The 72,072-nt window shown below is 45.4% G+C and overlaps 1 protein-coding gene across 1 annotated transcript; it reads left to right on the plus strand.

The window, feature by feature from the left end:
• The first annotated feature begins 27,546 nt into the window (after nt 1–27,546).
• LOC130157025 (heat shock factor protein 5-like) lies at nt 27,547–55,637 on the plus strand. Its single transcript, XM_056356175.1, is given in 10 exon segments — nt 27,547–27,754; nt 28,295–28,864; nt 28,867–28,971; nt 31,705–32,079; nt 35,314–35,411; nt 40,405–40,922; nt 45,609–45,768; nt 50,031–50,825; nt 51,675–51,852; nt 52,631–55,637. Coding segments are annotated over 6 exon segments (1,632 nt in total). The 3' UTR covers nt 40,681–40,922; nt 45,609–45,768; nt 50,031–50,825; nt 51,675–51,852; nt 52,631–55,637.
• Nucleotides 55,638–72,072: the final 16,435 nt, after the last annotated feature.

Consider the following 72,072-nt stretch of genomic DNA (forward strand, 5'->3'; position numbering starts at 1 on the left):
AGCGTCAGCCCGAGTTGAGAATGAAGTACTTACTGATTATGGAAGAAGCATGCAGAAACAGCTTCGAGACGTAGTTTTAGGAACTGGAGCTCCAGGTCTTGATGGACCTGTGCATAACATGGAGCCAGGAGATTATGTATGTGTCAGACCTCTTTCAGGTTCACCTCTGGAACAGAAGTGGGAAGGTCCTTTCCAAATACTGCTTACATCCCATACCGCAGTCAGAGTTAAGGAACAAGCATCCTGGATCCGCCACACCAGAGCGAAGGCAGCCCCTAAGTCACAATGGAAATCAACACCTACCAGACCTCTGCGGCTTCGGATCCAACAAAAAGACCATTGATTGTTTGTATATTAACAATGTTCTGTACAATAGGAACTCATTCTTGGGACCAGAATCTGTTTGTACAATTAACCCATAATGTAACGAATGCTTTGAATCTGGCAGATTGCTGGGTATGTTCAGCATTTTCCAGAGGTAGTAGAGAATTTCCATTATATGGTGTAATGGTATCACAGGCAAATTGGAGCTGGCCATTTAATCATGCAGGATTTGGTTGTTACAAATCTCCAGATAGTACGGCAGGACCCTGATATGAAGTACAGAAATCAGGAAATTCTACAATAATTAGAGGGAATGATGGGAATGAATGCTCCACTGACAGGATGGCTCAGTTTAAACTATACTGCTCTGAATTGGAGTGTATGTGGCCCGCCAATTCTAACACCAACTAATACAAAAGGAAAATATAGTATTACCCTGAAATGTGGAAAAGTGCATCTAGATATGCTCGCTAATCAGACCTATAGCTGCTTACATCAAGGATTATGGTGGTTATGTGGAGATGGCAGGGCCAGGAAAAGACTACCTAACTGACGGCAAGGTGAATCTGGGGTAGGATACCAGTTCCCCAAGGCAGGATATTTAATCATTCGCATCCTCCACCAGGTGTTTTGAGATCCCCATGGAAATTGGTTAAATGAGGAACTAATAACCCCCTGATGACCCAAAAGCCCCTCAGCATTCCATAGTTTTGCGAGACGGCATCTTCCTTCATTAGGGGTGAGTTAGAAAAAGCAATAATAAATATTTCTGCCACAATAGAACAAATGGAAAAACTCACCATGGACGCTGTACAGGGAGTCCAACAAAGTTTCTTCATTAAGAAATGTAGTACTTCAAAACTGAATGGGTCTGAACAGACTTTTAGCAAAAGAAAGAGGATTGTGTATGGTTATTAATCAAACTTGCTGTGTCTATGTTAACCAAGAAAAACGTATTGAAACGGATTTGCAACAAATTTGGATAACCCCCAAAATACTACATCAAGTATCCCTAGATGACACTTCCTTTGGATTTTCTGACCTCTGGGAAAAGTTTACTTCTTGCCTACCTCATTTTATGTGGCTGAAGCAGCCCTTTGTTGTAGTTATCATAATTATTGTATTAGAATTATTGATTTGTATTACGTTACGATGCTTTCTGTGCATGTGAAAAAAAAATAACAATAGCAGTTATGAAGAATGGAAGAAACAAGGGCTAAGACAAAGGCTAGAAGATGGGAAATATTTTACCAGAATCCATACTGGGGGAAGGGGTGCATCTCAGAGGCAGAGGGGCTCTAATCACCCCGTTTGCAGTGAGGAAGTAGCTTGTGCAAGTGAGTCCACATCACAGAGCAAAATCCTGCCACAGGACCTGGGCTACCCAGGAGCACACAGCTAAAATGTACGGAGAGTGGGATACTGCACTGCCTGGTCCTACTCCCACCTCACACAGTGCCCGCCTCAGGAGCCCTCAGTGGGGAATTCCCCTGTTTTCTCGCAATACCCAGTATCCCCATCATCACCTCCACTCCAGCCAGTTCACACCCCCATGCCCCTTCGATGGGTGTGCAATTGCATCCACAGCCCAGCAGCAGCACAGTGAAGCGGTGCAGTACCCAGGTGGGTGGATGCCCCCTCCGTGGGGCAGATCCGTCACACAGCTACAGCACGAGGTAGAGCACAGCACTCCCCACTGTGCCCGGTGAACAGGCATGTCAGTACTCATTTCTGAATTTGCTGATCTTTTTAATGCATTCTGTAGCCCAAGGCCTTATTTATCACCCATGCTATCCTCTGCACTGACAGCAGTGCTGATCTTCCTCGCAGGCTGTTGTTTTCTCATCCCACCCGTGACATCAGAGTGCATCAGAAGTAACAATTTTTTTCCTCTGTGGCCTCTTAATGTGAGGGCAGTTCCCTGGCATCCCTGTCTAACAGCTAGGCACTGAGGCACAGGGCAATTACAAACATCCCTTAGATCCTGGGCCAGGTGAGCCGTGGGTTTTGCTGGCAGACCCGAAGTGCACGGTGCAGTGAGTATCTGGCTCTGCAGCCACAGCAGCGGAGCGCTGAGCACCAAGAGGTGCTGTGCCAGTGGAAAATGAGGGACGCACCCTGGCACGGTGGTGGAGAGACTGGATGAAATGATCTTCCTGTAGGCCCTGTGTAGCCTCCGCCAATAACATTACCCAGAGTGATTTAAAGAGTCAGTCACCAATATTCGAGTGAGCGGAGGAGGTTATCTTTATTCACCAGCGCTGGGTGCATGGGGGATCCCTCCACCAAAGTCACCCACACCGAGGGGATTTTTCAGTCCCCTCTTTATACAAGCAACTCAGACCTATTCATTAACTTTCCAGGAAATCGTTTACATATTCATTACAATGCCAGGAACTCATTTACACATCTCACTAAACTAGTGACCATGATTTAAGTCCTTGTCTTTGCCACCTTTCATAAACAGCAGGAACTTAGGACCAGAGAGCCTTTTTAAAGATGACAGATCCAAGGACTTTGCAATTAGTACATCCCTCATGTTAGCAATAAGGGTCCTTGCATGTTTCCCAGCTTTTAGATAAACATAGGTACATCATCCTATAGATAAGTGGTGCATCATTCATCATTCAGCACTTCGTTGTCAATGCAGTTTCATCTGTGCATCCCGTAACAAGTCTGTGTCGTGGTAAAACACACAGATTTACATTAGTAGTAGAACTACTACACAGTGCGTTTTATTTCAGTTTTTATGCCAATATCCCCCACAGCCCTGCTGACCAAGGGATATTGTTTTACCTGAACTAGGCAGGCCTCCTGCTTATCATTTTTACTGTAACAGGTAAAGCATTTTTTGCCTTACCTGGAATTTACTCCCGGATATACCTGGTTAAAGATTTCTTTTACTTCAGGGATAAAGATAAGCTCAAGATTTCAATTAATTGATTATTTTTAAATTTTGGGTTCATTTCTCCTTCTTTAAACATCTAGATGTTCTAATAAATCTCATCCCAACAAAGATTTTGGTGAATTTGGCATTCTTACTTGTTTTCTTAGTTTGTATTTTAAAGGTTTCAGGATATTTTCCTGGTGGCCAGCAGCTCCCACAACTGTAACAAATTCTGTTCACTGAAGTTTAACACCAAGTAAGTTGGTTTTGTATTCACTAAAAATTCCACCTCATTTTTCCTAGTCCCTATTTCACCAGAACCCCTTGCTGGTTCTTTAGCTTAGGGCAATCTCGCTTCCAGTGTCCACTTTCCCTACAATATGCACAGTGATCCGATCCCATAGGAGAGGGATTCACTTTTCACTTCTGCCTGACATTCCTCCTGTCTCTGCCTCATCTCCTCTACCAGTTCAGCACGACCCAGCTCTTCTCTTACCTTCTGTACAGGTTCCCTGTTCCTTCTATCAACTTTTCTACATCACAGTTACCTAATAACAATCAACTCGAACCTTTATCTAGTCCTATTAGATCATCCTGATAAGTCTTTCCCAACCAACTTTCAAACATCTAAATTTCCCCATCAAAGACTCACCTTTATTCTCCTCAGACCCACCGCCTGCCCTAGAGGGGCCGTTACCGGTCCCATTGTACTGCAAATGCTGCAGCAATTGGGGTGACATTGTCAGGTCCTTCTGCTCAATTGTCAGCAACAGCAACCCCCTCCTCCTCACCATCAGAAGGATTCGGGGCAGGAGATGCTCTTCCTGCTCTGCAGGTTACACAAGCCTGCCTCTGCTACAGCACTTCTGTTTTAACTCTTTCTTACCCTGAATGCAAATCTGCTACTTGTTGCTCTGTGTTCTTACATATCACGCCTTCGCAGGCAAACAGCAAACACCCTGTCATGCGTCCAGCATGCACCTTCGAGGGGGTATGGGGGTTTGTACAAACTCACCCCAATACTTTAACACTTTCACAGGGTCTTTGACTCTCCACACCCCGCTTTAGGTCTTACATACGTTAGTGCAAGTTTTTATCTTACAACGTGCTTCATTCTGGTTGCTCCACAGAAGGAACCACAACCTCAGCTCTTCTCTCTCTTCCCACCCCCCCCACCCCCCAAAAAAAAAAAATTCAACAAGAATATCTTTCTAGTTTAGGTCTCAGTTTTTCCCTTATCCTTTTCTAGAGCCATAATCAAAGATCAGGTGGTGTTAATTCCACTTTTGTTCTCTATGAAGAAACAGCATAAGGTGTAAAATTGTGTTGTAATATAAGACTTCCTTCGAGTGGCCATCTTTCACCATCACCTAATGTATACAAAGGCCACCAATTCTGACAATATTTTAAATATGTCTTTTTGTTCAAATTTCCACTGGGAATTCTGCCAAATTCTTTCCAATGCTTCAAAATACATCCCAGGGGTGTTTTGGTATTTATTTCTTGGCTCGGTCTGCCCCCCATCGTCCTAATAAGTCTGGCATTTTTCTACAATGTGTTAGTTATTACTGGAGGTACCATACTTATCTCAGAACACACACCACAGTTCCAGACCTCTATTTAGCCTTATTTCTTGGTCTCATTATTTTTCTTCTTATTATTATTATTGGGGTTTTTTTGCAAGGAGATAATATATCTTAGACACTTGCAACCTCTTGCTCGAGTATACAGACAGCACCTACGACACTAAGGGCAGAGGCTAGTTCGTGCTTTTTCCAATGATGTTAGTTCTAATGTTTTGTCCACAGTCTCCCGCTATAATGTCTAATTATGCATTCCAACACTTCATAAACTGATTTTGCAATCGCTCCGTCCATCTCTGGCTGGCCCCTCGCGGGGAACACAGACACACAGATCGGGACTCCCCAGTCGCTTTGCAGTGACACCACGTCTCTCACACACGCCACACTCTCTGGGCAGCCCTCAGTCACACAGGCAGTATGCTACACGGTACCGTGCACTTACAACTCTAGGAATGCTGACAGTTTACGTTATCACACAAAGTACGCATTTCAATGAACAATTGCCAAAAAACAGATTCTCATTTTTTTCTGGCCTTAAGCAGAGTGTTAAGTTTTCAGCTATTTGCCTAGAATTACCAGAATATTTTTTTTTTCAACATACATTTCATAACTCCAATTTTGAACATGTAACAAGACAATACGTAGAACAAACAAGACACAGAGCGCTATTTCAGTTGTTATATTCTAGGAATTCCTCAAATCTTAAGACAACCTAAAGGAAGTTTTTAGCTTCCCAAATCTTAAGATAATCAAATAGGGCTATTACCCTTTTCAGAAGGCGTCCCTTCTTCTCAACCCTGCAAGACGGCGCCCTGTCTTTTGTCTTATGGGGTAAAAACAAATCTTAAGACAATCAAATATTCAAAACAAAGAATAAATATAAATACCTTTTATGTTGTGCAGAAGTCCTTGTCCACCTGTGTGAGAAGCCGAGAGGCAGGGGAGTCTTGCCGACAGAAGATGCAGTCGGGGGCCCTGAGGGTCCCCAGGCCCCTGGATTCCAGCACTGGTGGAGAGCTCTCCTGGCTGGCTCGCAAAATCGATGCCAAAACAGCACAGAGTAACTGCTCAGAGACAAATTTTGTCTTTAAGCAGCAACTCCCACCATATACTCACTAATTCTTTACACTATATGCGCTTTAAAACATATAGAGGTTTACACTCACCCCTCGGATGTTCAAGACAATAACCACATGTCAACATTCATGATATACCTAATACAGAAATGTTCTCACATTTCCAGCATAAAATGAGTATAACAAATATTATTAGTAACCCTATAATTATTAATCCTATATACACAGATTGACTTCAAATCATCAAACGTGTCAGTCTTCCAACCAAAACAGAATTAGAGTTCCGATATTACCTCAATATCAGAACAAATACCAGAACAGAATCAGAGTTCTGATATTACCTTAATACCGGAACAAATACCAGAACAGAATCAGATGTATACCTGCGGTGCTAGCTACCCGGCATACGCCATCCTGCATAAGCATGCAATGATCTTATGTCTTACGGACAGCTTTACAGATGGACCAGTCCCAGAACAGAAATATCCAAAACAGTACTGTTCAAAATATAATATTAATATAATATTTACAATTAATATAATATTTGAATAAAGATAGTACCTTTGCTCCGCAAGATGGAGTCCTTGTCTGCTCCTGCGGTGATCCAGATGAGACGAGGAGCCCCTCCGGGAAAATCCCCGGGGGTACCCTAGGGAGTCCCCGCTCGCTCTCAATGGGTCCCGCAGCCGAGCAGAGGAGGTCCCACCTGGGTCGCCAAATTGATTTAAAGAATCAGCCACCAATATTCGAGTGAGCGGAGGAGGTTATCTTTATTTGCCAGCGCTGGGTGCATGGGGGATCCCTCCACCAAAGTCACCCACACCGAGGGGATTTTTCAGTCCCCTCTTTATACAAGCAACTCAGACCTATTCATTAACTTTCCAGGAAATCGTTTACATATTCATTACAATGCCAGGAACTCATTTACACATCTCACTAAACTAGTGACCATGATTTAAGTCCTTGTCTTTGCCACCTTTCATAAACAACAGGAACTTAGGACCAGAGAGCCTTTTTAAAGATGACAGATCCAAGGACTTTGCAATTAGTACATCCCTCATGTTAGCAATAAGGGTCCTTGCATGTTTCCCAGCTTTTAGATAAACATAGGTACATCATCCTATAGATAAGCAGTACATCATTCATCATTCAAGAGCATGAGGAGGGGAAAGATATTCAGCTGCTTTAAGGTTTCTATTCTACAGCACCTTATCTTCTCACTGCCTGTCATCTAGCACCCACAGCAAATAAGCAGGGCACCCGCAGAAGGCACCTTCCTTCAGTTTACAAACCCTGACCCACTCCTTGGGCAGATCGAGCATGAATGAGTGTCCCTGAGTCCCAGAGCAGCTGCATTATAGAGCCTTCACTGCAATGCTTGCAAGGAAAGGAGCACCTCTCAATTCTTACTGCACTGTTTTACCATAACTAGTTGTCCCCAGCACCAAATCTTGTGCGTTTCTACTTGAAATGCAGTTTAGAAAGCCCTAAATGATGACAAAGTTTCTTTCTAATTTTTTGCTCCCAAGTAAACCAAGTGTTTTGTTTGTCTTGCAATAAAATGTTTTTGATTCATATCCCAAAACTGTCAGGGCTTGGTGAATCCAACATGGATTTCTTCCAGGATACAGAATGAAAAGGTTGAGTTGTTCTCACTGCTCTGGTCTCCAGGAGGAGCAAAGAAAAGACCGAACTTGCTCCATACAGGAAATCGGGCCCACTGATGGTAATAATGATGAGGGAGAAGTGGAGCGGCACTTTCCTAACAGCTATTCTTGGTCTAAATTCTAATATATTTTGCAAATGCTGGGAAAGTAGTACCCCTGAAAGCCAGAAGGTCAGTCTTTCTGATGAGTGCTGGCTTCTTACCACTGTGCCACCACCAGGCACAAACAATACATATATTTCTCCTAAACTAACTTTCAGAGGCAGCTGTGGAAATAAACCATTGTCAGCCCAGCCTGAGAAGAGCACTTGAAATGTTATCCCAAATTACTGTTTTGGAGGCAATGGTGGGAAGCCCAAGTGACTTGGAACTAGTGCAACCAGTTCTGCCTCTTACACAAGAGGTCATTAGCATTTGAACAAGGTAGTGACATGACACTTCACAGGCAGAAACCTTGCTTTGAAGAATACACAAAAGCACACACATATCTCAGTTATTTGAATGGGGGAAAAGGTTTCTCTTGTCCATCCCAGATTTTCCAGGACACCGCTATGTTGTTTACTTGTCTGGAAGATGTGCCTTGTATACCCACCCAAAAGTAACTCACACTCCGGTGTGGAGACAAACACACACACGGGTTACTGGTGACAGGTCTTTCCCAGTGTTGGTAGACACAAACTGTTGGGATGCTGTCAGGTACTGCAGTGCTGTCCCTGCTTGCCACAGCTGAGAGACGGGATGCAGCTTGATGCAAGCAGACGTCACTTTAACTAGCCGAATATCATGATTATATACACACAAGCAATTGTTACATCTAATTCTGATCGGTTCAAAAACTTGCTTATTCAATAACTATGTGGCAACTCCTGCGAGGATCTCACACTAGCTATTTAGCAATTCAGCAATAAAGACAACAATGTCTGCAGCTCTTGCACCACGTCTTTGAGCAAGCTGACAAACTGACTGCCTTATTCCTTGTATAGTCTCAACTTGATGATTAGTCCCTGTTTCTATACCCTTCAGAAATTTCTCATGTCCCTTTCACCAGGGCTTGTGACCCACAAGCTCGAGCACATTCCTTTCAACTAACTGATTGTTATTTGTGGTCCTGCTTCCCAGGCCCCCTCCTGCACCTGCTCTTGTCCAGCACATCTGTGTGGTTCCCCCATTCCCAGCTGATCTGCTCGCGCCCACATGCCAGGACCTGTCCAGAGCAGTTTTTCCCCTGTGATGGAAAGTGCAGCACAAGGCTGTGCCGCAAGTCTGGAAACCCCTCCGTGCCCCAGCAGAGTACGGGACAGACTACCACAGCACAGCGCCTTCCCTTACCTCCTCCCACCCTTGGGGTCTGCAGCTCAGAAACGATCCCTTCCCCTCACGTGCCCTGCAGCTCTGGAGTCCTCATTTGAAATTTCAGGGGCAGAACTTATGAGCGGGGCTCCAACAGTCCAGCTGTCTGGGCATGCTGGACTGGCAGAAAGGCATCAGTCCAGTTTCCAGGGCCTTGGTGCAGTTTGGTGCCTCACAGCACAAGGGTTGTATCGACATGATGAACATCCGACGTTAGGGGCAACCTCCATCTGCTCCCCTTCAGGAGAAGTTTAAAGTGGTTCCCAAAGTCAATAGGAGTCATGTGTGCATATCTGAGGGTCTTCACTAATCCATCTGCTAATTAAATAATAATTAAAAGCCATGCTGTCCACATGCACTGCAATCATTACTTTTCATAATTAGCTAAACGTGTAAGTCAGAACCACTGCTTCAATTTTTTTTTTGTCCGCTGCCTCAGCCATCGCTTGCTTTGACTGCCTAGGCTCTTCACCAAGGCAGAAAATTGGTTTAGCTGCATTTAATGGGTCTGTGCTAAGTACCACTACATGCTGTGAACTCCTTGATGCCTATTTAATGACTCTTGCCTATTACAACGGAGAAAAAGAGATGATTTCATGATGACGTTCAGCAGTGGTCTGGAGCAGCAATTGAACAAATCCAACGAAACCCAAAGAAAATGGTCATGCCGCCTTAAGGTTGCTACAGCAGGTGCTTACAATTAGAAAGCACTCAAAGAAACCCTGAGTGTGGGCCAACACTGTTTACTACGTATTGACACGCTCTTTCTTCAGCTAAACACGTCTGTTGGACCACTTGCATTGGTGCTTTCCCCAGCTTTGGAGAGAGAACAGAAACAGTGTGAGCAAGACAAGAGAGCCACGGGCACAGGGAGGCTCCCACCTGTGTGCAAAACACTGGCCCTTGGGTTGCTTTTAAGACTCAGCCCAGTCCTCACTGCCTGGAGCACATTTTCTAACAGAATTCAACTCCAGTTCAGATAAAAGCCTATGTTTTGGGCATTATTTTGATGTGGTGTAAGGAGAGAGAGACACACAGAGTAAAATTAGGCTATGGCTGGTTATCAGCCCAAGGAGGCTCCCTAGCACCAAAGTAGGGTTGGGTCCTCTGCTAAGCAGAGCAGAACTGCCAGTTGGACAACTCAAGCTCAAACTTCTCTGGAATAAGGCCCCACCTTTTTCCTGAATGAGTATTATTCCCTTGCCAAACTGCAGTTCTACTCAGACCTCAACATTCTGCCTGCAGGCTTCTCGGGAACAAACATAAGTATTACTTTTATAATGGGGAAAGTTTCTTTTTTCATGCTGCCCTAACTCAAAGCCAGCCAATGCAATTTTGCTCAAGCTTTCAAACAATAATGCCATCCCAGAAAATGTCTACAGATTGTATTTTTGAATGACTCCAAAACTTGGAAGCCTGTGTCTACGTTGCAGGAGAACAGACTGCCCAGTTACACGATTGCTTGAATACTCCCAGATCATCCCATCACATGTAGGCTCTCAACTTCAGCATTGAATTTAAAAGTGCAGCAGCTTTAGGCATCCCTGGAGGCCACAGTACAGGCAAGTACCTCAAGCAGAAATTCAGATCTTTGGTGCTGAAAACGGTCTCCTGGAAGTGCTCACCTGCCTCCATTCCCTAAAGATGGAGCCTAAAGCAACCATACTCCTAATGTAGGTACCACACCTAAGTGACTAATGGGTAACTGCTGGGCTCACGCTGACTGTGCAGCTCACCACCCGGGGAAGCCGGGGGTCTCTTTGCCTGGGAGGGGTCCGTGTTACATGGTTCCAAGCAGCGAGCGGCAAGATACAGGTGTCTGGCACTGCACTGAATGATGATGTGCACATATATATATATCTCCAGGGCGACCAGGCAAGCCCAGAAGAAACTGACGCTCAGGCTGAACACAGGTAAACGAGCCCAGCAGTGGATCTGGAAAAAATCTACACCTAATCCTGCCCAAGCCTGAAGGTGCTTAAATTCCAGAAGTATATTCTTTTTCACCTGCAAGAGCCCCGGGCATTCAGAGGAGTATCACTGCAAACCCCCAGCCGGCCTGATGGTGCAGGGGAGCTGGAAACACGAGGCACAGCTACGCCCGGCAGGACTTGGAGAGGACTCTGTTAAATAAAGTCCCCTGAGGTGTTCAGTTCAGTAGGCATTCTCAGGACAGATCTAACATGCGCCAACTGGATGAGAGTCATCTGAAAGCTCAGCTGCAGCAGCCGTTCTCACTGAAAACGTATCCAGAGGAGACACAGGAGGTATGCCCAAGCTTCCAGAATTCCTTCAGCAAGTTGTGAATGAGGCATGAGATGAAAAATCTCTCCCCAGTGGACAACACACAGACAAAGCTCAGCATACACTGCCCTTCCCTTTTTTGTTTCCCTCTGCTTTAATCAAGGACACTCCGCAGTCAGCTCGAATGAAAAAAAAAAAAAAACAAAAGGAAAAAAAAAAAAGCCCTTTACAAATGCCCATCAAGCCCAAAAGTGTCAAGACTATAGAAAAATGGATGGGGAAAACCCCTTGAGAAGGTATTTAAAATACTCAGTACGTATTAAAAATTTCCCTTTTTTTAAGTTCACTGAAGCTCCCCCTAGCAAGATCAGCTCCTGCTTAGGGAAAAGTGTGAACTGTGGTTATTTGTTCAAAGGTAACTTTTCCCACTAATATAAAAAAGAATAACTGAACCAAGTATTTCAGAAGTTGTAAAGACTGTTTGAATCTGTGCTTTGGGTTTTGTTGGTTTCTTTCATCCTAGTTAACACTGAAAGTTTACTCTTACCTCTTCCAGAAGTAGCCAAACAGGCAATCAGGGATATTCTCCAGACCTTGGGTCCTACTGCTGGTGACTGTCTGCCTGTTTTACAAAGTACTTGGAACACCAGGTTAACCCAGGACGGTACAAAATACATGGGCATCAGGTGAACCAGGTCTGGACCTCAGAGCCCAGCCAGATTTCCCAGATCAGTAAATGGCTTTTGAAACAAGCACTACCTACAAGTCCTTCAGGGTTGTCTTAAAATTTGCTCATTTTGTCTCAGGTTTAGTGAATAAATAAGCTTCTCTAATTAGTGGCAACATTTCCTTTAATGTTCTCTATACCTGCTGAATGTAATCTAAATGCTGAGATAATGTTATTCTAACGTCTTCAGGAACTGGCACCTCTGTAACAGGGACACTGACTGATCTGTGGTGAACAGCGGGAGTAGGTAAGCACTGTGAGAAAGCAAATCTCTTCCTTCATCCAACACCTTTGGTTGACTAAATGCATGGATTGTTTTTGCATTTGGTCACAAGTATCAAGATCTCAGCTATACTTTCCATTCCAGCTGTAGCAGTCAGGGACTTGTACTTCTAAGTTTGTGCATCTGCTTTACTCCTAAAAACATCCTGAAACCCCTCCATGAGAAATACTTCAGTCACAATTCTTCCTCTTCCAAGTTCCTGAACCTTGATTTTCAAATACATGGCATCAAATTACGATTCCCTCATCATAATAACTGTTGCAAAGAAATTACATGCTTTTCTCCCAAGAGCAAAGTTTCAACAACTGTGGAATAAATCTGGGCAAGTGGCTGGTGTAAAGGCAAAGTATCTTTCCAATGGTAGAAAATACTCATCGCACCTACCTGCCTGAAAAAGTGCTGTGTTGTTATAGCAAAGGCATCAAAGCCACAGCTGGCCCTTTTAAGGTCACCTTGAATATTGCTTAATTGCTGGGACTGCTCATCACACTCTTCCTTCAGTCTCTGAATGAACTGCTTTTCAGCATCTCGACTCTCTCCCGGTTTGGGGGAGAATCCCCTCTTTGGGGTGGTTGGCCTTTGCTTGGGATGTCCTACAAAGGAGAGAAGAAAAGACCATCAGGGTCCCTTTATATGTATGGATATGACCTTCCTGTGTTTTTAAGGCCCTTGGGACTCAGCCCTATAAAAGAAAAAAAGGTCTGTAGCATTCACACAGATCTGTAATGACTTTCAAAAAAAGCAAGAGCACAGCGCAATATGTTTCTGTAGGGGCCAAAGCTCAAACCTTCGTAACAGTCATCTCACCGCAGGCTCTGAGCCTGAAGGTCTGCTATGAGCCGAGGAGAGCTCTCCTAAGAACGTCTTACTGAGAACTGAGGTTGTTAGAGGAAGGTTCCCTCTCACCTATGTTAGACATCGACAACAACAGAGGTCTGCATCTTGATGCATGATGCTGGACTCCCTTGGATAACAGTGAGAGAAACGGGCACGTCCAGACTGAGATTCAGCTTATCCTGTTGTGGATGTGGGAAACAGTAGGATGATGTCTACACTCTACACATGATTTCTTTGGCCACCTCAACCCCAAGTCTGGTGACTTGACAGAGGTCCCAGATGGCCTTTGTAGATTTCCTTTTGCCTCCAAATAGGACAATGTGGGACTGGAGTTGTCCTTCCCTGAATGCAAACACAGCATGGGTTGCTTGCTATTGGGATTCGCGACTTCTTTTTCTCAGCAATACTGCAGTCTACCTTGCCAGTCCCCCTTGCTCTGCCCTTTGTAACACTTCTAAAGTTGCAGCACAAAACAGATCTGTACAGAAATGCCACCAGGTGCCACACGGTGCTGACCGTTACACCACTGACCCTGCATGGCTGCTCTCTCTGCACCGTCGGTCACAGCAGCAGCGCTGTACGGTTTGCCCGCAGAAATGGGCCCCGACCGACTCTGGCTCCTCTGACGTGCTCCAGGTTGGCTTGAAGCAAGTCTGATCCTGTATAAAGATGTGGAACCACGGGAGTAGCTTGTGTTCAGGATATCGGCTCAAACACGGTGTCATATTCACGTGAATGGCTCAGGAACTAAAGCTCGCTCATGATAAGCCACTTTGGGGAAGTGAGGCCTTTATCCTAATTTAAGGTCATATCCTGCCTGGGTCAGCTACTCCTTTCTCTGGAGATACTCGGGAGGATGAAGCAAGAAAGGGCAGTGTTCTGGTAGTGCCAGGTTGCTCAAGCCACTGCTTGGACCATCTGTTTTGTCTTTATCTTCTCAGCTTCCTGAGAACTCTCTGCAAACATCAGGCTGGGGCAACACCTTTGATTTAATGATTCTTGTTGCTACCCTTGTGTCTCCTCAGTTGTTGCTTTCTAGCTCATTCCTGAATACTGGCCAGGAATTCCTGGTTCACTTCTTGAGCTCCTCCCACTAGTATCAAGCTTTTAGCCGAGGAGCTGGAGTCAGTAAGAAAGAGGCAGAAAACAGCCAGACACCTTGTTCCCATGCGTTACTAGAAATGGAGGACATTGGTCTGGATAGATGAAAAACGAACACTGCTGTGCTGGCAGCAAGGGTTGGGTACGGAAGAATCTGGGAAAAAAGAAAAGGAAGAAAAAAAAAAAGAGTATCTTGTGGTCTTACAGTCTTGTAGCACGCAGTTCCTGCAAAACAACACAGGAACAATGTCTCCAACTAGTTGTCAGCAATGAAGGTAACAGGGGACAGTCTTCCACTGTGGATACTACCTACCCCTTTCCCAAAACCCAGAAGAATCTTTCCACAGAGATGCATCTAATGGTATGAGTTAGAACCAATTTACGAAGCCGAGCATTGCTCCAGAGGTAATTTTGTTAGATGTGCTTGAGATATTTTAGATTTTTAAGACTGTGGCCTGGGTGTGCAAACAGACCCTTAGGGCAATTTTACTACATCAGGCAGGGAAGCAGCATAGCTTTTCCAGAACAATACACCAGGAGCATATTCCTACTTTTTTAGATCCCTGACTTGCGTGGAGCCACTGGGAGCATGTCTTCCAATTTGCTGGACTGTGTCCTGGCTCCAGGCTAAGCTTACAGGGAACTAGCTCCAGAGATGATCCCTCATGACCCCAAGTATCTCGTGCTGCAACCGCAGAGAGCCACGAGTGCAAAACAGCCTTTGACACAATTTGTGCCCATGACTGGCATTTGTAAGGAGGAATACCAGGTTTCCCAACATGTCAAAACTAACTTTACGATGTTGCAAGTCCTAAATACTACAATACGGGATGAGAGAGAGAGGACTTTCTGTCATTAAGAGAGTTCAACCAGCACAGCCATTGCCCTCTATCCATTTTCATGTCAGTTAAAGCCTGTATGCCTTTTTGTTCAGGAATGCTATTTACTTACAGATTCTTCCATTCATGTAAAGGGGCTCTTAGCTGGGCAGTAGGCAGTAGGTATTATCACAAAATAAGAGATTCATAGGAGCAACGGCCACAAATATCTGTCTTTCTAGTGTAAAAATCTTGGGTTGTTGAGGCAGCATGGTGATGTTACAACAAAAGGCATAGGCAGAAGTGTAAAGGGAAGCTCTTGAAATCAGTCCAGTTTTAATGAAAACAGAAACCCATCAGGTTGCTTTGTCTTATATCTTTCTAGCTTTCCTGTTCACTGGAACACTTGAAGCACACATCTCTGTGTTGTCCTCGTCAGTGTTATAAGCTGTCCTTGCAAATGAAATTGTGCTATTCTCCTCAGGGATGAATCTGAACTTCTCAGTTCATTTGGGTCTGAAAAGCAGCTTACTAAGCTTACTCTGCCTTTCGTGTCTCCCTTCTGTTGCTCTGCACAAAACAGGGTATGTATTAATGATGCTGGCCCTGATCCTGAATGTCCTTTTTGCTGATGGTGGGACCAGGGGGGAGACCTCGTGTATGCTGAAATAATCACCGAACCCCTTTGATCCACTTCAAAACTCCCAGGTCTTTTTTATCTACTTTTGTTTGAACTAGGGGACATGACAAGTATATACTCACAATTAACACAGTCCATGAGTAAGGGCTGCCCCTTAGCCCCAGCTACACTCACGCCTTGTCCTGTTTAATGGCTGCTTTGATTGTTTTTTGGAATTGTTAAATAGGTGAAAACATTGTCTGCTTGTTATTTCTGTTATTGCTGTTGTCATTTCATAGAATGCTAAAGGCTACTCTCAAAAATAAAGATGAGGTTTACCTTCCTATTTGATCCTTACAGTGATAAACAATTTTAGGTTGCCATAATCTCAGACAACCAAGCTTAAGAAATCCTAAATCAGTCTGTGCAGTGGGAGAGAGGGCACTTACTCAACCTGTCATGACAATGAAGCAACATTTGAGGACTTACGAATTGGATATGCCAAAAATTTCAGCCTTGAAAACCATTAAGTGACCTGTGGAAATGCAGGCCTCCTTAGGACAACAGAAATACGCAGTACAAACATGCCTATGTTTCATTTTGCTTTCCAGTTCTAGTGGAAGCAAATCAGCTGTTCTGTAACATGCTGCTACCACCACAATCAGTTCTGGTGCTTAAACTGGAGTCCCACCGTTATAAATGCTGGTGAGCTGCTGGTCAGGCACTCTGCACAACAAATTTTTCTTTGGATCTCTCTTGGTGATCTCACCAGTTGCAAAACAGCCTAAAAATTGTATGATTCAGAAGACAGCAGTAAGTTCATGTTTTTACCCTAGTAGCTTCGTGAGGAGAATTCTGAATCCTATCGGTGCCTGGGAAGATTAAATTTAACCTCCCATTTTCTGCATTTTCTTGGGTGTGAAGGAGGAAGAAGAGTTTGAGTTTAGTAAACATGAAGAGACTCTTGATGAATGTTCTAGAAGCCAAAGAGCTGTTCTACATTTTTTTTACTTTACCATCAAATGAAGAAACATGGGGTTCTGCCCCCCATAATAATAACAACTCAAGCGTCATATAGCTGTAGAGATGACATTTGAAGTATTTAAGTAGAGTCTAAAAAATGAGGCAACAGAGCAGGAGATAAACTGCAAGCACAAAGAAATCATTGGGACCATGCCCACGCATTTCAGAAGCGTTATCAGCCAAAGGCCAGCCTTAGAAAAGCCTTTAGGTACCTTACACATCTGTTGATGTACACTTAGGAAACAAAAATAGAAAGAAAATCCCTTCATTTTAGTAAATAAGCAAAGGTATTCTTCAGAAATGCTAAAACCATGTGTTTGTACGCAATGTTGAGGGCTAAGCTGACAATGCCCCAATAGCACTCCGAAGGTTATTTTTATAGATAACCCCTTTTCCAGTCATGCACAGAAACAGCCCAGGAAATTCAGCGCCTCTGCAAACAGTAAGAGTAGATCCCAGGCAATATACAGTATACTCTCATTCCAGGTATCTGAGGTGTCTTTTATTTCACTATACCTATCTGTTCTCTTGTTAGATAAGAAAATTGTAATGATAAACATAAATGTTCCCATGACCTTAAAGATGTAATAGCAACAACTCTTTGTTTTGACGGAGAGATGACTTCGCGGTTGTAACAAAGAAAACAAAAGTCTGTTCAGCTCATGCGTTGGTATGATAAAGCCTGCTGTACTCAGAGCCAGCTTAATGAACCTTGGACACAATCAGTCCTCACTTAATAGCAGGTCTCCGTTTAGTGTGTTGACAAGAGATGCAAAGTCAACAAGTTTAAATCTTCCCTGAGCAGTGGGTTTTGGTTCATAATTACCTGGTGAACGGAGCCTGGTGGTTGTTACCGCTGATCTCTTAGGGGATGAGACAACAGGCCTGTTAGCATCCTGACCTTTTTGTACTTCTTTCTTCACACCTTTAGGGGAAAAAAAAAAAAAAAAAAAGGAAAAGGTAGAAAGAAACCCGTTTTATAATTCTGTTTGCAACTGTGCAGAACTATGTCACTAAGATACATACCAGAATGGCAAAATACCAGTATTTCATCCATGCACACCCTGGGCTTTGCACAGAATGATACTACACAGTACTTCTGTGTTGGATATCAACCTGCCCCTTCTGCAAGCATGACTGTGTGCATGTGGCTGAGCTGACACGCACAGCACTAAAGAAGGTCAGAAGGTGCCTTACACACCATCTGGGTTCTCCAGCCACCTGCACGGTGGCAAATGCCATTAAGGCACAAACAGCTACATAGGTAGCCCATCCTATCTGTTCTGAGCTCTGTGTTCTCTCTCTTTACCTTGCTGTGCATCCTCATCCTGGGCTGGAGGAGAAGCTGAGTAGGACTATGCAAAGCTGACTGAAGTTACCTGCAGGGCCCTGCTCTATCAGCTTCTTCTCCAGGTTAGGAAACGGCCTTTTCTGGTGGCCAGCTTTCCCAAGAGGGTCTCACACAGGCAAGAGACGAGCTTCTGCAGAACCAGAAGCAGGCAGGCTGTGTCCGGGCTGTGCTGGATGTGGCGTGCCAGACAGGAGAGGGGGTCTCTGCCTGTGCACTAACTCAGCCAGGGCCAGAGAGGTGCAGCACAGGCAACGCACAAAACCGACAACACGCTGTGCAGGATACAACAGGGCCACATCATTTTCTTGATGTCCACAAGGCCGAACCAAAACCTGGTTCATGCTCATCTGCGACCCAGGCACGTTCCAGGCTGTCTGCCCTCCCTCCTCTCCCCTCCGTGTGTGTAGCTCTCCACATTACTCTTGACCTCTGCATTGATCCTTTTTTTCTGCAGCCACTAATTCTTCCCACTGACCGCAGAATGCCCCAGAGCTCTTGGATTATGACCTCCAGAAACTTTGCGCTAGCCTTTCCTCTTCCTTTAGTTTTCCAGAGGGAGGCAACTGGGTGTCTGTTATTATCCCTCCCATGGCTGGAGCTCTCTGGTTAGGGGCTTAGGGTGGTCTGTCAGTTGTCCAGGCTCTGCAGCCGCCGACTGCCTCTTGTACCAGGGAGATCCAGCTTCATCTGGAAGCCAGAGCGGCCACCCAAGCTCAGCCCACCCCTCTCGCCCACCCACAACTCTCATCAAAATAGCTTTGGGGACCATGCTGAGTGCAGGAACGTGAAAGACCGGCCCTGCTTGTTTGCCCGTGATGTGACAGTCAAGCCACGGGATTTCATGTGGAAAACACCAAGGAAGTAAGAAGAAAGAGCAAGGAAAAGCAAATCTCTGAGACGGTAAGGTATTTTTCTGTTTGCTTTCCTTTTTTATCGTTAGTGTTTGTTGGGGGTTGCATTTTAGTCTGCAGGACTGTGTCACAGCCCCCGGACACACAGGAGAAACAGACACTTAAGGCAAACAATGTTTGCCTCATTAGCTTGCCCTTCTCTTGAGTAAGTTCACAGACGGCTTGTAAGAAAATGTCAACGTCCCACAGAATCTGTAGTATCTGAAGCAGGAAAACAAACTCCTCTTTTCTTGCTGGTGCTTAAAGACAGTGACAGTCCAAAAACTAATGCTCTCTTCCATTTGGCTTAATGCATATGTGGTACGTCTATTTCAATAGTGGAGAAAAGTGATAATTTTATAGGGAGATCAAAGCTTCAGGCACACTTACTGCATGACTAGTTTTCTGCTCTTTCCAAAGCCACAGCTAGTCACAGTTGCAGTATCAGGTGCATCATTCACCCTTCCACTTCCGTCTGCATCGGGACTTGCAAGCAGTGAGCTGCAGACACAGCATTTGCCGTGCACCGAGCTTCATGTCTTCTAGCACCACATCTCAGCATTCCCTTGCAGAGTTCTGCGAAGAACACGTGCACACCCACCAGCCCCGAGCCCAGCCATCTGCAGGAGGATAGCACAAGAGAAAGTCTAAGACCCTCTCTGACTCCCTTCCACCACTCAGAGGCAAATCACACCATCAGTCATCAGGGGCTGGTAAAGACTGAACTTTTCTTCATACCTTTACTTTGGTCCGTCTCCATTTTCTCTGCTGTTTATAAATTTGACATGTTGAGGCTACCGCTCATTTGTGATCAATACCTTTCACAGTGAAGTGACTAAGAATATAAATTTCTTGTGTCTGCCACCTACTACACTGTGCTTTACTACAGAGCAGGACATAAAACAAGTTTATGGTGCCATTTTATCACTAAGGACCAAGTGAAAGCAACCTGAGATGGGAGCTGTGAGAGAAAAGCAGAGCTTGTTTTATAAAGTATAGTTTATATTCTTACAGATTTGAGCATTACTTTTTCATGGCAATGAGGCTTTGGGTTTCTTGTGTTTCCAAATTAAAAATATGATGCACAAATGGGCCATACACCAAACTCCTCTGTAAATTTTGCTATGGCAAATGTCAAACAGGGACAATGGTAGGGAAAGTGTGTTTTCCTTTCGCTTTCAGGAGTAACAAGGGGCATATAAATACTTAACTACTTTTGGGTTTGGGACATTTTCAATAAGGAACACCTGGGGAACTAGTTCAGCTTCTTAACCTTAAGCACAAAGCAAGGAACAATTCCACGGTTAGAGCTCAGGCAGAAGAAAACAGAGCAAAGAGGCAAAGAAGCCCAGCAAGCCCCACTGTTCCGCAGGGGGCAAGGTGAGGTCTGCGGAGAGCAGCAGGAGCCACAGGCAGGTGCAGGCAGTGGTGCCTGGCAGGGGCGGCTGCATGGGCGACATCGGCCCTGGAAGGTGGGAGATCAGCAGGGCGAAGGTGGAAATAGTATCTCGACAAGGACAGAGGAGTAGGATTAATAGTAAGAGTGGGAAATGAGGATAGCCACCCTCCTTCAGTTTACAACATCAGGAGAGCTCCCAAGATCTGGTAGGGGCAGCAATGCAGCAACTGGGGAAGCGAGGAGGGGCTGCGTAGCAAGGGAAGAGCCAGCGCACCTGCTGGGAAGGGTACGGAGAGAGGGGCACATGCAGCTAGCAATTACTCAACTTCTCCTTCACAACTAGAAGGGTCCTGGTGGCCTCTCTGTGGCCCTCATTAGCAGGGAGGGATTTGGGAAGCATGCAGCTAGCAAAAGAAAGGACAGTCCGCAGGAGCAAACCATTCCCGTTCTGCTGAGCTCAGCAGCCACAGGGAAATCTTAGCTGCTTCCAAAGCTTTCAGTGAGCAGGAGCGTGCTGCGGCTGGACTAAGGCTTCCAAACAGAAATGACCTTACGTGTTTAAAACCTGTGTCTCAGCCTGAACTTTCTTGGCCTCAATATACAGCTGACGGGTCTTTTTGTAACTTTGCTGACTGGGATATCATCAGTTAGGCACAACATCTGCTGTCGCTTAAGAAGAGAAGCTGTTCCAAGTGTCCTGAGGGGAGCAGACCATAAGAAATGGCTGCACGGTGTCTAACCCTGTGTCCTGTTGCCAGTCGTGGCCACCAGCAGGTGCCTGGGGATGCAAAGCCTCCAGTGACACCTCCTGGTATGCACTCTTGCCAAGAATGTGCAGCTTATGGACCTCTCCAGAGGGATTCAGGAAAATCTTTGCATTTATTAGCTCAACAGAATTTCCTGTCCAGGCTTTTACACAGTGTCCTCTTGAGATCGTGTAAATGGCCATCATTCATAGCATCCTACAGCAAGGCTTTCCACCAGTTTAACTACATATTGTATAAAGATTCACCCGGTTTTGTTCAGTGTGAACTTGCCTCCTGCGAGCTTCATTGGCTGAACCCTAATTGTCCCACAGGGAAAGAAAATAAACAATAAACTTCTCTGGCTATTTATGCTTTTATATGCCTCTGTCACATATTGGAGCTTTTCTGGGCTGAAGAGTCCTGGTCTGCACAGTCTTCCTTCACATGGAAGATACTCCATACCCCTGATCTTTGCTGTTCTCCTATGAGCTTTTTCCCACTCTGTCTTTATGAGATGAGGCAAATAAAGCAACACATTTAATAACTGGGTGTTGCGACGGAGGGAAGACACAGTCGCTCAATATGAGTGATCAGCAGACTTCGTTTATTGTCCCTTACAGTCACCTTTTATGCCTTGTTATAATTAGCTCATACATATTACAAAAGTTAAGCTCATTATTGGTTAGTTGCCTAAATACCAAGCCCGCCCCTTGTTTCTCTTCTGTAGTTTTCTGTTCCCATCTGCAACATTCTTTTCCCACCAAAATCTTCCTGTTACTGTGTAACAAGGACAGCCAAAGACAGTGTATTTTGCTTTACTTCAGATAAGCTGAGAGCGATGCGCATTTTTGTCCAGCCAGCTGGACTATGTCTATGTGACCCTTTTCAGCTAGCCAGTTATCCACAACTGGGTGCAAAATACATCTAAACAGTTTCTCAGTTTTGTTAGCAGCTTCTGCAGTCCTTGACAGTTGCTCCATCCTGAATAACTTCATATTATTTGTAAAGATCGATACCTCATCTGTCATTGATACCTACTCCTAAGTTGCTCATGAAGGTGAAAAACAGCCTTCTGACCATTTACTGAACGTTTATCCTTATCTTCTGTTCCCTGTCTTTTACCCAGTTATTTAACCATGCAACTGCCTTCCTCCTTATAATGTCTGAATTTCCTTAAGAGCCTTTGGTGAAGGACCTTGCCAAAAGCCTTCTGGAAAACCAGCAGTCAAGCCCCTATTAATATGCTTGTCAACTCCTAGAACCTGCAGGTTGGCGAAACAAGACTGCTCATCACAAAAGCCACACGAGTCTGGCTCAGTATCTATATAATGGTCCAAATCTGCATTAGATACAAATTAAATTTCTAATACAAAACGAAAAAGTCCCAGACATTTGATGTGCGGAAGGAAGAAGACAGAAACAGGGCAGTCAGTAATACTGTTGGAGAAGAGTGCTTCAGCAGAGATGGTGAAAAATTACGGAGGATTAAGAAATATTTCAGACGGAAATAGAAGTAGCAGTGATGAAATTTAACTTGGAGTAAGTAAACACACATTAGCCTAAAATAATCCCATACTTCAATTACTGAGCACAATTACTGTGCTCTAAGTAGGCAGAACCTCTCCATAGGAGCAAACATAAATAGCAATATCGATTTCTGCCCAGCCTCCACCAGAAGTTAACAATACAGATAACGTATTTTTTAAATGAGCAGAGGAAAATCAAACATATGACATCTTTATATTCTTCAATGCTACTGTTGTATTTGAAATTATTTGCTAAAGCAAAGATTTTAAGACAAAGGGACTAGCTGAAATGGTAGCAGGAAAAATAAGCTTTAGAGGTCCTTTTACTGTAATATTTAGCAGTGTCAATGGAGAGAAAGAAAAGGAAAGATGCAGCGTGTTTTACAGTTATTGGGAAATATATTTAACATGTGTAAGTAAACTGTGGGATTCACCGCTGCAGGAGGCAAAATATCTGTGATGACCTTGAATGATTAAATGACACATCCCAAAATATTGTGAAGGAAATCACATGGGCAAGGCCACAAACAGGAGTCAGAAAAAGATATTCCACATTAATCTGTAATATTAGAGAACTGACTAACAACAATAGGAATTATTGGTCCTTGAGGAACTTTTCACTGGATGGATCAGAACATGGTGTGTGTGGGGTGATTTTCCTTTTGAAAATTGCAAAGTAATAAATATGAAATGTAAAAAAATTTCTATTTTTCAAATGCTAACTTAATCCCCCCTAAATTATAGAAGCAGCTAAGCCAAGCAATGTGTGATCAGCCAGCTAGCTGTCTGCAATATTTATGGGTGTCATGGGAATAACAGTAAATGTCAGAACTGAATGTATGCTGTCACGGCCACTAATGCAAAGTCACAGCAACTTAATTCTTCCGGTCTTGTTAGTGATACAAGGCTTAAAATGGTTTTAAATGCATTTGGAGAGTTCTTCGTTAAAAACCTTATGAATGTCCAAATGCTGGCATGTTTAAAAGATTTTTGGAATAACGTATCATGCTAAACTGTCTGAGAATGGCTATGCATCATTGTAAGTATCAGCCTGGCTTATTCATCTCCCAGACACTGTGAATTTGGACAATGAAGCCAAATCCAGAATTCTCATTTTGTTGTACCTGCCCTGACTTCAGTGGAGGACCTTCCTGAGCATGATCACAGCATTAACTGAATACAGGAAATTAAGAACACATTCTGCGTGATGGTGAACGCCTTAACTTGGATTGATTTCAGAGGAAATTAACTTTAGGAAGAGCTAAGAATCCTCTAGGGATGACCTCTTTAAAAAAACCAACCACCAAACCAACCACGACCCCCCAGCCCCCGAAATACAAAATCAGACAAAATTCCTGACAATATGTATGTAGAAGTCCTGATTTGGTCATTCTACAACCTTGGCGAAGAGTGAGCTACCAACTCTTCCTTGAAGATGATCATACTCTGATCTCATAGCCATTGATACATGAGAGTTTCAAAGATGTGTAAAGAGAGCAATGAATTTCACTGCAACAATGATGTAGCCAGGAGATAGCTTTTAAGGACCAGATTATATGAGCATGTAACAAAGCCACTGACTTCCCTATTGTCATATTTTGTTTGCCATTTTACATATAGTCATATTACAATAATGGTAATTTTTCATTTCTGTGATTGATTTGTGAGGAACAAAACTTTGGGTTTATCTTGCCTGAGGTAGTTCAGATACTTACCCACCTGGATCTGAAATATCTATGCTCTTACGATCCAGCCACTTGTCCTACATCTTGGGAACACTTCAAAATTTTTCCAAATTATTTCAAAAAAGATGATCTGTGTGAATGGATAATTACAAGAGACAGCCATGTAAGGCTTGTCCTACCCTTAAAACTTTTTGTATCAGAAGATGCTTATCTAGCCAAACTGCTTTGCAACTCAGGCTGACCAGAGCACACCCGTTGCTACCGTAGCTCAGCTGACAGATAGTCTCTTTATGAAGCTGCATTAGCTTGGTGGATTAGGACCACCAACTAAATTCCTGCGCTCTGCACCCCAAAATCATGGTAGTAGTGCATGAATTTTTGGGAGCATGAATTTATAGAGCACTCGTCTTGATAAACATCAAAGTCATCAACCCTCTTTCCTCCACAGACAATGGAGTAGAGCCCTATGCTGGGAGCCCTCACCAGCATCTTCTGGTTCTCAAATGCTGAATTAGGGGGGCTGCCTGTCCTTGGAGCGAGTGTGCCCTGGGCTTGGGGGGTGTCACCTCAGTACCCTTCCTGTCCCCACCCCCACCCCCGCAGACTGCTCACCCATCAGACCCCAATTCACAGCACAGAAGGGTGCTGTCTGCATCCTGCTGACCCCACACCAGGGAACAGCAGGGAGTGAAATGAAACCGGTTTTATAGAGGGTGCAATTAAAGGAAGCAAGAAGTTCATCATCCCCCTTTAACAGGTGGTGAGTTTAGGTAAGCTGCTCTGATGACAGAACTGCTGTGCAGTTGGATAGCCACAGACTTCTGAACTTTGTGGAAGATAGGTCTTTGGTTTACATTTTGGTCACAAAGGATTTTTCTTCCCACTGACATACAGTCCTTGCCCTGACATACAGCAGACAAGCTAACAATAACATTTTTGTTCAGCTCTGCCGAATCAGTTTGCAAAATGTATAATTTACATCGTTAAGTTGGTAGGGTTTTTTTGTACTATACATATGTATAAGCAAGAGAAATGTAGAAAACTAGGAGGTTATTACAAAAGGTTGGAATGGAGGTTAAGTACTGGCAGAAGAGGATTATGAATTTCTGGCAAAGGCCCACCTTCTCGTCTGTACAATGGACAGATCTCTGGTGTCCCGCAGCAGGGAAGGAGAAAGAAAGCTAGCTGCAGAGAAAGGCACAGCTGTGAGAGAGGCAGACACCAGAGAGTAACTGCCATGGTACATGGCAAATAGGGGCGTGCGGGCTAACAGCAATTTGAGTTCACATGGGTGAAAAAGAAGGAAAGCACTGAGTTCATATGTCAATGATACAAATTAGTAATAAGCTATTTGTTCTTGCAGCTCCCATCACCTTTGGCTAATAACAATCTTTGACGATTTAAGTAACAATTTAAAGTCCTCAGGACCAAATTTAACCCACTGACCAAGAAGTGGCAAATGAATCCACTCTTGTGGCTGAAGTCAAGAATGGCCAGTGGTACGAAAGGGACCGCTGTTTCTGTGTGTTAGTTTTAGGGAATCATGCTCTGCATTTCAGTTATGGACTACGTATTGCTGGCTCTGCCCTGAGTTACGGATGATACACTAAAAACCTCACCTGTCCCACCATCAGGTAGTCATGGTCTTCTGGCACTCTTGCTGCACAAGGAGAGAGAAACCCAGATTCATTTCACTGAAGTAATGCAAAAGACAACCTCAGGAATGCCAAGAAGAATTTATTGTGAAATGGACATTTTTCTGGATTTTTCAGATTTGCTTTACTTAAGTTTTAGCTGTTTACACTGAGCAACATAATTCTTAATAAGTTATTACCGAGGGGAAAAAAATTGCAAAGCGTCTTGGGAAGATGACAGCATGAGCTTACTAGAATCGTAGGCCATTAATTCCTTGGGTAAAGCAACATCCTTCTGTGGTGCTGGATTTTAGGTTTGATATGACAACACTGACAAAATTTCTGCTTCTGGTTTAATTTGAAGTGTGAAACTCTGTTAAGCAACCCAACCCAAACATCATTTTCCTCACTTCAGCTATGCAGAAGAGCAGAGGGATTTTGCTTTCAGTTTAAAAATAGGAACAGTTTCCCATCAGCTTATTCAATTTTGTTCCCTTTCTGGAACTTACTGCGCTTTTACTTGCCTTGGTGGTTAGGGGCTGTGCTGTAAACCAAAGCAATAAGGACGACTTTAGTTAAAGAAGAGGTTTGGTTTTGTACCTTCTTGCTAAGAAAACTTACGACAACTCCAAGATAATGTATTTTGAGGTCACAAAACACACAGGTGCTCAGTCTTCTCACTACTGTCTTGCTTTGAGGGCAGCCAAGACAGAGGAATGTCATTTTCTTCTGCCACTGCTGGTGACCTGTGGGCAAATGCAAGCAGAGAGAGAGATCACCGCACTCTTCCTTCCCCAGCTCCCTGCTCTTCTTTGCCTGTTGGTTCGTAGCAGATTCCTGTTCTGCAGCGGTAAGGATGGTTCTGCTGGTTCCTGCAGTCTGCCTGCAGTCACAGCTGGCAGCACAAGGCTGAGGAGAGGGCAGATCTGCACCAGTGCAGCTCAGGCACCGCCTCAGAGCTGTGCCAGCGCACAGTGCAAGCACTCGCAGTGACAAAGGTGCCGCTTAAGAGTTCTGGCCTTTGTGAATGTAGCTAATCTTGTTCTTTTTTCCTCTCTCTTTTCTTCACACACACGCACCCCCCCACACCCTCCCTTAGCCAAGTAACATTGTGGTACCCAAAACATCCTGTGGCAATTAGTTCCCCGGTTTCCCTGTGATTAAGTACCTGATTTGATTTCTCCTGTTTGAAATCCTCCATGAGTCGTGCTTGCCTCCTTTACACTAACTACAACTTTACTACCTATATTTTTATATAACTGCCCCTCTGAAGATTCCTTCTTCAGTATTTCCTTCCGCTGAAGCTAGTTCTTACCCTCGCTGCTGATTTTCTCTGCCCCATTTTAACTCCACTTGATCTGTTCTGGCGTGGGGATCAGAACTGCACAGGTCTGGGGGGTTTTAGGGCAAATGTGACACAATTCCCGATTTGTTCCGTGTTCCTCTGCACTCCTTATAAATTCGCTTGTCCTTTTGTGAACTGCCAGTGGTTTTTAAGCCGACACTTTTGCTCTGCCGGCTGCATTCCTCCCGGAGGGGTACGCACCAGCCCGGTGCACCCCCGGCACATGGAGCAGCTCCCGAGCCCCCGCCGCCCGCGCCCCTCTCCGTCCCCGCCGCCCGCACCCCGCGGCAGCCGCGGCGCCCGGGCAGGTCCGGCTGCTCAGCAGAACCCGCCCCCGCCCCGCCCCTCCCCTCCCTGGGATTCGATGTTGTGTCACGTGGTCCTGCGGCCCCGCCCCCTTTCCCGCGCGCGGTCCCGGGGCGCCGGGCAGCCATGGCGGGGCGCGGGGCTGCGGAGCGCGTGTTCCCCGCTCTGCCCCGCCTGCAGCCGCTTTCCACGGCCCGGCGCCCGCCCGCGCCGTGGTTCAAGGACGTCCAGGCTGCCCCCGGGACGGCTGTGGGCTGGCAGCGGGGCCGCCCCGAGCGGCAGCTTCCGGCCCCGGGCCTCAGCCGCCCGGTCGCTCACGGAAGCTACGGCAGATGCTGGTGGCAGCGGAGCTGAGGGGCCGGCGGGGTGAGGGGACCGGCGGGGCGGAGGGGGTGGCCGAGGGGACCGGCGGGGCGGAGGGGGATGGCGGGGCTGAGGGACATGGCCCGGCTGAGGGGACATGGGGAGCTGAATGGACGGGGGGAGCTGAGGGGGATGGCGGGGCTGAGGGGGAGCTTGAGGGGGATGGCGGGGCTGAGGGGGAGCTTGAGGGGGATGGCGGGGCTGAGGGGGAGCTTGAGGGGGATGGCGGGGCTGAGGGGGAGCTGGGGGGGGGGCGGGGCTGAGGGGGAGCTGAGGGGGATGGCGGGGCTGAGGGGGAGCTGAGGGGGATGGCGAGGCTGAGGGGGAGCTGAGGGGGATGGCGGGGCTGAGGGGGAGCTGAGGGGGATGGCGGGGCTGAGGGGGAGCTGAGGGGATGGCGGGGCTGAGGTGGGGCTGAGGGGGGGGGCCGGGCTGAGGGGGGGCCGGGCTGCGGCCGTGCCGTGCCGAGGGACCGGGGCGCTGCGCGGACCAGCGCCGCGGCGGGGCTGAGGGCCGGGGGCCGCGCGCGGCGGGCAGCGCCTCGCAGGCGGGGCACGGAAGCGGAGGCCGCGCGGGCGGCGGTTGAGCGCGCGGCGGTTGGTGCCACCTACCGACACGGACGCGTCGCAGCAGCCCGTCCCCGTCAGTGCCGACACCTTCCCCGCCAGGCTGTGGCGGCTGGTCAACAGCCCGCGCTGCCGCTCCGTTCGCTGGGGCGCCTCCGGCCGGGGGCTGGTCATCAACCAGCCGCTCTGTGAGTGCGAGCTGCTGGGCGCCGGGCCGGCCGTCGCCGCGCAGCCGGGTGGCCGTGGGGCAGCGGCAGCCGCCGGTTTCTTCAAGACCAAGAACTTCAGCAGCTTCATCCGGCAGCTCAGTCTCTATGGCTTCCGCAAGGTGGGGATGTTGCCGGGGAGCAGTGTGGTGGGGCCCGGGCCTGGGCCGGGCCCAGAGGGTGGACAAGGCAACGGTGGCAACTGCACCGGGCCCCTGCATCGCTTCCGCAGCCCCCACTTTCGCCGCGACCGCCCCGACCTCCTCGTCCACCTGAAGCGCCTGACGAAGGGCAACAAGGCGAAGATGGCAGCGGGCTGGATGTGACCAGCCGCCCACCCAACCGCTTCCAGCGCTTGCCTGGCACGCCACTGAACGGGCAGCCGCTGCCTCCGCCCTCGACGCTCAGCAGGCCTGGTGAGTCAGAGTGGGCCATGTGGGGCCTTGGTGGGTTTTTGAGAAGCGCTGGGTGGCATGGGATTTGAAAATCAACGCTCTCCTGAGGGAGAAGGGTTACCTGTCCTTGCCGGTGGCATCTCAGTTCAGCTGGTGTAGGGAAGCTGTTGTTGTTTATGCAGGTAGATCTGCTGCCAGTAAGCATGAGTAGCATGGTTCACATGTATTTCAGGTTGCCTGTAGACTACAGTACAGTCTCCATTGCGTGCTACACTAAGAACACCCTTGCTCGATCTCTGTGGAGCTGGCACAGCTCTACCAGATGAACGTTACTGCTTCTTGCCCGTCAGTAAGGATGCCCATCAGTAGGGATGCTTAATATGCTGTCAGTACATGTGTGTGAAGCAGTGAGTCATGTGAAGTGATAACTAGAGCATCCTGTTAGTTTTGTGCAAAGGAGACGAGACCTGGTAGTAAGATTTTTGTCAGTTGTCTCCTGAAAAAGAATTCACAAGCTACGTAGTTTTTAAAACTGATTGAATGAGTAGGTGAGAGCTAATTAGAAAATAATACTGCTGAAAAGCCCTAGAACGTGTTTTCTTTCTTTCTAACCCTCTTTGAGAGGATCTGAGTTTTCCCAAGACAAGTGTGAGCCCTCAGGATTATTCCACAAATTTTGTATCGGCCCTAAAGCTTTGTAGTTGGTGCTGTGTAAGGAAGATGTGAATATCTTGCTTTGCAGTGCTCTTGGGCTGCTGCCAGAAGAGCACTCCGGCTTCCCATTCCCTTGGTGGCGTGTTAACTGTCATCTTCCTTGCAGCTGATACAGCAACGTGTTGGTTCAGCGCAGTGATCGGAGAAGACTTTAATAGCCTGGCTGGCTCTTGGACCCGAGTGATGCACCCCATGGGTGCAGAGCTGTAAGGTGCGGTGTAGGAGGAGCGGCAGGACTGTGCGACCAGAAGGGGAGAAGCAGTTGACGGTACTGCTGTCTGCAGCACCGGCTGGCCTTTAGAGCAGAGTAGGGTATCCCCATACTCTTGGTTACTGTGTCAGGGTAGGAACTGTCATCTAATTCAAGTGGTGTTTTCCGTGATGTGTGTGGAACTGCACGTGCAATACCAAGAAGACAAAATGAAGCATCTGAGAAGGGATGGAACTTATTTCAGTAGGGAGGCTAGGAAACATTTAAACTAATGATTTGATGTTAACCTTGTTAAGGCTAAGATGAGTCATTGCAGACTTCAGTGACATGGTTTGTCTGATGTAATGCAGACCATTGGTAAAGGAAATTATGAGAAAGAGATGACTTTCATTTTTTGTCCTCTGTTTTTATGGCTGCAGTTTCAGAGTTTTTGCTCTAGGAGTCTCATTTTCTAGAAAGACAGAACAAGGAAAACATTGGGGTTTCTATGCAGTCAAGTTCTGACAGGCTGACAATGCACTGTGCGCTCTGTACTGACTGTTTAGGGGCACGTCTGTTCCCAGTGTCTTGCAGGGTGTAACGCTCTGTTAAACATTCAGGAACAATTCCTGGACAGCAACTGGAGGTTGGTAACTTGGCATCCCGTGGTGTCTTGTTTACGTGTTAGAACTAGATAATCTTCATGTCCCTATCCAAAGGTAAAATATAAACAAAAGAATTTTCATACCCCTGTTCCTTCTCTGTTTATAAATGGTGAAAGTACTGAACAGGAAATAAACGGTCCTATACATTAAGTCTTAGCAAATCTTCAGGGTCAGCTGGTATTTATTTAGTGATTCTTAATGGTTAAATGTGAACTTGCAGAATAATGACTGTATGTTACTGATTTCATCAGAGGAGTGCAAGAGGTAAATGTGAGGCTATTTTTAAAAAAAGTCCTTTTGGGTGAGAATTGGAAACTACAGGTCTGAGAAAGCCTGGCTTCTAGATAAACCCTATTGACGTGAACCATCCTGAAACTTGTAATTCTCATGGCTAAATGCAATCCTGCAGGGGAGTCACAAATGCAGTAGTTCTTGCAGAAATCAATGAGCACAGGCGTTTGCGGTGTTACTGTCAGTGTTTCCACAAAGTCACCAAAACAGAAATTGAGCTGTCATGGTATAAAAGCAAATACCATTTCATGAAACAGTAACTGTCTGAGAGAGGAAACTATAAAATAATAGAGAAGAATAAAAGGACTGTCTAAGAAATAACAAAATGGCAAAGACTGGGATATTTTAGTCTGCACTGAACTAGTTGAGCTGAGAAAAAATTGGCTTTGAAATTTTTTTCTTGACCAAATAAATGACTTGTCATAAAGTACTTGCAAAGTCCATTGGAGGATTTTGACGTTGCCCTTCCCTTAGCTGTTTGTGAGCTGTCAGTAGTGGAGTTTGGTCAAATCTTGCTTTATGATGTCCCTTTTTTAAAATGTATTGTCTGATTTAACACACAGTATTTTCAAAATTGCTTTTGTTTGGTTTAGTAAGTTACTACACATTTTGATTTATAGCACATTTCTAAATATGGGTAACTCGTTACTGCCAGTTTAAGGAGATTGAATGCTACGCAGACACCTCTGGGTTGGCGCTTCGCTCGTGTGCCACACAGCAGTTAGTGCATGCTCGAGTCTAAGAGTACAGTCTCCTTTCTGGATTAAGTACGCTGGAGCAAAGGTAGTCTTCCCAAATCATGTTGTAGAGCCTTGGCTCCTCATATTGCCTTTCTTTGCCTGTGAAAACTCCTTTCCTTAACACTTGTTTCGCTTTATTTTGTACCCACTGCAGGACTGCTGACTGTAGGACAGTTTCATCAACTTTACGGTCAAGGTGTTTTCCCTCCTTACTCCTACATGGCAACCTCGTGCCAAGCCCCCAGCACTTTACCAGCACAAAGATTAGATCCGACTCCAGTCCCTTCCACTTGGATCCAGCAGGGACCACTTGGGTTGCTGCCAGGGCAAGGGGCTTCCCCAGCTTTTCCAGATAAAGGGGCTGCGTTTCCTGTACTCCAGACACTTCCAACAGGAGCCACGTACACCCTCCAGCCTGTGGCTTCTCTTCCGCCACTTCAGCAAGGGACTCAAAGCGTTGCCGCATCCATTGCAAATTGCAGCAGCTCTGCATCTTCAGTGCCGTACTCACAAGCCTGCTATCCAACAGGTATGAAAAAAAATTTCTGCATTTGCTTTTCAAAAATAGATTTTAAAGTGAGACTTTCCAATATTTTTCTACAATACTCCGCCATGTGTATATCTCAAGTGAGAATTAGAAAGTGTCAAGTCTAAAAGGAAGATGGACCTAAAGCAAAAGGAGTTTCTGTTTGGTATTCGTGCCCTTCCTCCAGATTTTGTGTGTCCCCTGGTGATTTTCTGGATAGCCTTTCTGTTGAGGTGAAAGGGCGAGGAGAAGAATATTTGTCCAATACTAGTCGGTGTGAGGCTAACTTTCATTTTTGTTTTTTTAATTAAGCAAAACTTGGACAATGATATTAAAGCACTGAGACCTTGTTAAGAAGTAGTATCCTAGGCCTTGGTCTCATGTTTTTCCAGGTTAAGGTTTTAAACTCAAAGATCAGTCAAAAGTATTGTGCAGAACAGGGGTCCTCAAACTTTATAAACAGGGGGCCGGCGCGCGGATTAGATGGCAGGAAGTCATCTGTGTCTGCTTGGTTTCCCCCTCCAACCCCCGGTGGGGTGGTGGTGGTGTGGGTGTTCTGTAAATAGGGGGGGCTGGATTGAGGACCCTGGGGGGCCATATCCGGCCCGTGGGCCGTAGTTTGAGGACTCCTGGTGTAGAATATTTCATTCTGCTCATACTATTTTTGTATCTACATTTTTTTTCTTGCTTAGCTTCTTTATGTTGTATTTTTTTATGCACTGAAAACTAGAAAGTACAAAAGTCTTGGCTCCTTTCTTTTTTCTAAATTATTTCTGCCACAATTGTCAGTCTCACTTAATCACTCAATTGCAAAGTAAATCAGTCTCACTGAAGTGTTTTTATTCTTCAGAAGAGGAGTTGAAGCAAATTACTGTTCTTTTCCTTGCCCTTACCTTGAATGGGAAAAATCACATGATAGGGTATTTTCTGGGGAGTGGTGGTGTATTTGTTGTGGGTTTGTGGTGTTTTTTTTTAGTTTCCCTAAAACTTCTGAAATTCAGAACAGTGACTCTTTCCTTGAACAAACTAAAGCTCAGTTGTTATTCTTTCCTTCTGCCTGCTCCTCCTTTGGCAGCCGCACCTTCACAAAGACAGCTATCTATCCCTGTTTAGAAATCCTACACAGTGAAATCATTACATCTTTTGTGCATGTCTTCTGAGACCTCTGCTGAGAACATTTCGGACAATAATCAACAGTTTCTGTAACGTCATTTTTGTCAAGGAAGGGTTCTGAGGAGCTGGGCATTTCTTGTAGACACACTTAAATGTTTAAGAGACAGGCAACTTCTGCCACGTGCTCCTTGCCTTGTGCTCCTTATGCAAAGATTTCTGTGGTGGCCAGAGTGTGGAGCCTGCCTTACCAGCTGCTAACTATCAAGTCTTCTCCCAGGAGCAGGTGTCCTGAGAGCCATAGAATGGTTTGGGTTGGAAGGGACCTTAAAGATCAGCAAGTTCCCACCCCCCTGCCATGGGCAGGGACACCTTCTATTAGACCAGGTAGCTCCAAGCCTCATCCAGAATACTTGCTTAATTAAGGTGGGAGGTGGTCCCCGCTTTGCGTTTCTATTGGTTACAGAGCATAGGCTGAAACTCATCATGATGAATTGTAGTTGTCTCTGTCTCAGCTAAGGCCCCAGCCCTCTCCCGTAGTCAAGGGAAGGAAAGGGGCGTCTCGGGTGCGATTTCACGTAGCTCGGTTTAGAGTTTGTCTTGGGGTAAGATTACTGGTGTCCTGGAAGTGCCTGTTTTGAAGTACTGCCTGTAGGGGAGCTGAGGGAGACCAGCGTAGATTTAGACATGAATATGGAGATCTCTCTCACTGGATGACGCTCGTTGCTTTAAGTTTAAAGGATAACTTGGCTATGTTGCTCAGGTAGAATCTTCTCGGGTGGGAGGTGGGTGCGAGAACGCAGTGAAAACATACCAAATTTTGCAAGGTGTAATCAAAACTAAAATACAGAAACTTAGGGAATCTGAGGCGTTTGAAACCTCCAGTGAATTAATTAGCGTTTCTGAGAGTGTAAGTGACATTTCACTGGAGTATGATAAATCTTTTAATTTTCACTGTCACTCTAGGACTGTCTCAGCGGTTTTACTTCTGTGCCTGTGTATCTCTTAATCTCTCTGCTATCCTTTCTTCTATATATTATAACATACAGAATGCTGAAAGCGTGTTTCTTCAAATGTCCACATGAAAAAGTCTGGTTTCCTTCATCATGAAAGCACAGCAGCAAGATTAGTTTGTTTGGAAAGTGATAGTTAACCTTAAGATATGTATTTAGTAAGTGAGAGAACTAAAGAATGTATGTTCAATCTTATTCTTGACTCTCTTCATTTCACTTTTGAAGTCCCATTAAATGAAATCAAAGTAGAACTTTGTCAAAAGATTTCTTTTTGTGTGTATTCAAACTTGTTTGTTAACTTCCGTGACAAAAAGATTTCCCTGGTTTTTCATTATGATTCTTATTGAAAAGTCAGTAACATAAAATATGCTCATCTAAGTCTTTTTTTCCCCACTAGCCTTAGACCATAATTAGTTTAAGGATTTAGTTCTGTTTACTTTCAACTATCTGCAAAACCTTTGACAGTAGTAGAATCGCGTCAAAGAAATGCATTGAAGCTTTATTATCCGAGAGTGTCTAATAATGAAAAATCAGTCATGGAGACCATGTGAGAAATATTAGTTATTGGTGCCACCTGACAGTGCAAGTCCAGTCGCGCCTTTTGAATGCATCTGTGGCTGTAGGGTTCATTTACCTATGAAGACCTTTCTGGTGAGTGGTAGTTTAGGAGTAGTCATGATATTCTTCGGAATGATACACTCTTGGTTAAGATAATTCATTTTCTTTGTAAGTCTTAAAATTCACATGGTCACAAGTGTGTATGAACACCTAGGCTCAGCTATGTGAATACGCTTTCTGTGGTGTATTGTGACAAGAAACTCAAGCAGCCAAATCAGAGAGGTGATACTAAGACACAAAAGACTCTGATTATGAGGTTTCTGCATGTATGTGTGTGTGTTACCAATTTTACAATATATATTTTTAATACATCTATACATATCTTAAATATTTTTAAGGTTAAGAAATTGGTCTTAAAATGACTTGGGAGGTAACAATAAATTTCTGGAATGTCGTTTACTGTGTGATTATTGAAATGTTTAATCGAAGTAAGCAATAGAACTGCACACCAGACACAAGTTCCGGCAGTCTGATAGCTGTGTTTGAATTCTTGCAGCCACACCGCAGAGTTGTTCAGCAGCAGCCCACACAGATCCTCTGGCTGGCTGTGCTGGTCCTACTGCTTCAGCGTGCACCCACGACAGCTTTCTCCAGGTGAGCGTAGCCTACTGAAAGGAGGTGAAAGAGAAGGAGATTGTATGAATGAACTGCAGGTTTATACACTTGTGAAATTAAGGATATAAATTTGAAAACTGATCTGCTTGATGAAGTGAAAGTGATGTGGTTTACAAATACCTATTTCAAAGAACCACTGAATGTTAAACGGGTAGTTTTGTAATTCAGGTTAGGTTTCAGGGTAGCAGCATAGTGGGTGTCCTCATCAGTGGAGTGTTTTTGCTTGACTTCACCAGAATCACTTTTAGTTAATGAGCCTGCATTTGTATTTGAAGAATGTTCTTGCCTGGACAAAAAGAGATTCTTTAATATTATGAAAATACTGAGAAGCAGCTCCACTTCTTTGTCCCGGACAGCTTCCTGCAGTCCTGAGTTTGATTTGATGAACGAGGAAAACTAAGGTGACTTTGTGGAATGGGCCCCACCTCAGAGATCTCTTATTAAAGATAACTCCAGTACTTCTTGTAAATGCTTTATGTAATTTTAGTGGAAACTGCGCCTTATTTGGAGGGCCTGGCTTATCAGATATCAGAAGATCTGAAGTAAAAATGCAAGAGCTTCCTTTTCTATTACAGCATAACGCATATACTTTTTTCCCCCTCACAGAGGACAAGCGAAGCAAGTTATGCTTATGCGTGTTGAAAAAGGGTTGACCTACCCAAGCTTGATCATCCAGTTTCCTGTCTTGCAAATATCAACCTTTCTCTTTTATTCGTGACTTCTTTTAAAAAATAAGCTTATCCAAGATGGGCAGGTTATGGCCAGGGTAACACGTTAGTGTAAGGCTATAAATAGCCAACAGCCAGTCATGCCGTCGATATTGTAGTATTTATTTTTCGCACAGTGCATCTTTGTCCTCTCACTTTCATTGTGAGCTGCTTTTTTCATCCAGGACATGAGGATCCATCTGAGCGATGGGCAGTCACAATTAAATAGCTTATCTCGGAAGGCCGAGATCCATGGGATAGTAAATCATTCCAAAGGAGTTGTCAGAGGTGGTGTTGTGGCTAGATTGAAGGATAATATACAGTGTCCGAAGGGTCTAGTAAAAATCAGTTGTTTGGAGAAGCGAGTCCATGGGCAGTGTGTGGAGTCAGAAGAGCTTTAGGCCACTTGCTAGTGGTTGCTTTGTTTCCTGGAAACCCCCAGCAAAAAGCTGCCAAGCATCTGGGCAGACAGAAGGCCAAAGGCAAGCAGTGCCCTGTATCAGTTCCACCAGGTCAGTAACCGGCTGTCTCTGAGCAGGGTAACACAGCTATCGTACCGCGTGGATCAACGGGACTTCTTGAGATTTCCGAGTCTTAGCATAGCCTAGGTCATTTCTCCTGGAACGTGGTGACAGGCTGTGCAGGTGGTACAGAAGACAGCAGTTTGCCTGCGGTTCTTGCTGAGCTGTGGGGAATAATCAGTTTGCCTTTTGTGTGTTCTGGGGCATATACTTCCCCAAACTTCTGCTGGGCGATGTGGCAAGCTGCAGTATTGAGCATCCTGCCCGGCTGGCGTATTGATCATCCATCAGTAACCACTTGCACAAATCCTCAAAAGCGGTAAAATTTATCAGCCCTGGCTGACTAAGCATTTTTATTGTTCTTCACAAAAAATAGAACTATTGCATGGTATATTTCCTATCGTTCCACTCGATACCTTCTACCAGTTGCAGGAATTCAGTGCGATGCTGTTGAAGTGTGGTTTGCGGGGCGTTTTAGGCTGTTTGGTCACGCTGTGTGCTGCTAGGTAGGAGTGGCAAAGCCTATACGAAACTGCTGGACCAGTCCCGAAGACAGCGAACCGTATCGGCACACTAGTAGTCAGCAAGCTGGTTACCAGCCCCGTTTCTGTTGGATCCAGACGGTGCTTTGTGGTCTCAGAAGGAAAAGCGGGCACTCTTGGACAAGGAAGCCTAACCTTGTGCTGTTCTTACTGGGTCTTGCAGAGAGCATCACTTTTAAGTTTAGGAGAGATTTAAGACAGGTGGAGTTTCTGGGTCTTGGGGGCCAGCTGCTGGGCTTGTACAGTACGCACCTGAGCTGCTGAAAGTGTTAGGTGACCCTGACTGGAACATGGGCAGACCAGGCCGGTAACTAACTGGTTGGTTGGCTGCAGTTTGCTCTCCAGGAAAAGCTACAGAGAATTACTGCATGGAATGGCAAGGGGACATAGGTGGTTATACCCAGACATGGTGGCTGATGATGGTGTATCTCACCAGGTTTCTGAAATCGGGGTTTCAGAGGTTTGTATTACACTCTCATCACGGTTGGTTACAAAACAGGGAGCTCAGGTACAACTTCTTACCCATTTTTTCATTTGGGTTCTCTTAAGTGGGGTTTGGATTAGTGTGATGAATCAGTATCCTTGGGTAGGAATGAGTCTTTTGAGAGACCTCCTGCTATCTTCTGCAACAGCAGTGCTGGCAGCTCACAACCATTAGCTCAATACTTCCCCGCTGCTTTATCATAGATGTGAACTGAGGCTACATATGGGATTTCAGCGATTTTTTTTTTTTTTTTTCCCTGCCCCCACCTCGTTTTGTTTTTTTTTTAATAGCAGCCCTGCCGTTTGATTATTGCTATTACCGTGGTTATTAAGCTGTCGGTATTTCCTTGTGGAACTGAAGCAAGAGGTAACGGGAAATGGAAGAAATAAACGTGCAAGAAAAAAGAAGAACTTTCTGACCTTAAAAGCAGTCCTAAGTAGTTTGCTTTTATTTGTAATAAGGAATGATAATCAGCCATGTTATTTCAAAAAGAAATCAAGTCTGAACTAATTCCGATTGCCCAAGCACTCAAGCCAGATTTGTGTAGTCCTAGCGGTCCCTGAAAAGGTGTGGTTGTGCTTTAATTCCTGCACACGCTACGCTAATCTTGTAAGTGAAATGCCCGTCTTCTCTTTCACCACTTCTGCTAAGTTAGACCATTTTTCCTCTTGAGCTTGAATGACCAGCAAGCTATTAGTCTTTCAGGCCCTGACTTCTCAATCTTTTATCGGTTTTCCTTGTTTCATTGCTGCCTCCCCCATCCTTCTCCAGGTGAACTAAAAGGATTTAAATTGTAGCTTTGTGTGGCCCCTTTCTCCTGTTGGAAATACACACGAGATCCTGTAGTGCATCCAAGAGGACAATATGTGCTATAACAGCTTCAAGCTGAGGTCCCCTAAGAAGGGGCAGAAAAAGCTTCAGTATGGGTGGGTTGGTTGGTTGGTTTTTGGCAGGGATGATCTTATTCCTGGATGGTTTGGTAATCCAGATCTTACTTAGAATCCTGACTACTTATGACACTAAACAAGCAATGCAACAGAAATGAAACACCTTATTAACATTTTAAAAAAATAGAACTGAAAAAAAAATCAAATGAGAGGAATAATGTTTGAACCTATCTCATAAAAACATAAAGGTGGCTTAGCCTTTAATGAAAAGATTTTGCTTAACTAAACCTAAATTTCTCAAATTCCAGGTTTTATTTCCCCCTCCGTTTCCCCCCACCCTCCACAGTTTGTGGCTATCTGCAAACTGGCACATCTACACGAATCCACGCTAGGACTTGACTTCACACACCCAGGAGACAGGATCTCATCTCTTTGTGGTATCTCCATCAGGGAGAGACCAAGTCCTTCACTGGCATTTGATCTGATACGGCTTTCCTAGTAGGTGATCCTGTAGCTTCCTGTTCTCTAATTTACTCGTCTCTGGAAGTAGCTTTTCATTAACCATGACCTCAGCTAAAAGGTCTAAGGATAGTCAGGCACTAAGGACTACTCCTTCATACTGGATCTCTTCCAAAAGAAGGCTGTATTTTAAATAGACCTGAGTTTCTGTTCAACATCATTGTATGACTTGTATTTGTCAGAAGAAATGACCCTTCTAGTGTCCTTTGACTGAGTCACCTCCAGAAGAAGTAGCAGTACAGACACTGGCTGTTAAAATGTCATCTATCATTTCACTTGGGTAGGACTTGCTGCTTTGGAAAAACTCTTTCATTGTCTTCATTCTGTTTTAAAGGTTATTCGATATATAGGAATGCTACTAAAAAAATCATCACTGGATTGCTGATTGTGTCCTGTCGTCCTGTGATGTCATTACAGTGAAAAATTTTAGTAGTGTTCAGACCTGATCTGTGATGGCAAAGGCAGTCTCTGTAGGTTCTACAAGAAGTGTTTCTGACCTGAAATTCTGTCGGGTTTTTATGCAGATCGATGCAGACTTTGGGTTGTGCCTCTGTGGGACACTGTCATGACCGGAGAGTCCAGATGTGAGGCTGTGACAGGCAGGGCAGTTTTGCAGTATTTGCTTTCACCGGTATTTGAACTCCCACTCATCCTGGGACTGGGGCGTTCCTGGGGGGCACCCCTTGTGTAGATGTGCCTATGGACAATCACTTGAGGAGGAAAATGGTATTATTGGTTAAGAAGCGGTGAGTTCCTCAAGTTGTGTTGTCCATATGCACATTTACAGCATGTGGACCTTTTTCTTTTGCTTAAAAATGATGTGGTTTATACTGATTTTTTTATACTACAACAACAGGAATGCTTGAGTTTTAGAAGGAACTGAAGGCGGGTGGATTTTCTCTCTCATTTTCTATTACGTATGTGGCACGTGAAGAGGGTGGTTCTAGTGTACCCCCACAGGTCCTACTAAGACCAGAAGTCTCTGATTTGAATGCTTGGGTATATTTAACACCTGCGGTGCAAAGGGTGTGCAGACAATGCATCTGCAGGCATACACCAGCTCCTAGTAAGTAACCTTCTCTCCAGGATAGACCATGAATAGAAGAAAGGAAGCGTGCCAAGAGTAAGGTGGTTAATGAAAACCAAGACAAAGCAGTAGCTTTTTTCTTTTTTCTTCTGGTTAAACTTGCTATTAAACTGAGAATAACGGACAATCTTTCAAGCTTTTGGATAAATGGATAAACAGAATCAATACACATCCTGTCATGGTAATTTTTTGATACACAAGTTCACTGTATTTTGTTTTTTCCAGAATCCTCCAATACAGTCATCTTATGAAGCTGAACTGATGCCGTCTGACTGGCTATGTAATATATCTGAAGAAAACAAGAAGGCAGAAGTCAGTCTTGAAGCCACGTTTCAGGTTGCCGCTGAGGTGCATTCATCATGCAAAGCTGAAAAGGTGGGAGTGGCACCTGTAGAGAGCCAGTATTCGATCCTGGAGTTTAATGGAAATCAGGCACCGCCTGTTAATAGTTACGCACCACCTTCAACTGAGGAAGGCCAGCTGGAATGTCTCACTCTGTAACTTCAGACACATCATTTCTGGTGGAAGCAGATGGAGCACTGAATTTGTCTCCATTACAGCCTTCTGACATTCTTTGTGCTGCCGATCCCACTCTGTCTATAGAAACTGCTGCTGCTGCTAAAATACTACAAGAACTTCTGACCACACAGGAAGCAGATGAAAAACGGAGCAAAGAACCAGATCACCGCCCAGCTGAGTTCTCCCTCATGTTTTTTCAGGAAGAATTGTTCAGTCCAGAGCAGGTAAGGGGAGGTAAACCAACATCTTTCTTGAGCTAACTATATTTGATAGTAATGCTAGGGTCTGGACCGGTAGCTTTTCAATATTCTTGCCTGCTTAAGAACTGAAGGCTTCTTTAATTAAGCTTTTAATGTACAGTGAAGGGTTTGCTTGGTAAAACAAGATATAAAAAGACGGAATGAAAAAGTATCCCATGTTTCCCATGTTAATGAGCATGACATGTGTCAGCCTGTTGGCCAAGTTAGGGTGCTCATTTGCATGGGAAACATGCGTAGTGCAGGTGTATTCGTGGTGATGAAGTGGATGCTTTTTTAGGTTGTAACATACCATCTTTAATCTCCAACAAAGAAGAGTATTTTGAGAATTGCTGCTGGAGGCAGATTTTTGCTTAAATTTAGATAAACGGTTAGATTGTTTCTGATAAATAGTTGTAAGTTCTGTTTTCTGTGGAAAGTATAGTTTATTGACATTTGACTGGTATAAAGCATCTTCATTGGTTTATACTTTGTGGTGTACAACAAGTTGTAATTGTACTTCGGTCTACCTGTACCTGGTCTTCCCGGTATGTAAAATTGTAAGTCTCATGAGGGGTGAGGGGCATTCTAGATGTTACTCTGTTAAGGCAGCAAATGCGTGCTCTGCTTTTTGTTTTGTTTTGTTTTGAAAACAAGGTAAGCTCAGGAGATTGACTGCATCTGTTTCTGCTGCATGAGACCTACCTTGCATGTAGGCACTCAATCTCATTTTTGTGTGTGCATTGAAGCTACTGTCTTATTGTTCTGTCGGTAGCTTGACGCCTTCACTGAAGTTTCTAGATCGGAAATCATCAGCTGGCGCAAACCTCCCGTTGTTGCTTTCAGCGTTATAAAGATTAGTATCTTCCTCTTGGGTATCTTTCTAGAAAGGGGTGTGTATCCTGATCAAGCCTCTGCATAGCTCAAGCCTAGACTAGACCTTCTGCTCAGTACCGTGTAGGGAAGAGCACATCCCTGTGCTAGTGCATAGAGTTGGCAGCACTCCTTAATTGGTGCCCACTCATTATATTAAGTGTTGACCGCACTTTAAATGTTGTCAGTTTTAGAATTTTGGAACTGCATTTTTAGAATGATAGGTTGTCCCTTGTTGAAGGCCTTTGGAGTCCGTGACCCGAACTTCCTTGTCAAGAACTGGGGGAATTAAGCACACGAACCACGTAGTTGTTTGGGAGGGAGGTTTTGTATATTTGTGAGAATCCTGATGTTGGTCCTGGACTGTAACGGGTTAAATAACTGGCCTCATTTTTTGAGCAATTGAAAAGCAATTCAGGGACTGTTCAGCGTTTTGTTTGACAGATTCCCTCTTTCTGTTAGAACTACTCTTCAACTAGTCTCCTCCTCCCAAAGTCGGGAGAGGGAAGGTTAACTTTAACACCCTACTTGTCCAGAGCCTGGGGTCATGGCAGGTGCAGAACTCTCCAGAGGAGGCTTCGGTGCCTGTACTCCTCACATCAGGCTCCAGCACAGTTTTCTTCCTCATCCCTGAATCTGGAAGCACTCAGGCTTTCAGTGGCTGTTGGTACCATGTGTTTTAGAGCAAGCTTATGACAGAATAGTGGGCGTGCACAGAAGACCGCTCTATTCCTCTCTACACAAGCAGAGGGGGAGCAAATTCCTCCACTGTTCATACAAGAGCATCAGAACAGCTCTGCTGGGTCAGATCAAAGGTTTGTCTTGCCCAGCGTCAAGTCTCAAAACAACAACTGTAACCTGATGTGTAGGGAAGAGCAAGAACAAGGAGCGCAAACAGAGCAGGGCATTCCTGCTTACACATTCCAGCTACTTTCAGCCGGAAGACTTGCGATGATGCTGTGTACTTCATCTTGGGTTTCTGCTCTGTGGACTGAAGTCAGCCCTTGAAACTGTCGGTTTTAGCATACGGGACCTTTTGACCAAGCTGGTACTGTTTTGTTTTCTGTTTCGTTCACAGTATTTCCCAGCATTTAATTATCTTGTGACCAGCACTGAGCCTTGAACTGTCTTCCTTGTAGAAGTAACAGTTTAGTAGAAACCTGCTTTATTCTGTTTTCCCGATTTCCTAAAAGACAGCAAATTAAAGAGCAGCTCTTTACATGAAAAGAGTTAGTACATTCAACAGTTCAGATCCAGCGTTGTCCTCTCAGCCTCAGTGAATTTCTGTCCTAGACTTTTAGAGGCTTTGGCCTTCTATGGGCACCTCTTATTCCACTCCTACTCCTAAGAAATGTTTTATTTTCTTCTTAAAGTGGAAATAGAACATTTCTGTAATGCTTGATCAAGAGGAATTTGCCTCTGATTTCGTTCAGTCTCCTTGGCAGCATACCTATGTGAAGGCTGAAACGCTTGCTTTCTTTGGGGAAGGTGAATCCAGCAAACCCCGTTCATGCGAGTTGCTAATTTTAGTACCTCAGCTTCCCATCATGGTTCCAGCTGGGTATAGGTATAGTCCAGTCAGTGTCTCGTAAGTCGTGTAAGTAGTGAGATGCAGCAGTTTTGGCGTTTTTCAGTAACTGAAGTGAAAAGGCAAAACTTTCACGTCTGTCAGCTTTGGTAGCTTTGCTTGATTCTCTGCCAAACAATGTTTTGGACTCTGAAGCTGCAGAAGTATCAGACCTGAGTGGAAGGCCTGTCCACAGGTGCGGTGAATCCATGGTCAGAAACATGTTCGCTTAAAAGACCGAACAATAAAAAAAAGGGATAGCTTGGGAACCAGACTTGTGTGGGCTAGGCTGATGCTGTTAGGATGAAAATGGTATTATTACCTATTACATTAGATTACTGAAGAGTTGGTGTGTAAGATTCTATAAACACAGTGATAAAAAGAAATCTGAAAGGGGTGCTGTGCAGTATGACTGCTCTTCAGTTTCCACACACGCAGCTGTAAGGGTTAAAATTGGACACAGCATTGGAAGTACAGGTTCACCAGTGAGGGGGAATGAAATTTCCTCAGTTTGCTGGCCACGCTCGTCCCGGTGTAGCCCAAGGTGTCGTTAGCCTTACTGGGCACTGCAGCATCCCCAGGTCCTTTGCAGAACTGCTAGTTAGAGTGTCTAGACTACTTTCACCACGTGTGCTAGTAACAGTTTCTTGATAATGGTTATCCCAATATGCATGTTACTTGTTTTTTCTTTATCAAACACTGCAATTTGGTATCTACATCCCCTGCCTGGTATTGCTTTTCATTAGTCTCTTCTTTTTAAATAATGAAGTTTGCAGAATTGTTTCTAGAGCAGTTGTCCGGTGGAATATCCGGTTTAGAATGCTTACCTGAGAAATCTTCCCTTCTCTCACTACTTGATGAAGGCTGCTCACTGATTTTTCTAGAACTTGCTATTATGGAAATGTCACCAGGAATAGAGAAGTCATCATCACTCGTGAGACTTGGATTCTAGCTGGTGAAGGTAGTGACCTACAGCCTGCCTGCCTTCTTTGTTTTTGTGCCTGGGAAGGAGTTGTGGTTCAGACATCAGACAAAAGGCACTGCTAGCCACGTGTTTTTCACGTGGCCTTGTTAACAGTACTAAAGCAATACATCCAGACAGCACATTTCAAAGAGGAAAAACTGAGTCAAATGGGTATCCAGCAAGTGCAGGAGGTGTGTGGGAGGGAACTAGTTCTCCCTGGAGTACTCCATTACTGTATTTGCACAGGCCTTTTTGAATGTTATTATACAACTTTGTCAAGCAATGTATGTGTGTTTCTATTGATACGTATACACATAGCCTGTTATATACTCAACATTGAGTAATGACAGACTCAAGGTGGTGAGCATGATTTTTGGAAAGACTATCTTATTACCAGGTGTGACCTCTTGTCTTCTGTAAACTCACACATAATGGTTTTCAAAAGCTTTTTTTCCCCTTAATAGAAGGAAACATTGCAGGCTCTGAGCAGTCATTCATCTTTAGGTTATTGATGTATAAGATATTTGCAGAAGAGATGACTATTCTAGAACAGGTGATACTGTGAAAATTTTTCTGTCTAAAGGTAGATTCCAGGTGCTTAACTTTGGGCCTGTACTGCCTCAGTGAAAATGAAACAGAACTTGGTTGTCCGGGTCTTTTTTTTTTTTTTTTTTTTAAGCTACAGGTTTTTGCCACATGATCATGGAAATGTACCAGTTTGCCAAATGGTTGCCTGCAAAATACATGTAGAGCAGCAGCAGAGGGCTCTAAAAAGCAAGCAACACGTTGTAACTTAACGTCTTAACGACTGTGTGGGGTGGGGTGAGATTCCCAACCAGAAATGTGTGGTTCACGTGTGGTTCTGCATCACACAGCTCTGTCAAGTTGAGCTAGATCTGTCGTTATTATTACACGTGCTGGTAAGAATGAGTGCACCTATATTTCTTCTAGCTATTTTAATAACTGAGGGAAAAGTTCAGACTGTGGGGACATGTACCCTAACTTTGTGTATTCTAGTTTTCTGATCTCATATTTTGCTTAATATGATGTTTTGTAAGAGGTTGTTTCAATTTAGCAACCTTACTTCTGAGTTAAAAACACTTACTATGTCAACTGTCTAGGCAGTGTTCACCACCTGTTAGATGCCCTTTTGGAGTGGAGAAGAATAGCTTTTATTTTGTTTTATTGGTTTTATATTAGTTTTATTATAAGATAACATTGAGTGATCTTTGGTTTTATTTCTTTTGGTGTTGTGTTGTGTTTTTTTAAGGAGAATACTAGTGTTAAAAGTGAATCCAGGACATCGGAGACAGAAGAGAGACAATTCACTTCAGGAGCTGAGCCTGTGAACGAATCTGTAGAACAGACAGATTCATCTGTAAAATCTTTCTCCTGGAAAAGACGCAGTTCAGACACAGGCAACTCTCTCGGTAAGAAAGATTCTACGTTTTCTCAGAGATTACGGTGACAGCTACTCTGAAACTAACTATTACAGAAAGGGGAGAGTAGAAGAATTGTTGTCTGCCGTGTGAGTACTTCATTGTTCCTTCCGTTAAAATACTAAACTTGTACAACCTCTTAGTGTACTTATCAACACACTTCAATAGAGACATGTATGCTAATTACTCTGATGTGGGCAAGGGTATAAATTATGTAAGTAAATAAAACTTGAAGTTCTGGGAGTTGTGCCAGAAACCTGGATGTCACAATATTGAGATTAAGTCCATAGACGTGTTCGCTGGAGGGCGACAGTGCTGTGAAGGAAACACTGAGTAATGAGGTAACTATGGAAGTTCCAGGGGCAAAACCCACCAAACTGATGAAGCTAGTGTAGAAGTCTGAACTCTTTGTCTCAGATCACTGAACACATTGTACCAGTCTGGTAGTGTCCTGAAGCACATGAGAAAAACAAGCCACAGAGTATCTGAGGCTAAAAACTTCACAAATCTAGTAACTGAAGGGAAAACCTAAATGTCCACAGATTAGAGAGACGTAAGAGGACACAAAAAGTACTTGGGATCCATTCTAGAGGGGAATTTGGTTCAGCCTGCAAGTCTCTAAGAAGCTGTTTCCCTCACAGCTGTTCATCAAAGAGCCGATGGTGGGGTTTGAAGAGCTGTTGCTCACTTCAAAGGGTGGTTTCTAGATTCCAGATCATGATGCTAGTTAATAGTTCAGCTCATAATGCCCATCAGTTTCAAACATTTAAGTAAGGAATAAAGTCTTTCTGTCAGGAAGCTGAGAAAAAAGGTGGGATGCCACCTTGAAAAAAGACAAGCTTTTGTTTAAAACACATAATCAAGAGTTCTTGTTCAATTACTTCCTGGTATCACAGATAACTAGCAACCTTCTCAGCTTTCATATCTGAAGCAAAACATTTGCTTAACGTGCCAGTTGTAAAGTTATGTACAGGAACATGTTGGAAAGCATTCCCATGGGATTGTTCCACAGGGATGAAACACTGTTGTGCTAACGCTTATTAGCAACGATTGGCATAGTCTACTCTCTGGGAAATGTGACGGTCATCCAGGTCTGCATTTCCACTGTTGTACCTTTGGGGCTTGGTGTGCGTGTTAAGGGTAGAGATAGACAGCACACCTGAGCCAAACGTGATCAGGCTCAAGCTAGCCCAAAGTCAGTTGGGTGCATGATAGAAGCCTCCAAGCTGGCATAGCCTGTCGGCTGCATGTCAGCTGTAAGCCTGAAGCAGGCAGGCTCAAGTGCAAGCTGACTTCTGCTGCTCTGACTACACCTTTGTCTGTCAGCACCTCCTGTCCTCTGTGAGACTCTGGAAACAACTTCTTTTTTAATCTCTCTGTGCTAAAATGCATCACGATGATTTCCAGGTGTTTCTTGGCAACTTGCCCTCTGAGTGTGATGGAGTCCTCTCTGTTTTCCTGTTTTCCTTTGGGCACTCCTTTGCAAGTTTTCTGAGCCTGCACTTTGATACATGCACCCTGCTGTGAAAAAGGCTCTTCTTCCATCTATTTCAGTAGGCTGTTTTTTTCTATGTTAATGTCACTTTTCTTTAACATCACTTTTCTTTGTTACGTGGTGACACCAAGTTCTAGATACCACACAGCGAGAGCCAATATAATGTGGTACATTTCAGTGACTGGGAGCAGCTCTGAGCCCAACCCGAGCTGTTAATCTGTAAAAACGCACCAAGAATCAAACCCGCCTTTGTGGAGAAGGCATTGCTTCCCTCCAAAGAGTGGACTGGACTTCTTTGCATTTCACAGCTGTTCTGTAGCAAGAAAAGACAAGCGTCCTTTCCCTAAAACATCGTCCCCAGGGTTTCCCTCCGTAGCTGCCAGCCCATCTCTGCAGCACCATAAATCACTGAGATGGGTTATCTGCTTCCTTCAAATGGAAAACCAATGTATTTAACCAGCCTTCTCAGCTAAATTCTAGTTTACCAGTTTTAAGAACATTCTGCCCAGCAGAATCTAGATGAAAGGTGTCTCTAGTTCATTGTCCTGTCTCCAACAGTGTCTTCGGCATTTCTGTACCATTAAGCAGAAAAGGCCTCAGTAACCTTCAGTTGATTTTTAGAGTCCCTTTTTGAAGCTGTGCAAACATTTAGCATCCACTGTGGTTTTTGTAAGTTAATGTCATTAATGCAGATTAACTACACAGCGGGTGAAGAACCCTCCTCTTCAACTACTTCTGAGTCCTCCCGGGAGCCAGAGTCTGCTACAAAGGGTGCAGAACTTAACTCGGCGCTAAGATACATCATTGCAAATGATTACAGGCTGTGCCATCTGTTCCCTTCCCACTCTTTTTCTTGAGAGGCGATGGGTATGGTGCTCTAGCTCCTGCCATGTTTATCACACGGAGGTGCAAGGAATAGGTCACCTTTCAGGGACTGCTTTTTTTCAGCCCCAAGCTCACTCTTAGGACATAGATTTGAAGGTGCTGATGATGCGTCTGCTTTTCCCACTACTTTCTAGCTGAGCTTGTCTGTTAAAATGGGAGTTTTGAAATAAATCTGTCCGCTTTTGTTGGCAGCATACACACTTGTAACAGGAGTCCTTTTGGACTTCACAAAGGATTAAGAGGAACTCTGTAAATACTTTGAGTCTCCTTCCCCATCTCCTCTGCATTGTGCTCCACAGGCACACTCAGCTAGTGAGCACAGCTGTACTGGACCTAATATCTGTGGCTTGTGCTTCCTCTTCTAAAAGAGCACGGGAGAAGGACCAGATTCTGATGGGAGGAATTTTTGTTTGCAGCCCGTCTTTCTGGAAATAGGCATCTCAGAATGGAGCAGGGGGCATTTGTTACTTGTGGATTGAAGCATTTAAGCTGATGCTGAGACATTAAGCAAAAAATCTTTCTTTCTCGATGGCTGACCATATATTTTCTGTGAGTCGTCTAGTCCTGCAAATAATCTGATGACTTTCTCTGACTTTTTTTCTTTTTTATGCTGCAAGGTGCCCTAGACATTTACCACCCACTCCCATGCCGCTGCAGTTGTGTCGCTGTGTGTTCTCTCTCATTCCCTCCAAGGTAAATAGATTTCTAGGTGCAATTGCTAAGGGCAAATCTTCATTCAGGCAAGGTCTCCCATGCTGTCATCTGTTCCCTTGAACTGTTTCCTGCACCTTCCAGCCAAAAATACTGTTAATGTTCATTTAGTTTTCCTATCCGGTCACAGTGAGATCTCTTCCTACAAAGGTGTTAAGAGTTAATGTGGGGACAGGCCTGGCCCTGAGCTCTTGAACATCTGTGTGAAGCCCAAAGCGAAGTTGCTCTCGGGAGTCCGAGTGGCAGCTGCTTGCTCCAGCTCAGTTGCCATTACCTTGACGTCATTATATATTCATTGAAGGCATTTCAAATTGCCTGTCCTGGCAGTCTGCTCTTTGGGATGAGTGGGTGTCATACCCTGTGTCTTAACTTGCCATAATTTAGAGGTGCATTGTTACAAGCCCCCTCATTTCTCCATCCCTATGCGTTTTCAAGATGTGTTCCCAACAGAGTCTGCTTTGGCAGGAGGCAGGTGTCAGAAAGTGCAAAAGTGGTGCCTATTGGGCAGGAACTTTGTAGTACAGAGAACGAACAGAGGCTGGAAGATGTGAATGTGTTTGTTTAGAGGTTAAATTTCTTGTGGGTGATGTTTGCAGTGGTAGCGCTGTTGTGACTTTATCGGGGTACTTGTTCACTTTCTTGACCTGCAAGATCTGGCCATACGTGGGAAGTATCTCTGTGTTGCTGTGGATCGAGGTAACTGTCAAAAAAGGAGCCTCTTGTCTGTCCTCTCTGTGACGCCACGAGTTTTTTTCTGGGATCCTGGTGCTGGCTGTGGTGTGCTTTGAGGCAGTTGTGCCTTTTCTGGGTGAACAAAGGGATATGGCACAAGCAGGTCAGGCCTTTCTGTAGATACTGCCAGGGGCTTATAGTAATTAATGTTTGGCTTTTGGTATCCATGGTGGCAAAGGCATTTCTAAATAATACATACTGAAGAAGGGGAGCACTTTTCTTATAATCTGCTTTGGGGTTTTATATTTAAATTTTTGAAAAATTGGAAGAATTCCTGTTTCTTTAAACAGTAGGCCTCAGGTGATCAGGTTATAGTCTGACATTGAAAGCATATTTTATAGTACCTGATAGAAATGCAATTGCTCTGTATGCTGCCAAGGGAAACATATCCAAGCACTGATACGTACTCGGTATTCCCTTTTCTTCCTAGATCTCCGTCTACCGGTGGATGTACCTCGGAAGCGGGGGTGCTTTCTGGAGGATGAAATAAGAGAGTGAGAAGTGGGTGACAAATGTGCAGCAGCTGCCAGCTGGATTCCCCTGTCAGACTCCAGCAGCCGTGGAGCTTTGCCCACAACAGCCACTTTGGATCATTTCAGCTGTGTTTAAAAAAAAAACAACAAACCCCAACAAAACACCAAAGACCACACACAAAAAAGCCCCAAACAAAACAACAAAAAACCAGCAAAAAAACCAGCCCCACACCACTCTATTTTTTGCTTTCTTTTTAACTTGGTAGGGTATTGTTCAGTAGGCCTCTTTCATTACATTTTCTACCTGTCAAGTTATAAAGCACCGAGTGGTCAGAGTAATTAATATGAAGTAATTCCTTAGCTGTTTGTATTCTTTAGATTTGGAAAGTCTGAACTTTACAGGAACCCTTAAACACTTTCTTGAGACATCCTTACTGGGAAGCAGATGGGTTTTAGTGCTCTGTTAGGAATCTGTTTCACTTATTTATTTATCTATTTAACGTTGTTGGGAGCTACAGTATGCTCGGCATAGGTGGTGGTTGGTGCTCTCGCTGTCTTTGCTTGCAGTCGTACCGTGGCCCTTTACTGGGGATCGTGTATGAAACAAAAGCATTGGAAAGTCGCAAGATTCTGGGTCTGAATGGGTCTGAGATTTCAGGAGAGCAGCTAAAGGAAAGATGAGCTAATTTTCTAAGTGATTAACCAGGAAACCTTCTTCCTTCCTGAACCAGCTCTCTGTTTCACCAGCAAGTGTATGTATGTCACAGCTGCTGATCTTTTACGTTCCTGGGGAATTCTTCTGGTTTAATAATTTCCTTTTGATGCTAATGGTATCTGTAATGATAAGTTATTTATTATTCTAGTACTCTGTTCTAATTATGTCTTGAAAATATTTTTTAAACTTTTAGAGGAAGATTGTACTTATGTTGATAGCAGATCTTAAGTTTTTAATAGCTATACATTTGTGTTCATGTTAAAATACTGTTTGAAGGATAAAGGGGGCACATCCTCTACTTGTGGTGTTCAGGAGATCCATGTGGAAGAGCACCTAAACCATCCATGTAATGGCTTCATGCGTGTTCATACGAGCCAGCCCTGAGCAAAACGCACGAGAAGGGAGCAGAGAAGCTGTCAGGACCGCCTCGGCTTGTGTAGCTCCCAGCTGTGGCTGGGATGTGCTAAGGGAGCACCGGGCAGTAAGATGAACTGAGGCGAAACCTTTCCTTACAGCTTCTGTAATAAGATCTTTCTTAACCAGTAGTAACTTCTGTAATAAGATGGTTTGTAACAAGATACTACTTTTTTAAAAATAACTTTTGTAATAAGATGTTTTGTAATAAGGTATTTTAAATAAGTAGCACCTTCTGTAATAAAGGTGTTTTTACCGATAGTCTTGTTACCGGGAGCAGGGTGGGATGTGGTTTCCCGTGTGTGCCCTGTTGTACCCCTGCCCAGGCAGGGTCGGCCTCAGGTGATCAGGTTCTAGTCTGCCGTTGGAAGCGTATTTTGTAGTGCCCGACAGAAATGCGGTTGCTCTGTACGCTGCCGAGGGAAACATACCCGGGCCCTGCTGTGTACTCAGCGTTCCCTTTTCTTCCTAGATCTCCGTCTGCTGGTGGACGCCCCTTGGAAGCGGGGGTGCTTTCTGGCGGTGACAGATGTGCAGCAGCTGCCAGCTGGCTTCCCTTGTCAGACGTGTAGCGATGTTGCAAGAAATGGAGCTTTGGCACGGCAACGGGTGTCGCATCGGTGTTCTCTCCGTGTTCTCGATGACCAGGGGTGAGTGTGTCACAGCTGGAAGAAACAGCTGCTTCCTGTTCCAGCGGTTCTCGCTGACACGTGTATCACCCAGCGGCCGCTGCCCGGCGGAGCAGTTCCCAGGCCGGCGGCCGCTCTTCCTTTGCACCCCGTCCCAGTTCCTGCGGGGCGGCTGCGGCAGCGAGGGGGGGCGCCCCGCGGGGGGGGCGGTGCGCGGGGCTCGCGCTGCTGCGGACACTCCGCTCTGCTCGGCCGCGCTGCCTGCGGCGGTGGGTGCTGCCCTTGATGCTGCTGGGGGCTCTGGGCTCCGCTGGCACCTGCCTGCCTGCTGCCTGCGCGCCACCGCGGGGACTGCCTGCTGGCTTTTAACCCTTTGTTATTAGAAATACCGACTGGGGGGGGTGTGGGTTTAAAAACAGCGACCAGACATCACCAGACCCACGCAGTTTTCTTAAGCTGCAGGAAATAACTCTGGCCCAGGATTTACAGCCCAGTTTCCACCCGCCCCGGCCCTGGGCTTCCCGGGCTGCAAGCACACGTTGCTGGGCCAAGTTGAGCTTCTCATCCACCAACACCCCACAGTCCTTCTCCTCAGGGCTGCTCTCCATCCGTTCTCTGCCCAGCCTGTGCTTGTGCTTGGTGTTGCCCCAGCCCACATGCAGAACCTTGCACTTGGTGCTTCTTTCCTACTTTCCGTTAGATCTAAAGATGTGGGTGACTTCCCTTCTATGGAACATGCAGCAAGAGCACTATGTCAAATCAAGGTTCTCTCTCTTTGAGTTTCAGATTTTTTTCACAGATTGGTACTTGCGTAATGGCTGCTTAGAAAAGAAATCTTTGCCCAGAGGAGCCTGCTGTGTGGCCCAGCCCTCAACGAGGTGTTCAGGCCTGGACATAACTTTTAATACCAAAGTGCAAACCAGTTCTGTTTTGATGGAGTTCTGAGAGTTCTGACACCGTTTAGGTAACAGCATGAAATGTTGGCATGTGGCTGAACTTTGTTGATTCCATAGCTGGTAAATATTCCCTGGCCAGCCTTCCAAAAGTAATCTGCCCAGGGGGATGCAGGAGGCTCGGCAGCAAGTAAAGCAGGGCTTTGCAGGGTGGGGGGTGGTTTCTCATTGAACGTGTCCTCAGGGAGACTGACATGTTTGAAGCAAACGGGAGGCTGGTGGAATAGGTGCACACAGCCAGTGTGCGTGTTGTAAATAGATGTTATGATTGCTAGCCTTAGACTCTGTGTTAGCAATTACTATATCCAAATATAAAAAAATTGGAAAATATCAGAGCTGCACAACAAAGGACAGCCCTGGGAAGCACAAAAGCCGGGAAACAAAACCAGTGCATTTACAGGTACCTTAACTCTGCATCTTCGTGTTATATGGTTTGCTGTTAGATGCTGGCAAAACAGAGTGTATTACTTCTGGAAGAACTAAATTCTGCAGCAGAGTAATAATGGGTGCTGCTTATCGTATGGAGCCTTTCCCTCTTTGTAGACAAGTCAGCTAAGAAGTTAACTGTATTTGTGATTGCTTTTGCTAAAAACGGTCTGGCGCTGGAGGCTGTCCCAGTGTGCCTCCCCAGCCGAGGGCAGAGCCGTGTCTTTTTGCTACTCTAACGTTGTTCCTTACTTGATAATACCGCTGTAAGGGTACCCAGTAATTCACAAGTGGAGCTGCGACCCTTTGCAGCCTGGGATCAGATGAGAGGATGCCAACAAGTGATGTTGCAAGGTGGGACGAGTGCTTGCCCCTGTGTCTCTCTCACTTTCATGCACTCTTCAGCCTTTGCCCTCAAGATCGAAGTCTTTTGGCCAGGAGGCTCGGTGAGGCCGTGGCTGCTTCTGGAGTGCCTTGTGCTGCATGAAAGGGGAAGAGATGAGAAGCCCTACGCTCAGTTCCTCCTCCTCCTCCTTGCTCATAGTTCAGGAGAGAGCGCAGAACCCAGCTGGAGTGTGTGCATCCCTGTAGGGACTCTGTAACCGTAAGGCTGGTAGACTTCAGAGCTTTGGGAGAGCAACTCTGAATTCATTGGGTCACAGATCTATACAACTTGCCACCAAAGGTACCACGTGATCAGTTTTCTATACAAAGTGTAATTTAGCTGTTAGGCAAAGCAGAAGTTCAGGTCTCCATCTCTGGGTCCTCAGTGGAGATGTACAGCAGAGATGCAGGAGCCTCCAGGCACAACAGTGAATTGTGTAAAACAACGCCAAGGATGCAGTTAACTATTCAGCTGACTGCAGAGGCAGACGGGCACTGTATGCCAGCTGCTCCTCGTTATTACTCTCTGTCTGCACAGCCACCTTGAGAAGACCTTGGGACTATGTTAGCGAGAGAGCTCCTCACAGACGCTCAGCATCACCTTGCCTTGTTCATGCTGCAGTGGCTGTCGGGGCAGCAGCGGGAAACCAGCGGGCGTTGCTCCAGCACCATGGCTGAGCGCTCAGTCTCGGGCTCTTCAGATCACGCCAGAGTGAGCCAGGAGTTTAGTTGAGACTTGAGAAACGAAAGCACCTGTAGACGTGCCTCTCAGCTGGGAACCTTTAGGTGACAGCTGTGTAAACCCTCTCTCGGCTTTTTCTTGTTTCAGGCTAAGCTGTTTGGCTTTGCGTTGTGGATGAGCACTTTTACGGCCAGAAAATAACAGAGAGGTTACTTGATGCTTTCTGGATGATTGCTGTGGGCTAAATGGCATGTACTGATGGTATCAGATGCACTTTAGCCTTGTGCTCCAAACGAATCTGGGAGTAAAAACTCAACTGATAAACTACAAATGCACCGCATACTCTGGCTTTGGGTTCTTGAGTCATTAAAAGTAAACTGAGGCTCTCTAAAGAATAATTTTGTCCACATATGTTAAAACACGATGGCACCTTCTGCCATTCCAGTTTCAAGAAAGGAGCTTTTTCCTTTCCCCCCCTCCTCCTCCTCCTCCTCTGCGGTGCGCGGCGGGCGAGAGGCACGGGCATCTCCTCTGCCGGGCAAGCTCAGCCGGCAGCCTCTGCACTGCGAGGCCCAGCCAACTCGGGCGAGTCGCCAGAGCCCCGGCGCAGCAAAGTCCCTTCAGTCCCTTCTGGCCACCCTGTCCGGACTGCGCGGCCGGGCTGAGGAGGGGGGCGGCTCCCCCATCTCTCCCTCCCTCCAGCTCCCGGGCAGGACGAGCAAGCCAGCACCAGTGGGAAGCGCGCGCACCATCATGTCAAAAAAAAAGAAAAATGGACTCCGAGTGCGGGGTGTTCCAAGAAAAGTGGACTTCTGATTATTTTTTCAGGGAGTACAAAGAGCGAGCTGTTTGTCTGATATGCCAGAATTCAGTGTCTGCGTTCAAGGAATACAATTTGCGTCAACACTACGAAACTCAACATAAAGATAAATATGATTCTTTGGTCGGACAAGTGAGAAAAGTTAAAATATTAAGACTGAAACATGGGTTGACAACTCAGCAAAATACTTTTGTGAAGCAAAAGCAGCTCAATATATCATCACTTTGAGCAAGCGATCAAGTTGCCAAGCTTATAGCATGCGCTGGCAGAGCATTCATAGAGGGAGAATTTGTTACGTGTTTTGGTAAAGCGTTTAGAAGAAGAATTAAATTATTTAAACTAACCCTGGTACTGAATTGGAAATTATAATTGAAAACCATACCTGCATTGTGGCAAAATACGTAGATACACTATTCATGGTGGGTGGGTGGGGTTTTTTTGTTTCGAATGATCTACGCAAGTGAGTAAAGTGCTTCATATGTGAAACTGTATTAGGAGTCATCTGAAAATACTGAGGAAAAATAAAATATTGTGGAGGCAATATTGAGGCAAAACCCATCACTCGGATGCCTGGAAAAGGCAAGAGCACGCCTGCGGTCCCGGCAGTGAGGCTGTAAAGAGGCTGTGTAAGGGCACTGGTGATGACTGATACGTTGTCCTCTCTAGATGCAGACTTGTGTGGTTTGCAGCAAAACAAAACAGCACGTCAGCACAGGATACGGATGCATTTCCACAAGTCATGACAAAACGAGCTGGTTTGCCTTTACAATTCATTTATCAAAGCCGTGGGGGTCCCGGTCCCGGTCCCGGTCCGAGCCCTGTGGTTCCCGGTCCCGGCCTGGTCCGAGCCGCAGGGGTCACCATCCCGGGGTTCCCGGTCCCAGTCTAGGTCTCGAGCCCTAGTCCGGTGAGTCCCGGTCCGAGCCCGGGGGTCCTTGTCCCGCTCCCGGTCCCGAGCCGCGGGGGTCCCGGTCCTGGGGGTCACGGTCCTGGTCGTCCAAATCCCGAGCCATGGGTGTCCCAGTCCCAGTTCCAGTCCCGAGCTGCGGGGGTCCCGGTCCTGGTCCCGACCTCAGAGCCTCGTCCCGGTCGCGGTCCCGAGCCGTGGGGGCGCCGGTCCCGGCGATCCCGGTCCCTGTCCCGGTCCCCAGCCGCGGGGGTTCCAGTCCCTGTCCCAAGCCGCGGGGGTCCTGGTCCCGGTCATCCTGGTCCCGGCGGTCCTGGTTTCAGGCCCGGCCTGAGCTACGGGGGCGCCTGTCCTGGCTGTCCCGGTCCCTGTCCCGGTCCGAGCCGCGGGGGTCCCGGGCCCAGACATCTCGGTCCAGGTCCCGAGCTGCGGGGGCGCCAGACCCGGCTGTCCCGGTCCCCGTCCCGATCCGAGCCGCAGGGGTCCCGGTGGTCCTGGTTTCGGAACCAGCCTGAGCCGCGGGGGTGCCGGTCCCGGACCCGGTCCCGAGCCGCATGGGTCACGGTTCCGGGGGTCCCGGTCCAGGTCACAAGCCGCAGGGGTCCCGGCCACGGGGGTTTCGGTCCCGGTTCGAGCCGTCAGCCGCAAGGGTCACGGTCCCAGGGCTCCAGGTCTTGGTCTCGCTGCGAGATGCAGAGGGTCCTGAGCCGCAGGGGGTCCCAGTCCTGGTCCCTGATCCAAGCCGCGGGGGTCCCGGTTCCGGCCGTCCCAGTCCTGGTCCCCGTTCGAGCCGCGGGGGTCCCAGTCTCGGTCCCTGATCCAAGCCGCGGGGGTCCTGGCCCAGGGATCCCGGTCCCGGTCCCGAGCTGCGGGGGTCCCGGCCCCGGAGGTCACAGACCTGGTCCCGGTCCGAGCTGCGGGGGTCCCGGTCCCGAGGGTCCCGGTGGGTCTCTAGCCGCGGGGGTCAAGGTCCCGGGGGTGCCGGTCCCGGTCTTGAACCGCTAGGGTCCGTGTCCCCGGGGTCCCGGTCCCGAGCCACGGGGGTCCGGGACCCGGTTCGCTCCCGAGCCGCGGGGGTCAAGGGTCCCAGTGGTCCAAGTCCCAGTCCTGAGCTGCGAGAATCCCGGTCCCAGTCCCGGTCTCGGTCCGAGCCGGGGGGTCCCAGTCCCGGGGGTGCGGGTCCCGCTCCCGAGCCGCGGGGGTCCCGGTCCCCGGGGTCCCGGTTCGGTCCCGAGCCGCCGGGGTCCCGGTCCCGAGCCGCGGGGGTCACGGGTCCCAGTGGTCCAGGTCCCAGTCCTGAGCTGCGAGAATCCCGGTCCCGGTCCCGGTCCCGGTCCCGGTCCCGGTCCGAGCCGCGGGGGTCCCAGTCCCGGGGGTCCGGGTCCCAGTCTCGGTCCCCAGCCGCGGGGGTCCCGGTCCCGGTTCCTGGTCCGAGGCGCAGGGGTCCGGTCCCGGGGTCTTGGCCCCAGACCCGGTCCGAGCCGCGGGGGTCCCAGTTCCCAGTCCCGAGCCGCGGGGGTCACGGGCCACAGTTGTCCGGGTCCCAGTCCTGAGCTGCGAGAATCCCGGTCCCGGTCTCGGTCCGAGCCGCGGGGGTCCCAGTCCCGGGGGTCCGGGTCCCGGTCCCCAGCCGCGGGCGTCCCGGTCCCGGTTCCTGGTCCGAGGCGCAGGGGTCCGGTCCCGGGGTCTTGGCCCCCGACCCGGTCCGAGCCGCGGGGGTCCCAGTTCCCGATCCCGAGCCGCGGGGGTCCCGGTCGCGGTCTCGAGCCGCAGGGGGTCCCGGTCCGAGTCACGTGGGTCCCAGTCCCGGTCTCGAGCCGCAGGGGGTCCCGGTCCCAGGGGTCTAGGTCCCGGGCGGGTGCAGTACCCACCTTTGGTCAGGAGGTGGCAGCAGGTCCCCACCAGCCCTGTGCTGAGCACCGGCCGGGCGAGCACTGGGCCGGGTCTCAGCCCAGTTTACACCACCGGGCCCCGGGAGTGCTCGCTGCGGCTGCGGGGTTCCCTGCGCTTTGCCCTTTGCCCACTCGCAGCCGGCATTCACACTCATTGCCTCCGTATGCAAAAGCATCTACGTGCCTCAAGCATTTCAGTCCTTTGCGTATGATGCGCTCTGTTTCGCTGTGGGGAACGGGTGCATTTGCTCTGTTTGCATTTGGAAGCAGCTGTTAGTAACAGCACCTTTAAATTATTTTTTTACAAAAGAGAAGAGACTTTGCAAGACTGCACTTTCTGAGTAGGGAAAAACGAGCGGTGTAAATGTGTGGCTTAGGAGAAGCCCCCACTAGGTTTCCCCTTGCACCACTAAGCCATCACGAGCTCTTGTGTTCACAGCCGCTCCCTGCGACGGGAAAGTGAGCCGTTACCGGAGTGAAGGGGTGCAGAGCACGCGGCAGGGCTGAAAGGTGGGACAAGGGAGCGGGGTCTTTCCTTCACCTGCCTCCCTCCCTCCCCCCCACCCGCCGCCCGCCCCCCGCCCCCCGGCAGCGGGTACCCTCCGGCGAGGATTTGCTTTCCGCCGTGCCAGCCGCTCGCAGGGGCAGCTCGGTTGCTCTCGGCAGGGCGTCTGTAAGCAAGTGCAGCGCCTTGCAGGGCGGGGTCAGCGGCGGGCCGGGGGGCTGTGACACCGAGCGGCAGCTGCTCTCGGCCAGCAGCTTCGCCTCGGGACCGAGCCCCCCCCAGGCAGCCGCTGTGGGCACAGCCCGCACCCCGCGGGCGGCCCCCGCAGAGCCCCGGGGCCGGCAGGCTGAGGGGAGCCCGCGGCGGCACCGAGCCCCGGCCCGGCGCGGAACGGCAGCCCAGCCCCCGCCCGCCGCGGCTCTGAACGGGCGGCTGGTGCTTCTTCTCGTGGTGGTGCTTCTCACTTTGCCCTGGTAGCCATGTGGAGCGCACCACAAGAGCTGTGCTGCCCGCTTTCTGGGGCGAGATGCGGAACCGCGGCCTTTTGCACTTGTCCGCAGCCAAAATGCTGCGTAAGCCTGGTTTTGGCTAGCTAACGACTGTGAAGTTGTTCTCGAAGCAAGTGGTGGAGTCATAGTGTTACCGAAATCTCGGAATGAAGAACTTATCGACACCAATGTGATGTAGATAAGCAGACACTTCTTTATTGACGGTCGGGTGCGTGAGCGAGTCCTCTCACGATCAATGCATGCCAGGTCTCAAAATCAGACACCATATATAGAACTTATTCATACATATTAAGTATTCATACATAATCATAACATTTCCAGTAAATCATTAACATACTCTCCTCCTATATCCGATTCTGCGCAGTAGAGCTTAGAAAGGTCTAGAAATGGGTCTGGGGTACGATTTGGGTAGGTGGTATGTGAGTCGGTGGTCGCGATCTCCCCCTGCCGGAATTCCCTGCTACTAAAGTTCACGGTTTCTTGGCAGGTAACCACAAGCTGTTCCAGTCGACTCTTCCCAATTTCCATTAATCTCATATTCTGACATCTCAATACACTTTCTACATACAGAAGACTGGTCAGATACAAAGAAACCTTTCAAACCCTAAATTATTACCGAAGTTTCAACAATAATTCCAGCCCATTCTTCTGGCCTTGGTACAGGATGTACAGAGGGTCTCATAGCAGCTTTTACTGAGCAATTATAAGTTTCCTCAAAATATATTTTTATCCTTCTATATTTCTATTCTATAAAATAATTCTATAAAATCAAATAATCAATCAAATAAAGTCAATCAATCTTAACTTATTAACAAATCGATAACATTTCCCCCCTTTGAAAGTGTTGAAAATATTATTTCAATACTTTCACATTATTTACATATCATTTGTTTCAACATATTTTGGTGGTGGCTATACCTTGGTGGACTGGTTGATACTTCTCTCATAATCATATGATTGATTGCAGTTCTATTGGTAAACTGCTTCTTCAAACATGCATATACCAACATGATCATCAAAAAGACAACCGGTAACAAAAACAAAGTTTTGATTAGGGATTGTATCCAAGAGCTCAAGTGTTGCAGAATGGCTGTGTGATCACGGCCATGACTCCCTTAAAGATCTTTGTGAAACAAAGTTAGCGTAAGTTAGCTGAAGCAGGCCTTGCAGCTATGCTGAGGCATGCTGATAAGGAAGCTGAGAAAAACTGACCTTGTGCCTAATGTTGTAAATAACTTTGAGGAATTCGCGTAGACAAGAGAGAAAAAAAATATGTAGCTAGCTAACCGCAGAAACCGCAAGTAGGAGGACGTATGAAAATGTAACCCTTTAGAGCTTAGCCAATCAGCAGATGACTTGTAGGCATAATTAACTGGAACTGTATATAAGACATAATCGCGCCGTAATAAATCGAAGCTTGCTCTATCACTCATATTGAGTTTGCCTGCTTGACTTCCCTCGCCGTCAACACTCAAGTTCCATCCTAATTTGTTAAAAATTTTTCCAAGCCAATCTCTTCTGACATATCCTTTTGAATTGTTTCAGTTTCTTTTTCAGTTTTTCCTAATAGGTCTAGATCATGTTCCACATCCTGAGTGGCATTTGGAATGTGGATACAACAGTGCTCCAGTTCATCCTTGAGATATCCACATACTCCATGTTCTTTAAGTAGGAGCATATCTAGTGCCATTCTATTTTGTAAAGTCATTCTAGAGGTCGCCTGTAATTGTATGTTCAATTCCTTAAACCCCTTTTTAGTAATGTTTGCTAATTTTTCCACTTGACCAGTTAACTGATAGAGCCATGCTCTGTTTCTATATGATGCTATAGGATTTAAAAGTGATTCACGTGCCCAGCCAATTTTCACTCCTGTAGATGGTTCATTCCAAGTATCATCATTTGTCTCAGATCTCTTTGTTCGTTTCAGTTCTATATTCTCTAGGGATCCTCTAAACGGTGATTTCTTCCAAATCGGACACAATGTTGGCACGCCTAAAGTTATTTGTTTCACTTTACCATCTAATGGTAGCTGAGTGGTCCAGGTTCCATCTATTAATGCCCGAACTAAATGTCCTGGACTTCAAATAGTAGTTTTACTACAACTAAACAAAGTTCCTTTTCTAACTATAAAAGTGCTGGTTAAATTGAGAGTGTTCTTAAGACCTCGACAAAAACAACCATATGTTAAAACAGTGGCCTACAGAGGAATTCTTTGGATTACTAAGTCTGCATTACTGCAATCATACACTTTTTCACATTTCCACCATGGCACTATTTTATTTTCCTTCTCTCCCGATGAAGTTGACCTATCATTGACCCAGGGTAATACTGAAAAAACTTTTCCATCCCAGGTAAAACACCAAGAAGTTCTTGCCATGTACTGAAAATGGGAATATAAGGTCATAGACCATATAGAGTCCCATTGTGCTACTAATTGGGTACCTTGGCCCATTTTGTTACACTTCCATTTCATGATACTTCTGCTCACATTGGTTTTAAGTTGTTCATCATAAGAACACCATCCTAAGTGGAGATTTGGACCCCCAGGAAGAAGAACGCAAGCTATGGCACTAGGTCAGGATCCTGTTATAAAATCATAATTCAATAGTTTGGTTGTTTTTTTTTTTTACAATCTGTTTCTTTACCTGGCGACTTCCACTGTTTTCTAATAACCTTTACGTGTTCATACCATTGAGTCACTGGCCTTTGTTCACAGTAGGTGGTTTCATTTTTATGTTCCAGATTGGTCAGATTCATAGTTAAAATTCCCCATGGAATAGGTTCACCTACTGCCCTCGGTATTGGCAAACAAGCAGTGATCTGCGTGACATTTTGTAAATTGGCAAATTCTTTAATCAATCCTACCATCAAATTTTCCTCAGCCATTTGTTTGGGAATGTCAATCACTTGTTCTGTTTCTATTTGTCTTTTGTTCCTGTCCACCAAGCCGGCCCATGATCCCACCAACACTACCGACCAAAATAAAATCCAATATAAAAATTAGACATGTTTCAGTGTCAATTTTAAAGTCTCTGGGTCACGATTGACAATCTTCCATGGAATAGGTGCTTTCTTCACTCGAGTATAATGGATCCAAGCATCTGATTCTGCTATCCTGATAGCTGTAAAAGTGGTTAACAGTATCTGGAAAGGTCCTCTCCAGCACTCCTGCAAAGGTTCAGAGGCCCAGGTCTTCACATAGACATAGTCTCCTGGTTGGAAATCATGCACTGAATTTTCCAGGGGTAAAGGTCTATTCCAAATTACTACACTCCAAATCGCAGCCAAAGTTCTCCTTAGAGAAAGCAAATAGTTATATACATCCTGCTTTCCTTTTACATGTACGTTTGGATTTGGTTCTGGAGACTCATATGGTTTTCCATATAATAATTCATAAGGACTGAGTGAGGTTCCACTCTTTGGCTGTACCCTGATACGTAATAATGCCAATGGAAGTGCCTGAGGCCACTTTATAGACTGGTTTCTTGACAAATTTTACTTATTTGTCGTTTCAAAGTTTGATTCATCCTCTCCACTTTTCCACTAAATTGCGTTCTCCAAGACGCATGCAAATCCCAATTAATACCCAATGCTTTGCTAACACTTTGGACTACTTCAGCAACAAAGTGTGGACCTCTGTCAGAGGAAATTCCAATAGGAACTCCAAATATCAGAATTATTTCTTGTAATAACCACTTCACAACCTCCTTTTGCTTGTGTGGTGCGACAGGGAAGGGCTTCTGGCCATCCTGTAAAAGTATCAACCCCTACCAGGATGTACTGGTACCCATTCTGTCTATAGGTAACTCTGAAAAATCTACTTGCCAATCATCTCCAGGTTCTGTACCAGATTTCAGTCTACCCTTTTGAACCTTTTTCTTAATCACTGGATTATTTTTCAAACATACTTCACACTTTGAGTTACCATTTTAGCTATTCCCAACATCTTAACTGATATTACTTGCTTTCGTAAAGATGTTACTAAGGCTTCTGCTCCCCAGTGACATTCCTGATGTCTCGTTTGAATTCTCTCTCTCATCACAGGAGGTGGAATTACTACCTGTCCATTAGGAGTTACCCACCATCCCGCTAAGTTTTTCTTAGCATTTAATAACTGACCCAATTTGTCATCTTCCTCTGAATATCTCGGTTTTTCCCTAGGAAGGGTTACTGTTTTAGAAGGAATTATTGCCATTTGCGATGCTTGTTTCTTTGCTACCTTTTTTTTTTTTTTGCTGTTCTATCAGCTAAATTATTCCCAGCTATTATTTTTGTATTCCCAATCTGGTGTGCCTTACAGTGCATGATTGCTACTTGATCTGGCTTTTGAACTGCTTGCAATAATCATAAAATTTCTTTTTGATGCTTAATGTTTGATCCTTGAGAGGACAATAACCCCCTCTCTTTCCACAAAGCTCCATGGACATGCACTACCCCAAAGGCATATTTTGAATCAGTCCAAATATTTACTCTCTTTGCTTAGTTCTAAGGCTCGAATTAAAGCGATGAGTTCCGCCTTTTGGGCTGATGTGGTACTCACCAATGCTCCTGCTTCTATAACTGTGGTCTCTGTTGTTACCGCATATCCAGCGTATCGGACTCCTTGTTCCATGAAGCTGCTTCCATCAGTATACAATTCCCAGTCTGGTTGCTCCAGTGGTACATCCTTCAGATCCTCAGGACTGGAATAAACATACTCGATGGCAGCCAAGCAATCATGTTCCAGTCGTCCTTCTTCCTGTATGGAACTTAAAAACACTGCAGGATTTACCAGGTTAGTTGTCTTTAGAATCACATCATCTTGTTCAGTCAGTACTACCTGGTACTTCATCATTCGGCTGGGAGACAGCCAGTGTCCCCCCTTCTGTTCTAGGACAGTTATCACCATGTGTGGGACATAGACTGTTATTGTTCTTCCCAAAGTCCATTTCCGAGCTTCTTGTATGAGCATCACTGTTGCTGCCACTGCTCAAAGGCAGTTTGGCCACCCTCTACTCACTGTGTCCAGTTGTTTAGAGAAATATCCGACTGGTCATTTCCAGCTTCCTATCCTCTGGGTTAACACGCCCAGTGCAAGGTGTTGCCTTTCATGAACAAACAACTGGAAATCTTTGGTTGGATCCGGCAGTCCCAAGGCAGGTGCAGACATTAAGGCACGTTTCAACTCTACAAAAGCCTTTTGTTGTTGTGGGCCCCATGCAAAGGGAGGGTTCTTTTGGGCCTCGTACAGCGGTTTAGCTATTAGCCCATAGTTCATGATCCAAAGGCGACACCACCCAGTCATTCCCAAAAATGCTCCGAGTTCATGAATATTTCTCGGCTCAGGTATACCACAAATAGCTTCTTTGCGATCTTTTCCTAATTGTCGTTGTCCTTCTGAAATCTCAAAGCCCAGATATATCACAGTCTGGCAGGCTGTCTGGGCTTTCTTCCTGGACACTTTGTATCCATTTAGTCCCAGGAAATTCAAGAGGTCGATAGTCACCTGTATACAGGTAAGTCTTTCTTCTGTAGCAATCAATATGTCATCCACATATTGTAAAAGTAAATGCCCAGCTCTTGATTTATCCTGTTTCCACATTTCAAGTTCCTTGGCTAAGTGATTTCCAAAAATAGTTGGACTGTTTTTAAATCCTTGGGGTAATCTAGTCCATGTCAACTGCATCTTTCGCCCGGTTTGAGGATTTTCCCATTCAAAAGCAAACAGTTTTCTGCTTCCCTTTTCCAAAGGTATACAAAAGAAAGCAGCTTTTAAATCAAGCACTGTAAACCACTGATAAGTCTCCCTCAATGCTGTTAACAGTGTATAAGGGTTTGCTACTACAGGATAAATGTCCTTAACTATTTGATTTACTGCTCTCAAGTCTTGTACCAGTCTATATTCACCCAAAGGTTTTCTGGCTGGTAAAACAGGAGTATTATACTGTGATTCACATTCTTCCAAAATTTTATACTCCAAAAATTTATCACTCAATTTCTTCAATTCCTGTCTCACTTCTGATTTGATTGGATATTGTTTAATTCTCACTGTTCCTGCGCCTTCCTTCAAATCTATTTTAACCGGTTCTGCTAGTTTTGATTTACCAGGAATATTTGTTTCCCATACAGTAGGGATCACTGCCAAATCCACCTCCAGTGGAATTTCTTGATCCTTTACCTTTTCTTGTATCATCAGGATTTCTCCCGGTTTTGACTCAGGTATTTTCAAGAAAAGTTCTCCTTCGTCAAAAACAATCTGTGCATTTAATTTGGATAACAAGTCTCTTCCTAAGAAGGGTATCAGACATTCTGGTACACACAAAAATTCATGTGTAATTATCTTATTTCCAAATTTCAAATCCAGGGGTTGCAGGAATGGCCTGTTTTTGTTCCAATTTTTCCTTTACAGGTATTTAATAGAAAAAATGTTGCTCCTGTATCCACTCCCAATCTCACAATTTGAACAACACTTTTTTCCACTTTCTTATTATCAGAAGTTATAGCCATTACCAAATTATCTCTAATAGTTAGCTTACATTCATCCTGCCAATCCTTTCTTTGTCTTAAGGAAAAAAACCCAAATCCACATTTGGCATTTTATTCCATTTCCCTTCTCTTTTACAATACAGCATTAATTGCAGAATAGTGTTATAATTCAGTGTCCCATTCGTGGGCCACTTTTCCTGATCATCCAATATACACAAAGGCCACCAATTATTACAATACTCAAATTATTACAGTACTCAATCATCTGGCTCTTTTGCAGATCATCATATAAATTTCCCCAATGTGCCAATAAACATCCCAACAAAAAAATTTTCGGGATTTTATCATTTACAGCAAGATTACGCATGCTTTTACTTTTAAACAACCGAGTTAACTTAGTTGCCATGGTATAATCACTCACAGTACAATACACAATTATTCAACTCTGTCACTCCGATCCGCGGATCCACACTCCACACTCGCTTTTGTTCTCAATTACACATCTCACCCTTACAACCACACTCACACTTTCCCACAGTTACTTTAAACAAACATATAACACAATATTATACCTCTTAATTTTCTTCTTAATACACAAACTCACAAAAACAACAAAAAACCCCCAAAACTTCTTCTAACTTCTTGTTAGAGGCACTACCTTAGAGAACACTATAGCATGTAGTTTCTCTTGTTTCCACTTTTGTCCAACCCTGCAATAGCTTTCGCTTATGTCTTACGGGCAGGTGCCTAGGCTTCCTCTTCCACAAGGATCCTTATAGTCCAACCCTGCGCAGCTCTCACCGCGTCTGACAGGCAGACTTACTCAGTGAGACTCAAACCCACTGGTGGGTCTCCAACCCACTCCTTACCATACGCTTATTATAGTGGGACTCCTACCCACTTACTACAATTACAAGAAGAAGTGTCTTACCAAAATCCAGGGAACGTCGCAAAGAGCCTTACGGATCGGGGATCGATGGGTGTCCCCGAGAAATCCTCGGTGCCGGCTGGAACCGATCAGGTCCCCGACTCCTCCGGTCTCCTTCAGCGAGGTCCCATCTGGGTCGCCAAAACTGTTACCGAAACCTCGGAATGAAGAACTTATCGACACCAATGTGATGTAGATAAGCAGACACTTCTTTATTGACGGCCGGGTGCGTGAGTGAGTCCTCTCACGATCAATGCACGCCAGGTCTCAAAATCAGACACCATATATAGAACTTATTCATACATATTAAGTATTCATACATAATCATAATATTTCCAGTAAATCATTAACATACTCTCCTCCTATATCCGATTCTGCGCAGTAGAGCTTAGAAAGGTCTAGAAATGGGTCTGGGGTACGATTTGGGTAGGTGGTATGTGAGTCGGTGGTTGCGATCTCCCCCTGCCGGAATTACCTGCCACTAAAGTTCACGGTTTCTTGGCAGGTAACCACAAGCTGTTCCAGTCGACTCCTCCCAATTTCCATTAATCTCATATTCTGACATCTCAATACACTTTCTACATACAGAAGACTGGTCAGATACAAAGAAACCTTTCAAACCCTAAATTATTACCGAAGTTTCAACAATAATTCCAGCCCATTCTTCTGGCCTTGGTACAGGATGTACAGAGGGTCTCATAGCAGCTTTTACTGAGCAATTATAAGTTTCCTCAAAATATATTTTTATCCTTCTATATTTCTATTCTATAAAATAATTCTATAAAATCAAATAATCAATCAAATAAAGTAAATCAATCTTAACTTATTAACAAATCGATAACAATAGTATACTACCATGTGTGGGTGAGTGTCCCGCAACCCAGGGGAAAAGTGTCTGAGCTGCAGCAACTAGCAAACTAGTTGTCCGATACAACAGTTGAAGGGAAAGCCTCGCGCTTCCCCTGTTCCAGCCTTGCAGTCCTGCTACTGCTTGTTGTGTTTGGTGAGCATAAGGACCGCTGAGCTGGCTGGAATTGACTGAAATAAGGACTGGTTGAGCTGACCGAATAGCGAGTCTCCCCTAGAAAAAGACCATTACTATAGTTATACAGCAAACACCCTAAAAATCATTCTTCTTGTTTAAGTTTTATAAGAAACATATATATATATATATATAAGGAAATATTTAAAGAACTGTATAGATCTGTGCTAGAAAACCTAGGACATCTACTTACAGGTAGTAGAGTAGAACTCCTCCTTAGTGATTCAAAACAATCCATCCAAGACACAAGCTGAGGAAACACTTCTGCTGTTTTTGAGTCGGTTACTGTACTCTGTCAGCAGCACATTGCTGGAGACAGAAGAGAAGAATTAATGTCTTCTGGAAGAATACAGTGTCCAACAGAAACGCAAACCCAGCATCACTAAATTTGCACCCCAATCTAGAACGTTAACTGTGTCCTCAGCAGCATCAAAACAGGTTTGCAAATGCACGAAATTTATAACTATTGCATGTATTCTTGTGATGACGTAATGAAAATAAAAAGGCATGCCCAGTGACTAATGTTCACTCAGATTGAATACTTATTTCCATTGAATTTTAAACTCATTGGATGAAAAACTTGCTCAGCAACTTTTTTTTTTTCTGGAAAAGAGCCGTTTATCAAGTGTTGTGACCACTCCTTAAATGGTTTTCAGTTCATTGTTCCCCCTAAAGAGTTCTCCAGTTAAGCTCATTCTATTATGCAAGTGTGAAATATTTTTTTTCTTCCTAGCCTGAAGTTTTCTTTTAACCTAAACGTAGATAGCTTAAATTGATATCACCTAGGCTCTTTTATCTTTATGCTACTCTTTTCCAATAGCCATGATGTTTTGTTCGCCTCTCAGATGGGAAAAGTGTGTGGTTGTAGAATGGTAGTGCATTTTTTTCTGTGGGGCAAAAAACCAAGGGCGTATTGGAACCCTGCTGTGACAGGTCTGAACGTTAAAGCTTGATCTAAAAATAAAAGAGTTAACAGAATAGTGATTTGAATTTAAAAAAAAAAAAAGGGAAAGGCGGGAGGGTGGGGAGACACGGACACGACACACCAGAATACAGCAATATTATCCAGAAATCCTGCGTCTTTGCATCTCACGTACATTCTCATTGTTTCTTCGCTCCTTTCCTGTTTGCATAGGTGAAATGGATCAGCACTTCATCTGGCAAGCTGTTTTTCTTCCCGTCCTCCTGAAGGGGAGGCAACTCCCTGGTACTCTTGGACTTCTTTGTTTCAGCGACACCTTGATGGAGCAGACAGAGATAAGGAGCATTAGATGCGGGAGCTGGAGCAGTATCAGAAGACTGAAGCCTATAAATCTTTAGCAGGAAAGCACAGGACAGACTAAAGGCAAATCACACAGACAAGGTATTGAATGGGACAAAAATATGTGCCTGGAACAACACAAGATTCCCAGCTGGTTGTGCAGACTGACACTCGTTTACAGCCTTTGATGTAAAGGCTTGTTAAAACATGGATGCTCATCTCAGGGAGCTCATCTGTGGGTGTGAAATAGAACATTTTTCTTCCGGCAAATCCTAGTTTCATAAATACGACATACAGCAACCTACACCAGAAATAATAATTGTCATTATTTTGTCACAGCAGTGACCAAACCATTGTTAATTGTTCTCCATTGTTCTGGTATTGCTTGTTAAAGAAAATGTGTTTTGAATTCAGAAATTTAAAGTGCTAAAGCAGCTAAGTGGCAGAACCAGGCCCTGTCCCCAGTATAGCCCTAATCCAAGGCTGGTTTAACACCCAGTCCAGTTAATCACTGGGAGAACAGAGAAACAACAGATGATCACCTTGTGCACACAGGTGCTCACAGAAATGCAGGTGTTTCAAGAAAAAAAAATCAGTATATGTGAATAGGAATTGCTGTTCAAAGACTAAGTGTGCTTGAAGGAGTGTGTGAGTTAAAGCAGGCAGAAAGAAGATCACGATCCGAGGAGGAGCTTGGAACCGAGGCAGAGACTGGAAGCAAATAGATGAATCAACAGGGACAGGGTCAGGTGATGGATTTGCAGAATGGACAAGACCAAAGGAAACTTCTAAAAACTTTGGACGTTGACTAATGATTTGATAAGTGTATATAAGCTGTGCTGTATCCCTTTGCTCTCTGCCACTCGCTGGGGCGGTGGCCCAGCTCTGAGTGGCGATTAAAGCAAACCTAGTGGTACCCACGTCTGTGTAAATTTCTCCTTTAACACTATATGTGAAGCATATGACGGAAGTGCTGGTAATCCACCGGTGTTGTGACTGTTGACTGATGTCCCGTGTTAGAATAAATACAAGTACAATGGCTAACAGGCCTCACATGCATGAAGAACACGAGAACGGTGGTGCTGGGTCAATGGGTCTGTGCTTTTCTCTAGTGCTCTCCTTGCTACCACCTAGCACTCAGCTGGCAAGCTCATGGGCACAGCCAGGACCAGTCCAGCCTCTTGTTTTCCAGGGAGCCGATCACAACACATATGGGAAACAGACAGTAGACAAGACGTAGTTCTTCATATCCTTTCCGTTGTTTTGCTAGAGAATCTAAAGTTTGATAGACCTTATTTTGTTTGTATTTACATTGGCACTTCAGTGGGTCCAGACCAAATGGCCACTCTCTACCTGACTGCTGCAAAAATTGGTTTGAGCCCTCGGTTAGTAACCAGCCGTTGGTTAACTTTGTCTTTGAAATACAGCAACCTATGGTGGAATAGGAAACTGAGACAGTTAGGGACATCGGTTGTATTTACTCGAAGGAGGTGGAAAATTTTCTAGGGAAATTTTTTAATAGTGTTAGCATAAAAATCCTGTATGTGGCACATGAGTGACTGCTCTAGGCATATGACTTTTTAGAATTAGAAGCCATCCCTGCCTTAAGTGACACATTTAGAAAAAGTCTCTACGTGAATATTAAACTCACACAGCAAAGCTGCAGCTACCTGATAGCACAGTATTTTTCCTGGTTTGGAGGATTTTTTTATTCACCTAAAACTTTCCAACAGTCGTCACAGCTAGTTTATTCCCTGTATGACAAATAAGTAGTAAATGAAGGTGTTTTCATACAATGGAACAATCTGCATGCTTGCATTTTTTTCACAGCTGTTGCAAAGGTGTACTTGAAACCCTGAAGAACTTTTGCTTTTTATACTACTGAAAACCACACTACACAGCTTTTTGCAAATTTCCAGTCTGGAGAATCGCAGAGTAATTGTTCATTTGTTTCCGTGAAAGAAAAAACCCCAACACATCTTCCTTTAGAGGCAATATTTTGCTGCAGATTTTAGTTCTATCTTTTCTATTTCATCTACCTCTTCTCCAGCTCAGAAAGGTCTAGTTCTTTAGAAATTCTTTTCATTTGATGTGTTAGAATATCTCTGTGTAGTAGTCGAAAAGGAACTGGACCTGCCCTTTGTCTCACTAAATTCTCATTTCTATAATACATGCAGTTTTCCTTTACTTACTAAAGAAAAGTACCAAATCCCATACAGCTACCTGGGATCATGGATCAATCCGAATATGCGTGGCCCAGCACTACTTTTTGCAACTGATCTAATATTCTGTGCCAAATTCTATCATAACCCAGGAATGGAAATAATAGGGATGACATACTTTGCATATCTTCTCTGCAGGTTGTTACGACCCGCTGCAAGTATATAAGAAAAAATACAGGTAGTGGACATTTCTCAATAAACCTCTGACATCTGAAGAAGTCATTTTAATATCAGATTTATTCTCACCATACTTTCTGCATGGAAGACCAGAAGAATCTATGCTTTTAATACAATTTGTGCAGGAAAGCATTGGCAAAAATACTAGAGTACTTGTAATGTTTGTTCCTACACCAAACATGCTGAGGTGAGGCTTAAAAGCCCACCTGTGAATTCACATTTGCCGCAGTGCTGTTAGTAAAAGCTGTAACTATCCGTATTTTTTTGAGAATGCTTAAAATGAAACACAACCTAACTCTCAGTTATAGAACAGTGTAGCACAGCAAAGACGTTATCATCTAATTTTTTCATTATAAGATGTGGGTGCATAACCAGGAAGAACACTAACAATTATTTCTTAGTAAACCTTTCCAGCATAAAACTATTTAGTAGGGCAGTGCAAATCAGAACATACTCTGACTTTAACACGAAAGAACACTTCTGCTGTATAGGTAGACAAAAAAATTGACTTAGTGGGATATTTTCGTTCTCACAGTGCTGTTTCCTCTCCTTTCATTGTCAGTAATGCAGTGATTCTTGTGGGACATTAGGGTTAGCATAGATGTTAGGTTAGCTTTAGATGCTTTACATGTTAGAGATGTATTCCTCGTGATTCTGCTCCACGCACAAGAAAAAGCCCGGTTTGCCTTTGCCTGGAGCGGGACTCAGTATGTTTTCAAACAGTTTTCCGCAAGGATACGAACACTGCCCCACTATCGCTCACAATGCTCTGGCCACAGCCTTAGCACAGATCACCATTCCACCTGGCCTCACAGTCTATCGATACATCGATGGCATCCTCAGCAGGGCAGACGGGCCAGAAAGCATTACAGGTGCAATGAAAACCATTTGGGCAACACTAATCAAGTTGGGACTGGAAGTCCCAGAGTCAAAGTGCCAAGGGCCAGCACGAGAAGCTAAATTCCAAGGAGTCTGGTGGGTTGCAGGAGCTGCCTCTCTTCCACCAGACACACTGGAAAAGAAAGAATCTGGGCACAACCCATCCAGTACGCTGGAACTACAACAAGT

The sequence above is a fragment of the Falco biarmicus genome, chromosome 11 (genome assembly GCF_023638135.1).
Source record: "Falco biarmicus isolate bFalBia1 chromosome 11, bFalBia1.pri, whole genome shotgun sequence".
Lineage (NCBI taxonomy): Eukaryota > Metazoa > Chordata > Aves > Falconiformes > Falconidae > Falco > Falco biarmicus.